The 72,089-nt window shown below is 38.3% G+C and overlaps 2 protein-coding genes, 2 long non-coding RNA genes and 1 pseudogene across 4 annotated transcripts in view; 1 reads left to right on the forward strand and 4 right to left on the reverse strand.

The window, feature by feature from the left end:
- Window positions 1-6,151: 6,151 nt before the first annotated feature.
- Window positions 6,152-6,751, forward strand: LOC122053676 (glucosamine 6-phosphate N-acetyltransferase-like). The gene has a single exon (XM_042615671.1). It carries the CDS (start codon window positions 6,246-6,248, stop codon window positions 6,729-6,731), a length of 486 nt encoding a protein of 161 aa, XP_042471605.1. The 5' UTR covers window positions 6,152-6,245; the 3' UTR covers window positions 6,732-6,751.
- Window positions 6,752-7,843: 1,092 nt separating this feature from the next.
- Window positions 7,844-31,086, reverse strand: LOC122050354 (annotated as a pseudogene).
- A 1,184-nt stretch (window positions 31,087-32,270) lies between these two features.
- LOC122051743 lies at window positions 32,271-34,548 on the reverse strand. The gene is made up of 4 exons (XR_006131516.1): window positions 34,356-34,548; window positions 34,017-34,127; window positions 32,975-33,035; window positions 32,271-32,611 (listed from the first exon to the last, which is right to left on the reverse strand). It is a non-coding gene; the product is annotated as an uncharacterized LOC122051743 (long non-coding RNA).
- An 11,365-nt stretch (window positions 34,549-45,913) lies between these two features.
- Window positions 45,914-47,078, reverse strand: LOC122053677. The gene is made up of 4 exons (XR_006132297.1): window positions 46,700-47,078; window positions 46,459-46,562; window positions 46,273-46,373; window positions 45,914-45,974 (listed from the first exon to the last, which is right to left on the reverse strand). It is a non-coding gene; the product is annotated as an uncharacterized LOC122053677 (long non-coding RNA).
- Window positions 47,079-71,415: 24,337 nt separating this feature from the next.
- LOC122053679 (pyruvate dehydrogenase (acetyl-transferring) kinase, mitochondrial-like) overlaps window positions 71,416-72,089 on the reverse strand; it is a 1,146-nt gene continuing 472 nt past the window's right edge. Inside the window, exon 2 of the mRNA XM_042615672.1 lies at window positions 71,416-71,685. Within this exon, the coding sequence (XP_042471606.1) occupies window positions 71,416-71,685 (270 nt within the window). The remainder of the gene's footprint in view (window positions 71,686-72,089) is intronic.

Genomic DNA, 72,089 nt, shown 5'->3' on the forward strand with positions numbered 1-72,089 from the left:
ACATTGTGTGCTTCTTATGTCAACAAAAAGGGCATTACCGAAGCCAATGCCCCAAGGGGAAGAAGGTGGTTAAGGCTCAAGGAGGCACTAGTCAAGGGGGAGCCTCCAAGGTAAAAAGGAAGGTATCTTTTATTGAGCCTATTCCCTTGCAAAATGATAAAAAGCATGATAGTTCTAATGTTTATCATTTTAATGCAATTTACCATAAGAATAGGAAGCATGAGGGCTTTAAGGAAAAGCATGTGGCCCTACATGCCAAATCTACTACCCTTAAGGCTAGGAATGTAGGTAAAAATCTAGGCGATAACTTTAAGGATTTTAGATACAAGCCTAGAAACAAAAATGCTCATGGATCAAATACTAAGGACTTAGTGATAGAAAATCAAGTCTTGAGGTCAAGGCTTGATAAAATGGAAAAGACCCTAAAAAGGATGGAAAATATCCTAAAAGGGCAAAATGAGCATAGCCTAGGTCTAGGAGCACAAAGGTCATCTAATGGCCATAGAGGTTTGGGATACAAACCCAAGGCTAAGAAGGATGTGCCCTCTTATCATAGGGTTCCATATAGTTATGGAACCAACCCTAGGTCTAGTGGTCAAGTTGAAAATACCAGGAAGGTTATTCCTAAGAGTATTTTTGCAAAAAAATGTGACTAAGACTTCTAAGAAGTCTAAGAAAGTCACTAACAAGGTCACAAGGGAAGCAATCCCTAGGGTTGACCTAGAAAAAGTGACCAAGGCTTCTAAGAAGCCAAATAAGATCACTAGGAAGGTATCTAGGGAAGTTATCCCTACTGAATACCTAGAGCATTCAAGGAGCACCAATAGGTTTTGGGTTCCTAGGAGCATCTTCTCTACCCCATAGATGGGTTAGAGAGTGTCAACTCTAAGAAGAAGGGTAGTTAACCCAACTTTGAAGAAATTAACACTCAAGGAGCATTTTCAAGGTTATTATTGACCTTTGAAAATGAAATGGAATTATTGTTTACTCTTTGAAAGAGTAAAATGTGCCAAAACTTGAGAAGTATTGACTTTAATCTTAATTGGCACAAATTAGAAAAATATAAGAAATACCAAGTTGGGATTTTGGTATTTTCTTAGTGCTACTCTTGTGAAAAAAAGAAATATACCAACATTTGAGGAATGCTTAATTTCATTTGGCATAAATTTATCAAGAGAATTAGAAATGTCGATTTAGGCGTTGGCATTTTCTTGAAGCACTTTAGGGCAATCTAGGCTTAACGGTTTAAGTTAAAACTAGTGGTATTTTGAGTTTAGCTAGTTGGTTAAGGATACTTAGATAGATAATCTAGGTATATTTTATTTATGCTAAACCTTGCCATGATTGTTTGCCCATCATATGCCATGACATCATGTCTATTTTTACATTCATATTTTAGTATGAAAAATATAAAAATACCATGCCATGTCATTCATACATCATGTAGTCTTAGGATATTTTCTTTTGAAAATTATTTTCTTTTGATGTATGACATAACATAATCATGCATTAAGTTTAATTCCTTGTAATTAAGGACAAATGGCATTTAACAGCACTTATTAACAAGTGACATCCTTGGTGGATGTTTACCACTCAAAATGCCTAGATAAATATGCATGAACCATAGATCAGGGCAAAACCAAACTCTACATCTCATAAAGACCTATAGGATAACTTGTATGTGTTTTAGTGCACATTAGATACAAGTGAGATGTTAGGATGATGAACAAAACTCAAGATGTTGATTTAGTGCATTCTTTTGAGTTTTAAATTCATCAAAACACATAGTTATGTGTTCTCCCATTATTGGGAAAGCTAATGTACAAGTCATGTGCATTATGCCCAAGGAACATGATGGGATATTGGTTTTGAAAATGGTTTTAAAATGCTTTTGAAAAACCTTGGTGAAGGCTATCTTTTGATAGTAATCACCATTGAATAGTTAGACACAAACTTGAAGAAAACACTAAAGTTTTTGCAAGATTTCAAGTTTGTGTCAATCTTTGAAAATATGATGTATTTTCATAGAAAACCATTTTTCCATGATTAAGTATGCCCTAAATAATGTCTACACGAAATTTCATGATTTTTCGATTTTTGTAGAATTTTCTAGGGGTTTCTGAAGTTGGCTGATTTTGAAATTCAGCAACTATCAGAGCTCCGATCGATCCATGGATCGATTGGAGTGCCTAAATCGATCCGTGGATCGATTCAGAAGGCAAATCTCGCGAGCAGAAGCTCGTCGGATCGATCAGTGGATCGATCCACACATGCTGAATCGATCAGTCGATCGATTCAGTTGGTTCAATCGATTGAAACCCAACTCCAATCGATCCAAGTTGCCGATTTTGGCTGGGAAGGCCTGATTTCAGCATCTTTGAACCATGTTTAGTCTATGTGACCATTCCAAACCCTTAAAAATACATTTGTATACATACAAAGGGTGTTTTCGTGTTGAAAACAAGGATGGAATGGTTAAGGAAGATTTCATGGAAGTTTAGGTTGAGGTTTGTTTCAAATTTTGAATATTTGAATCTCAAAACTTCAAAGTTTGGGTTTCCTAAAGGTTTAGGGATTCCAAGTCATTGTTGGTGCAATGACAGAAGTTACCACCATGTCTTTAGGGGGAGGGACTCTTTAAAGACATGAAAAATTATTTTTCATGAACCTTGGAAGGTGGTTAACCTTCTGTTAAGAACTTGCTCAAGGTTGAGCATTTGAACTTGAAATGGGGAGTGGATATCCTCATTATTTCAAGTAGGAACTCAGGTGGTTGACAATGCTCAAGGTTGGGTATTTGTCTACATTGAGGGAGAAGTGAAGGATAAATGAAGGGTACGGGACCTTCATTATCGTGTTGATCACAACGAGTGATGTTGTGAACAACGATGAGCAACTCTTCAGGGGGAGAGTTTTTCAACAATGGATTTGTTGAAGTATGCCCGAAATTGAGGCATGGGTTGATGTGTGCCTGAAGATGGGTTGAGTGTGCCCTACGAGGGAGTTTGATGTGTGCCAATAGGGGGAGAATGAAAGGACTTGTAAAAGGGAGTAAGTTAGGCTTTCATTATCTAAGAGGGAGTTTGCCCTCTTAGGGGGAGAATGAAGAGCTTAACTTATGCTTTCATTACCTAGTGGCATGAAGAATGAGGCTATGAGATTAGCCTAACTTACATGTGGCATTGTAAGTGTTATTGTGGTATTGTCAAACATCAAAAAGGGGGAGATTGTTGGTGCAACATCCCTCAGGTCAAGGTTGACCTGGTTGACCAAGCTGAGTCTTGGTTTGGGTTTAGATGTTTGACAATAAGATATTGATTGAAGAAGAGTCAAGTAGGTCAAGGTTGACCGGATACTTGATTGGGAAGTCCTAACTGGGATGTTAGGCAGAAGGAAAATCCTGGTGAGTGAAGCCAGGTGAAAGTCCTGGTGAGTGAAGCTAGGCAGTATGAAAGTCCTGGTGAGTGAAGCCAGGCAGATGAAAAACCCTAGTGAGTGAAGCTAGGTGAAAGTCCTGGTGAGTGAAGCCAGGCAAGAAAAAATCCAGATGGATCAAGGATGATCAGACATCTGGTGGAAGTCCAAGTAGGTCAAGGAAGTGACCGGATACTTGGCACGACGAGAAGAGTCCAAGTGGGTCAAAGGGATTGACCGGACACTTGGTGGGAAGTCCTGGCAGGTCAAGGGAATGACCAGATGCTAGGCATGATGTACCAACAGGTCAAGGTTGACCGGATGTTGGTTTGGGAGTGTTGGAACTTGGTTTTGGGCAAAAACCAAGTGCTGGATCGATCAGGGGATCGATCCAGGAGCTGGATCGATCAGTGGATCGATCCAGGCTTCTCCCAGCGAACAGAAAGCCTCTGGATCGATCCGTGGATCGATCCAGATGTCCCAATCGATCAGTGGATCAATTGGGACGCGGCTGCTTCGCGCGATAAGCGCTGGATCGATCCAAAGCCTCCCCGATCGATTGGGAACATTCGAATCGATCGGGTTCCGACCGTTGGTGTCGATTTAAGCCGCAGGCGAGTGTTGTCTTCGGCATCTCTTTACGGATTCACTCCAGATCTTCGCCAGCTCCTCTACAGCACTCTCCAAGCTCGTGATCGCCAGTTCTTGAAGGTTCTTGGAAGCTTTCCAAGTCAAGAGGCGGATCAAAGCAAGAAGAAGAAACTAGGGTTAGAGTTTTGTACTCATTGTAAGCTTGTATTTCTTGTATCCCTTTCCTCTCTTCTTGTATTGAGTCTTGTAGGGCTTCTCCGCCCTTGGTAGTTACCATAAAGGAGGGTTTTATTAGTGGAGGGTGTGTGCGTTGGTGTGGATCCTTGGATTAGTCACCTCTTGTGAGGTGGATACTAAGTAAACCAACCGTGTTAGCGTTGTGTGATTGTTTCTGTATTTTCCGCTGTCGTATCTTTGAAGAAACAAGCAACGAAGCACATCGAGCAAGCGACGAGCTATTCACCCCCCCTCTAGCTACTTTTGGTCCTAACACTATCAACGTTGTAAGAGGTTACTTCGCCTAAAGGAAAAAATTTTAGTGAGGTTTAATTGTCTTGGATTAGCAATCATCTGATTGCAAACTAAGTAAATTTCTGTACCTCTGTCTTTAGTTAATTAATTTCTTAATTCTTTTGTACAAGTGTTTAATCAAGCTATAAGAATGAGAAAGGTGTTTTGGGTTTATTTTATTGTGCAAGGAAATTTACCCTCCTCTTGCCATCGAAGAGTCGAATTCTTCTTTTCTTGGTTCTTTGTGGAGTTCTAAGAATTTTTCCCAAAATTCTTTCACACATTGATAGACATTAATATTTCTGAGTTTTTGAGTCGATAGCACACTCAAAAGTTGGAACTTGACCTTACCATTTGCCATGAACTCATCGTGCTCTTTTTAGTCTGACAATGCTCTTAGAGTTCTTCTCCATTTTTATCCTTGGATGCTTTAAAACCATATTTAATTGTTAATAAAAATATTAAAATTGATTTTGAAGAATACCTCTGTTCGTCATTTTCAAAGCGCGAACTCTCTCTCGAACTCTAGTGGTAGATGCTAGATCCAACCATCGTCTCGTCGCTTCAGTTGGCGGTTGGGCTAAGGGACAAGAAAACCTAGTGGGTTGAGAATCAGACATTAAACGGATTGACTTTCTGTTTGAGGGGACCTTGTGGTCCTTCGTTTGAGAGAGAATTGTTGGATTATAAGGTTGTAAACATAGTCCCACATTAAAATACATAGGAAAGATCATGAGTTTATAAGAGAAAGATATCTCTATTGATATTAGATCTTTTAGATATAATTTAAAAATAAAATTATGAAGATTTAAATTTAAAATAAATAATATTACATCATTATAAAAATAACTTACTTCTTTTAGTCCTAATATAAGTCTTAAATTTTGAAATTATAATTAAAATTATTTGAAGTTAGTTAAAAATATTTTTAAATGGTGAAATAATTTAAATCAAACTGTTGAAAATTATGCTCGATATATTTTTTGTTTTTTTTATTGCAAACAGAAATAAAAAAAAACTTTATGCCGTTTAAATGTCCATTGATTACCGTGCTTGCTCATTAAGATCGCAAACCAACACCTTGCCAATTTACCACCATCTGTCGCGAAGAGAGCGCATTGTTACCATCTGTCATCGGAAGACATTGATTCATGAATTGCGTTGCGTCCTATTAATAAAACGAGGCTGAGGCAGCGAAGCAGTGCAGTGGAAAACGTTCCAGATCTTCATGGAGAGGAAGAAGCTGAGCATAATGCTCATGGCGGCTCTGCTGCTACGAGCTGCCTCAGCGTGCAGTACTGGATCAGATCACGACAAGGGCTGCAAGGACTGCATCATGAACCGGCTCGGCTGCGACTGCCCCGGTTGCCGGTCGATCCTCCGGTGCCTCTCCGGCTGCCTGTGGAACGGAGTCCCGCAGAGCAAGTGCGCGAGCACGTGCGACTCGCCGGAGGGCAACCGTCCGTGTCTCTCCGACTGCAAGAAATGCTTGAGCGTTTGCAAATGCAAGTGCGTACGGGGCCAACATGTAAATTAATTAATTAAGAAATAGTTAATTGTAATGAAGATGATTAATGTATTTATGCCTTTGTTATACGAAAGTAATGGGCTTGCAAGGTTATCATAGCCGAATAATGATCACGTGATTCTCACGTGATGTCGCCGAGATGAAACCCCCGATTGATTTGTTGCGGTTCGTCTAACGTCTCTTCGCGACGAAGTCCGGCGAAATGGACGAGCGACCGGTGAAGTGCGATAGCCAGGAAGACGATCTTGTCCTCTCTCTCCGCCGTCTTGAGATCTCCGATAACGCCAAGGGCTTCGTGGATCTTCTCTCCCAGCTCAGCTCCGCCACTACGCCTCTGACGGACGCTGATTTCCGCGCTCGCTTCGCCGAACTCGCCGCCCTCTGTGACAACCACTTCGTCGTCGTCGCGGAGGACCGGTCCAGCGGAAGAATAGTCGCCACCGGCAGCGTCTTCGTGGAGCGGAAGTTCCTCCGCGGTGGAGGGAAGGTCGGCCACATCGAGGACGTCGTCGTCGATTCCGCCTTCCGCGGCAGGCACCTGGGGCAGCGGGTGGTCGGGTTCCTTCGGGATTACGCCAAGGCTGCCGGTTGCTACAAGGTCATTCTCAATAACACGACGGATCTGAGGTCCTTCTACGAGAAGTGCGGTTTCACTGAGAAGAACATCCAGATGGCCTGCTACTTCTGATCGTAGAGTGTGTCCATGATCTACTAGTAATCCTCGATCTGTATGCTTTAAATCTAAAGATTCTACTCTCTTTGCATGGACCGTTGTTGCAAAATGCTTAAATTACGCAAAGATGCAAAAAAAAAAAAAAAAAAAAAAAGAAGCTAAAATTTGATTGCTAGTGGTAGTCGTGTGAACTGGGATTGTTTAACTCATAAAATCATGTTTTGACTACCCCTTTATTGGATTTCATAAGGCCTTCACCATTTCTCAACAAGAGAGGCCATAACAAATGTGCAGGTTTTATGCTTTTTGTACTTTATTTTATCATCAACTTCTCTGCGATCAGTTGGTCCAGTTGCCCATGTTAATGCATTCTATCACCTGGAACGAGAGTAGAACTAGTTTGATTGTTGTGTTTTCGTTTACAACATTCAGTTTGCTTCTTATTGCATATCTTAGATGCATGGCATCTGATTTAAGAGCTGCTTGTATATTTGCAATTCCTATGAATCTATTCTTAAATTGCCTGAATTTTAGCTCAATTTCCGGTATATTGTTTGAGTTGCTCTCTTGGTTATTGCATTTTTTAATGATTCAAGTTTCTTTCCCTGAAAAGAAACATGATCATTTTGTACCTTTAAACTTCCCTCTCAGATCAATTTTTTTCATGCCATCACCTGTAAAGTATATATCATCATTATCAACATTTTTCACCCATTTTCATGAAGGTTTTGTACCAACATTGCTGTTTTCTTAGGAAAAAATTGGTGCATCCATCACTGACAATTCCCACTTATACTTCAACATTCATAAAGAGGTCAGATAATACCTTCATTACTCATGTTAAGTTTATTCACCAAACGATTTGATTGAACAAAATGAATAAAGACTCTGTTGCCACTTGCCCTTAGAAAGGGGGAAAGGATCAAATGAGATATATCTTGCCATGCGTTTTACTACTAGTGCATTTGTTAAATAGCAGAGATACAGTGCTAGTACAGTAAGAAGATGGCTGGTTCTGCCTAGCATATCGTTATCGTTCAGCATGCTTCACGGCACATAATGGATCAAATAACTGCAAACTCAAAGTTTATGTTTTTAATAAATTGTTCATTTGGTGCAAGGTCGTTTCAGTTGTAGGGTAGGATTTTTCTTTTTGTCACTATGTTGACCCTCCCAGGACTCATGACTGGAAATAAAAGAAAAGAAATGTTCAATCACAATAGAACAATTTATGATTGTGTTTTTTATTTTAGGCACTTTTGAGATGATATTGATTGAGATCATGCATAGCTGATATGTTGTTTTCAATGATTTACAAAGCAAAGACTGGATCCGGATTTCTGGTGTGGTAGCAAGGTTCGACAAAACAGCCACTGCCTTGTCAACCATACCAGCTGCTGGGTCCATCAGCTCAACTAAATATCTGACAGCTCCAGCCTGCACAATCCGTGCTTTATTCTCATGAAATATCGAAAAATTGAACAATGCTGTTGCAACATCTTTCTTTCCTCGAGGTGTCCCATTAGCTAACAATTCTACCAAAGGAGCAATAGCACCAGACCGTCCAATCCGAACCTTGTTTTCTTCAATTACTGAGAGGCTGCACAATGTTGCTGCTGCGTTTTCTTTTGCTTCAGCATTACCTGTCTCAAGTACATAAATCAGAGGATCAATGGAATTAGCATTTCCAACGGCAATCTTATTGTTGTCATTAATTGACAAGCTTAGAAGAGTTGTTACAGCATTCTCTTGGGTCTGGGGATCTGTTGAATAAAGCAGCCCAACTAACAAACTTATAGCTCCACAGTTTGCAATCACAATCCTATTGTCCATGTTGTGCCTAGCAAGAAGGCGTAACTCTCCCGTAGCATTTCTCTGGATATCCACAGAATCACTTTTCAAACCCTCAATTAACTTACGAATTTCAGATTCAACACCTGATAGATCAGACCTTGAGTCCAAAGTTGAGAAGAGTGGATGTGTGGTACTGATGACTGTTTCCACATATTTTGACTTCTAGAACGAGCCTCAACAAATCCAAGTGGAAATTTAGGTTCTCGCTGTGGAGCAGAGGAAGCTTGGGAATCCTGTGCAAGCTCCCCTGAAGCATCACTGCTATAATGGGTCAGATCGCTTGAAACCCATGAAACCAAGTTAGCATCTCCAGGTTGTTCGAGACTATCATCAGTTAGATCCTGTTCTGATTGACTGACAATTTGGCTGCCAGAACGTGCATTCCTCAGTTCCACACTAAACTCATTGTTGGTTTCAGTAGTTGCTAATGACACTCCTGAATGGTGTGCCTCCAAGCCATTGGCCATTTGCAAAGTTGCTACATTAGAGGAGGAACTATGCTGAGGGGATCCATTTTTTTCACTAACACAAGTCTCCTGAGATGTCAAACCATTTGATGAATGTGCATCCTTATGTGAATTTGCTTTCCCATAAGATTCTGGAGCCCTTGGAATGTTAGTGTTGATAACATGACTTGCATGATAGACAATAAGATCCTTAGTACTCACATCTGTAAGATTCAAGAATGAAGATTTGACCTCGTCAAATTCAGTGGATCAGGAAGCTTAATGTCATTGGATTTGCACCAGTTTGCAATTAGTGCCTTAGCGGTATAATTCGGAATCAAATTTGAATGTCCAAGTGTTTGATGTGTTCTAGGACAAACATTGATGCCCTGATCAAGCCATTTTCGTATGAAAGCCCGTTCATAAGTTTGACCAGAAGCCACAATGACTGGATCAGACATCAGATCTAGAGAAAGGGGGCAGCAGAAGTCAGCAGGAACAGACACACCATTGATACTGTGCAGCTGGTGGATTTTAGTATAGCTGCAGGCAAACTTCACTTTGAGCTTCTTCAGTGTGACGACCTCAATCAGTAATTCTTCATTAGACAACAAGCTCAGAGAGTTTGAAATCATATCTAAATACTCAGAACTAGAGGAACCATTGTCTGACTGATCCCTAATTGCTTTTTCAATGACAATAGATATTTGCTTCTCATCCGTGCATTGAAGTTCCTGCACAGTAAATAGATGTTATTGCGGATAAATCAAACAAAAAAGGAAAAAAAAATCCAGCACTTAATATGTTCCAAAAAAACATTTGAAAACCACAAATTGCTTATTTTCTCCATTACCTTGATGCATTTTACAGCCATACTATCTACAGGAGATGGAAGCGCAGAAGTAACCAGTTGACAAATTTCATGCGTAGAAGAATAAATCTTGTCACACTGGTTTCCATCTGCAAAACCTGCAGTAAGCAAATGAGTTGTGATTACAATTAAACTGTGATCTTGAACAGCCTACCAGTTCCTGACAGGGAAACACAAGTTTCTTATATCACTAAATGCAGTAAGAATTCCAATAGTTATATGACTAGTATTGTGTTGGATGCTCCCGAACAAGGTAACTCATCAAGAGGTTCTTTTAGGGTTAAGTATTATGGCTCAATTAAAGGGCCTCAGTCTCAAGAGAGGGTTCAATAAGTGAGATAAGGTGAATCTCTCGTAGTACAGAACTTGATTTCATCTCTAGATCTTGTAAGGATAAAGTATAATATTCTCTTATATCTTATATTATATATATTTTTCCATCCATCATGTATGACAAAGAGACCATACAACCACAGTTTGAAGTATGAAATGGATGATATTCAAGATAGAACACCAAATCTCATCAATCTAATAGTCTATCTAGAAAGGAACCTATCATATCTGTGTGAGCCCATGCAACTTCATAAGTGTTACAGGGAAAAAATAGGTTACATGTAGTCCCCTTTCCTATATATTATTAATCAATGACTATATTTCAAGTAGATACATACACTAATGACATTTCCATTTAGATTCATAACTGACACCGGAAAGTGTAGGAGAATTAGGAGGTAACACACGGCATACTCAATCCTCACCACTCTAGGAAATCCATCAAGAGCTTAGAGAGATAACCAAGATAAATCCTTTAACAAGCTTAAAAGCTCAAATATGTTTTAATCTCAAAATGGAATATCTCTTTCAACAATACAAATGATGATCCTTTATAGGGGAGACTTGGAACAACCATCCAAGATAAGTCAAACTGTTTTAAATGAGGTTTACATTTCTTAGAGCCTCAAAAATGAAAGGTGCATTTAATAATAAAACAAAACATGCAAAGACATTAAAAACTTTGTATCTTGCAAGTACCAAGAAAATCTTCAAGAATTCCAAAAATTGGTTGATCCTTTCCAATTCTCAAGTAGCATATTAATCTTTGAATTCTCGAGTAGATTTTTAGTTTTCATGAGCAAATTTCTAGCTTTTTCCTAGCAATATGTCTTTCCTGAACAATTTGCCTTCTCGAGCAATCTTTCCTGAGAAAATTGTCTTCTCGAGCAATTTGTCTTCCCAAATAATTTGTCTTCCCTGAGCAATATGTCCAGCCTAACAGATTTTAATTAAAATGATCATAACTTTTTATAGGAATATTATTTTTGAGCATCTTTTTTTTTTGGTTGGAAAGTAGACATCCGTAGCTTGCCAGCGATATATGACTTGTCTTGTAATTTGTTCCCAATAACAACAGATTACTCTTTGAAGATGACACAAAAATCTAATGGTTTCAGAATTTTTCTGTGTCATTCTCCCTCAGTTGAAAAAGATTTGCTCTTGAATCAAAATGAGATTCAATATAAAGAGAAATGCTGACAACATTAAAAGTTATGGAGATCCTATAACCACTGGGCAACTTAACTTTATAAGCATTATAACTTATCTTTTTGTAGTTGTGTAATAGCGCCTTCGAAGATCAATTTTGGATATGCGCCACGAGCCATTTTTCTTTGGCACAAGAAGGGTTGAGACAATACAATGAGTATTACTATCTTGAACAAGACCATTAGCCAAAAGGTCCTCAAGTTCCTTTTGCAACTCTTAATACGCCTGAGGACTCATTCTATAGGCTGCCGTGTTTGGAAATGAAGCTCCGGGAACTAATCAATGAATGCAATGTTGGATATTTTGCATTGGAGGGAGTCTGGGGGAATTTCTTTAGGCACCACATCTTGAAATTTTTGGAGAAGAGGTTGAACTTGTGAAGGGACAACATGACCTTCTTCATCGTATTCATCGTAGATAGGTGCTGCTTCATAAGGTTCCTTATAGTCTTCTTCCTCAACAATAGTAATAATTCTGTGATTTGGATAATCTACAGTAAAGTGTCCATTATTACTAGTATCATCATTTCCATTATCATGAAATGGATTAAAAGCCATTTCCTTATTGCATAATCAACCCCCGTATTATAACCCTCAACATCATGTTCCAAAGGTTCGCCACGTGAAAGACATTGCTCAAGTTGTTGCACTTGTCTCCTCAAGTCATCCAACTCGATATCACGAAGGTCTCTTTGACGAGCTACATGATCATCACAATTTGGCCTTTGTCTTCTATGACCAGTTGTTGAAAACCAAATCTCTGATACCAACTTAACACTGAAAAGTATAGGAGAATTAGGAGGTAACACAAGATGCACTCAATCCTCGCCACTCTAGAAAATCCACCAAGAGTTTAGAGAGATAACCAAGAAGATAAATCTTGGTTATGAAATATGACTTGCCTTGTAATTTGTTCCCAGTAATACCAGATTAATCTTTGAAGATAACAAAAAAAAAATATGATGGATTCAAAACTTTTCTATGTCATTCTCCCTTGGTTGAAAAAGATTCACCCTCGAAACAAAATGAGATTCAATATAAGGAGATACATCGACACATTAAAAGTTATGGAAACCCTATTCTATAAGCATTATCACTAATCTTTTTGCAATTGTGTGATATTGACTTTGAAGATCAATTTTGGACATGCACCACGAACAATTTGCCTTCGACACAATTAAGGTTGGGAAAACACAAGGAGTATTGCTTTCTCAAACAAGCCCTTTAGCCAAAAGTGTTGGCGCTACTCGGAATTCCGTTCTGTTTCCCCTGTACCAAAATTTGTACAAGCACAGAACTTTCCCTAACAACCCATGTGCTTTTCAGAAGTTAAACTTGGATTGCAAACGAAACTTAACATTATTAATCCAAGTTCAACCCATGTGTTCATCAGAAGTTAAACCATATTACAGAAGTTGATTAAATATCTATTTCAATTATTGACTTCCAGGTCATTGGCGAGGCACTCGGCCTTCTTGGGTATGAGATCATCCACCACTTCCTAGTCAAAGCCTTTCAAAGAAATTAAATATTTAAAGTCCTTACAGTAAACCCTAGGTTAAACTACAGAGACCTCAATCAAAGCACAAGATCGCTAGCCTCTTATGTTGGTACTTCAGGATCCATACAAAGGAAAAATAAACTAGTACACACAGCGAAAACAATTAACTAGTTATACCTTTCTTTGTAGCTTAAAGATCTCTTGATCTTCTGCTGTATTCCTCTCCTCCTCTTGGACGTCGTGTGGGTGACGATCTACCAAGACGCAAAAACCACCCAAGTCCTTCTTTCTTCCAACACTTTCGACCACCAAGGGATCAAAGCTAGGAACACCACCTCTTGTTCTTCTTTCTTCCTTGCAACCCGTCGACCACAAGATGGTTGAAGCCTCTTGATGCCGCCGACCTTAGGTGAGAAAGCAAGTGGAGAATAAGAATATAAGGGAGCCGGCCACAGGGAGAATAGAAGAGAAATAGAAATTGTGTAGATGATTATTTTCTCTAAGGCACCATCTATCCTCTTTATAATCCTTGGTAATGGCTAAAAATGAAAGATTTTAACAACAATTAAAATCTCTCTTTTTAAATTTCCTATTGTGGACGGCTACAAAAGGAAAGTTTTAAAATTAAAAATCCATCTTTTAAACATTGTAGATGACTACAAAAGGAAAGATTTTTAAAATTAAAACCTCTCTTTTAAATCATGGTTGCAAAAAAGGAAAGTTTTAACAAAAATAAAATCTCTCTTTTAAACCATTGTAGATGGCAACAAAAGGAAAGATTTTTTTTTAAAATTTAAAACTCTCTTTTAAAACCATGTGGATGGCTTCAAAAAAGAATTTTTTTTAAAATTTAAAATATCTCTTTTAAAACATTGTAGATGACTAAAAAAGGAAGATTTAAAAAAATTAAAAACCCACTTTTAAACCCATCTTGGTCGGTCCCTTGCTTGGGCACCAAGCAAGGATGTGGCCGGCCATAAAGATGACTTGGGTGGATGCGAGACTTTATACATAGAGGCTACAACAGAGACCTAAAGGAGGAATTAGTTTTGACCTCCTGATGACCTTGAGCTTCCTGTGTTCGACCCGAACATCCAACTAAAGTTCATCAATAATAACTTATACCGCTAAAGAGTTATTATTGAACTACCACACCAATCTCATATTACATTATGGGCTCCTTCTTATCATGAGTGTGTTAATCTCCCTATGTTTAAGATATCGAATGTCCATTAATTAAATGAGTTACTGACAACTCACTTAATTAACATCTAGCTCTAAGAGTAGTACCACTCAACTTCATTGTCATGTCGGAACTAAGTCCACCTGCAGGGTTTATATGACAATCCTTATGAGCTCCTCAAGGGGACATCATCATCCTAATAAATAGGATACAGTTTCCTTCTATAATCAACAACACACCATATAAATAATATTATTTCCCAACTTATCGGGTCTATTGATTTAATGAATAAATCTCACCCTTTGATAAATTAAAGAAATAAATACTAAGTACATGTGCTTGTTATTATATCGGGATTAAGGGTACGCACATCCATAATAACAGAGGTTCTGTTCTATTATACAGTCAGTATAAAAGGAACAACCTCAAATTGTCCTACTCTATACACACATAGTGTACTAGTATAATTTTATAGTCAAGATAAACTAGTACCAAATTACACTACAACCATTCCAATGCTTTGTCCCAATCCATCTTAGTTGTGAGCTTCTATTTATAATCTATAAGAAACTGATAACATGATCTTCTGTGTGACACCACACACCATGTTATCTACAATATAAATTAAATGGACAACTACATTTAACTAAATGCAGACATTTGACCAATGTGATTCTCATTTCAAAATAAATGTTTATACAAAAAACTAAGCTTTTAGTATACATTCTAACAGTTTCCCACTTATGCTAAAAGACTATGCTGTCATATATGCTACCATACATCTGATTCCCATCCCCTCAACATGCCCATCAAAAGCTCTCGCCGGAAGGGCCTTAGTGAAAGGATCTGCCAGGTTATCTTCTGATGCAATCTTGGCGACAACAACTTCTCCTCGCTTTACGATGTCTCGTATCAGGTAGTACTTGCGCTCAATGTGTTTACTTGCCTTATGGGCTCGTGGTTCCTTCGAGTTTGCTACTGCACCACTATTATCACAATAAATTGTGATAATTTTGGACAAACCAGGAATCACATTTAAGTCCATCAAGAAGTTTCTGAGTCATACAGCTTCTTTGACTATCTTAGAGGCTGTCACATACTTAGCTTCCATAGTGGAGTCCGAAACGCATTTTTGCTTAACACTCCTCCATGCTATGGCTCCACGTCCCAAAGTAAACACATACCCTGAGGTCGACTTACTATTGTCCCTATCTGATTGGAAGTCTGAATCCGTATAACTCACAGACAACAAATCATCTACCTGGTAAACTAGCATATAATCTCTAGTCCTTTTCAGGTACTTTAATATATGCTTTATGACAGTCCAATGTTCTTGTCCTGGGTTACTTTGATATCTGCTAAGCATGCCCACGACAAAACAGATATCCGGTCTCGTACATAGCATCGCATACATTAGGCTTCCTACAGTCGAAGCATAAGGAACTGCCTTCATGTCCTCTATTTCCTTTGATGTTTTAAGAGACATCTCTTTAGATAAAGGTATTCCATGCCGAAAAGGTAGAAAACCTTTCTTGGAGTTTTTCATGCTAAAACGAGCTAGAATAGTATCGATGTATGAGGCTTGGGATAAGCACAACATTCTTTTCTTACGATCCCTTATTACTTTGATCCTAAGAATATGTCCACATTCTCCCAAATCCTTCATATCAAACTGCTTGGACAACCATACCCTTACGTCTGACAACACTTTGACATTGTTGTCAATGAGCAAAATGTCATCTACGTATAGTACAAGAAATATCACCATGTTTCCGTCACTCTTCTTGTATACACAAGACTCATCCAGACACTGAATAAATCTATAAGACTGGATCACTTCATTAAATCGGATGTTCTAAGATCTCAAAGCTTGCTTCAGTCCATAGATAAGTTGATTGAGCTTACATACAAGATGCACTTTGCCCTTCGTAATGAATCTCTTTGGTTGCTTCATATGGATATTTTCTTCAAGACTTCCATTAAGGAAAGCTGTCTTGACATCCATTTGTCAAATCTCATAATCCATATGAGCGGCAATAGATAAAAGAATCTGGATACACTTAAGCATGGCTACCGGTGAAAAGGTTTCCTCATAATCGATTCCCTCTGTCTGAGTATACCCTTTTGCAACAAGCCTTGCTTTGAAGGTTTCCACCTTCCTGTTTGTCTCTCTTTTTCTTTTGTAGACTCATTTACATCCAATGACTTTTACATCATTTGGTGGTTCTACAAGCTCCCAGACCTGATTAAAGTACATAGATTTTATTTCAGAGTTCATTGCACTTTGCCAAGATGCTGCATCTTTATCTTGGAGTGCTTCATCATATGTCCAGGGATCATGTTCATGTTCACCAGGGATTAAGTCTGAAGATTCTCTCAAAAACATGAATTTATCAGGTTGCCTAACAACTCTCCTACTACGACGAGGCACTACTTGTAATTGTGCATCATTTGTGACATGTGTTGCAGTTTCTTGTGGTATCTCATCTTGTACCGTTGGTACTAAAGTAGACGTGTCTTCTCTTATTTCTTCAAGAACAATTTTACTCATGGGCTTGTGGTTCATTACATAGTTTTCTTCTAAAAATCGGGCATTAGTGCTAACAATGACCTTCTGATCTTTAGGACTATAAAATAAATCACCTTTTGTTCCTTTATGATAACCCACAACTTCTGTACGTGATTCCAACTTATCAGCATCTCCCTTCAGTACATGTGCTAGACTACCCCAAATCCGAATATGTTTCAGACTAGGCTTACGCCCATTCCATAATTCTGTGGGAGTAGAAGTTACTGACTTAGAAGGTACTAAGTTCAGAATGTACATTGCCGTTTCCAGAGCATATCCCCAAAATAAATTTGGTAATTCTGAACAACTTATCATTGATCTAACTATTTGCATAAGAGTCTTATTCCTTCATTCTACCACACCATTATGTTGGGGTGTACCAGGTGCAGACAGTTGGGATTAAATCCCGACCTCTGATAAGTAATTCCTAAACTCTCCTAAGAGGTACTCACCACCACGATCAGACCGTAGTGTCTTGATACCTTTACCATGATGTTTCTCCATATCAACCTTGTATTCTTTGAATTTATCAAAGTACTCAGACTTGCGGCACATCAAGTAAATGTACCCGTATCTCGAATAGTCTTCTATAAAAGAGACAAAATCTTTGAACCCACCTCTTGCTTGGATAGTCATAGGTCCACACAAATCAGAATAAACTAATTCCAACACATCTTTGGCTCTATACCCTTTGGCCTTAAAAGGTGTCTTGGTCATTTTTTCTTCCAAGCAAGATTCGTAGGTTGAAAATTTTTCCACCACTAATGAACCCAAAGGTCCATCAACTATTAGCCTTTGAATCCTACTCAAGTTACTATGACCAAGCCTTAGATACCAAAGATATGTTTAGTTTATTTCTGAAGGTTGCTTTCTCTTATTAGAATCAGAAGATGTATTATTAATTTCCATTTGTTGTATCGTGAGAGTTATTATATTTAGAATATACAAATTGTTAACCAACGTACCAGAACAGATAACTATCCTATTTTTCTTGACAACTACTTTGTCATCAAAAGAAACAGAATATCCATCCATAAATAGTTTAAAAACTAAAATCAAGTTCTTTCTAAAACATGGTACGTAAAGATAATTTCTCAAAATCAATGTTTTATTTCTATCAAAAGATAAATAAACATCTCCCACTGCAACAGCCGCCACTTTTGTAGTATTGCCCATGTAGACGGTAATCTCCCCTTTATGTAGTCGTCGAGTTTCCTGGAACCCTGTAATGAATTACAGACATGATCAGTGGCTCCTGTATCTATACACCAAGTACCGGTAGGTAACATCACTAAACATGTTTCAACCACTAGAGAATAAGATATACCTTTATTGTTCTCCTTTCTACGAGGACAGTCCACTTTCCAATGTCTAGACTGCTTGCATGTGAAGCACTTGCCCTTCGGCTTCTTCATACCTACATACGGCCAGTCCCTAGAGATCGATTCACTTTCTTTGCTGAACCAACTTGTTTCTTTTTCTTCATTCTACCGTTCGGCTTATAAGCAGAAACATTTTCAACAATGTGAATTTGAGAACTTTGACGAAATAGCCCTTCTGCTGCTTGAGTTTTGTCAGAAGTTCCGCCAACGAATAAACCCTTTTGTTCATATTGTAGTTCAGGAGGAACTGCTCAAAACTTTTAGGCTGCATTTAAAGAATTATATCGACCTGAGTTTCCCCATCGATTTCTGCTCCAAGGACTTCCATCTCATTCAAAAAGAGCTATCATTTTGAGGATATGATCCCTTACGGGTGCCCCCTCAGTCATGGTGGTCGTCATCAAGTTTCTCATAGTTCCCTGCCTAGCAGCCCGATTCTGGTGTCCGAAGAGTTCCTTGAGATTGCATATCATGTTATAAGCGGTAAGCATGACCTGATGTTGATGTTGTAGCACATTTGACATAGAAGCCAAAATGTAACACCGCGCCATCTTATCTGCCCTGACCCATTTCTTATGATACTCAATCTCCTCTTCACTAGAATCGCTATTAGGTAGGCTTGGATAGATCCCAAAAAGTATGAACTTGTAAACTTCAGCAGTTAAGACAATGTCCAAGTTTCGTTTCCAATCAATGTAATTGGGACCAGTAAGTTTGTTTTCTTTCAATATAACAGCAAGATGATTGAAAGCCATTTGAAATCCTAAGAATTATAAAATATTTGGTCAAAATTTTAGAATTTAAAATAATATTGATTCCTCAAACAATATCATTTAAATTCACCAACACCTCAAAACACCGTGAATTTTGTATGCCACGATAGTGTGGACGTATACAAATTCAAAAATTTGTAAGAGGGGGTTTTACCTATTGATTTTATTATCTTGTCAACCTAACTTTATGACAAATAAAATTAATAGTTGATTTTTCTTCGGTCACACAAATAATAGCAGTGACTCCGATGGGGAGGATACTATTAAATGTACCTAAGTGTATACCATTACTTGATACTTAGTCCATTAAATATGATTGTGCCCCTTCAGATGGAGAAGATCACACAAACCTAAATAATTTTCTATAATCATCCATAAAGGAAGTTTGACCTAGTGATCCGCAAATAAACTCATCCGATGTGGAGGAAGACACTCAAAGCTAACGCGCAAGTTTGAATGCATCACTTACAAACCAGTAATGGAGACCGTGGAATTTAAATAATTCCTCTCCCACTTAGTTATTTAAAACGAGGAATTTTAACATGCACACACACAGCACATATAAACAACATAAAAGGAAATAAATATGAAAAAAAATTTCCAACTATTATGGCATCATCCATAGCTGTCCTCCGTGTGCCACCAACCCTAGCCACCGCCAACGGGTCATGTCGTCGCGTCTATCTTGCTTCCTTTTTCGCTACGCCTCTGGTCCAATCAATCTTATATTCCACAAGGGAATGCACATGTAATCTAGATCGAACAGAATATAAACTCCTAAAACTAATACAGCTCCTGCTGTATTTAATAATTATAATCATGCACACACATAAAATGCCCTCGACATGCCCGAGGGTCCAAATCACGTACAAACACAATAGGGTCATAATAGTTGGAACTAGGATGCCTGCAACCACAAAGTTAATCTATTCGCACATCTTACTATTATCCTGCCTAAATTTATGTATGAAAAGTGCATAATTTAACTGAAAACCAAACACACAGAGGCAGAAAACTAGCTCTGATACCAATTGTTGGCGCTACTCGGAATTCCATTTTGTTTCCCCTGTACCAAAATTTGTACAAGCACAGAATTTTTCCTAGCAGTCCATGTGCTTTTCAGAAATTAAACTTGGATTACAAATGAAACTTAACATTATTAATCCAAGTTCAGCCCATGTGTTCATCAGAAGTTAAATCATATTACAGAAGTTGATTAAATATCTATTTCAAGGATTGACTTCTAGGTCGTTGGCGAGACACTCGGCCTTCTTGGGTATGAGATCATCCACCACTTCCTAGTCAAAGTCTTTCAAAGAAATTAAATATTTAAACTCCTTACAGTAAACCCTAGGTTAAACTACAGAGACCTCAATCAAAGCACAAGATCGCTAGCCTCTTGTGTTGGTACTTCAAGATCCATACAAAGGAAAAATAAACTAGTACACAGCGGAAACAATTAACTAGTTATACCTTTCTTTGTAGCTTAAAGACCTCTTGATCTTCTGCTGTATTCCTCTCCTCCTCTTGGACGTCGTGTGGGTGACGATCTACCAAGACGCAAAAACCACCCAAGTCCTTCTTTCTTCCAAGACTTTCGGCCACCAAGGGATCAAAGTTAGGAACACCACCTCTTGTTCTTCTTTCTTCCTTGCAACCCGCCGACCACAAGATGGTTGAAGCCTCTTGATGCCACCGGCCTTAGGTGAGAAAGCAAGGGGAGAATAAGAATATGAGGGGGCCGACCACAGGGAGAATAGAAGAGGAATAGAAATTGTGTAGATGATTATTTCCTCTAAGGCACTATCTATCCTCTTTTATAATCCTTGGTAATGGCTAAAAAGGAAATATTTTAACAACAATTAAAATCTCTCTTTTTAAATTTCCTATTATGGATGGGTACAAAAGGAAAGTTTTAAAATTAAAAATCCCTCTTTTAAACATTGTAGATGACTTAAAAAAGGAAAGATTTTTAAAATTAAAACCTCTTTTTTAAATCATGGTTACAAAAAAAGAAAGTTTTAACAAAAATAAAATCTCTCTTTTAAACCATTGTAAATGGCTACAAAAGGAATTTTTTTTTAAAATTTAAAACTCTCTTTTAAAACCATGTGGATGGCTTCAAAAAAGGAAAGTTTTTTAAAATTTAAAATATCTCTTTTAAAACATTGTAGATGGCTACAAAAAGAAAGATTTAAAAAATTAAAACCCCACTTTTAAATCCATCTAGGCCGACCCCTTGCTTGGGCACCAAGTAAGGATGTGACCGGCCAAAGGATGACTTGGGTGGATGCGAGGCTTTATACATAGAGGCTACAACAGGGACCTAGAGGAGGAATTGGTTTTGGCCTCCTGATGACCTTGAGCTTCCTGTGTTCAACCCGAACACCAACTCAAGTTCATCAATAATAACTCATACCACTAAAGAATTATTATTAAACTATCGCACCAATCCCATATTACATTATAGGCTCCTTCTTATCATGAGTGCGTTAATCTCCTTGTGTTTAAGATATCGAATGTCCATTAATTAAATGAGTTACTGACAACTCACTTAATTAACATCTAGCTCCAAGAGTAGTACTAGTAAACTTCATTGTCATGTCAGAACTAAGTCCACCTGCAGGATTTACATGACAATCCTTATGAGCTCCTCAAGGGGGCATCATCATCCTAATAAATAGGACACAGTTTCCTTCTATAATCAACAACACACCATATAAATAATATTATTTCTCAACTTATCAGGCTTATTGATTTAACGAATAAATCTCACCCTTTGATAAATTAAAGAAATAAATACTAAATATATGTGCTTGTTATTATATCAAGATTAAGAGTACGCACATCCATAATAACAGAGGTTATGTTCTTTTATGCAGTCAGTATAAAAGGAACAACCTCAAATTGTCCTAATCTATACACACATAGTGTACTAGTATAATTTTATAGTCAAGATAAACTAGTACCAAATTACACTACAACCATTCTAATAGTTTGTCCCAATCAATCTTGGTTGTGAGCTTTTATTTATAATCTATAAGAAACTGATAACATGATCTTCTGTGTGACACCACACACCATGTTATCTACAATATAAATTAAATGGACAACTACATTTAACTAAATGCAGACATTTGACCAATGTGATTCTCATTTCAAAATAAAAGTTTATACAAAAGCTAGGCTTTTAGTATACATTCTAAAAAAAAGATCCTCAACTTGCCTTTGCAACTCTTCATGCGTTTGAGGACTCATTCTATAGGCCGCCTGGTTTGGAATTGAAGCACCGGGGACTAAATCAATGCAATGTTGGATATTTTGCATGGGAAGGAGTCCGGGGGAATTTCTTTAGGCACCACATCTTGAGATTTATAAAGAAGAAGCTGAACTTGTGAAGGGACAACATGACCTTCTTCATCATATTCATCATAGACAAGTGCTGCTTCATAAGGTTCCTCATCATCTTCTTCCTAAACAAGAGTAATAATTCTATGATTTGGACAATCTGTAGTAAAGTGTCCATTATTACTAGTATCATCATTTCCATTATCATGAAATGGATTAAAACTCATTCCCTTATTTGCATAATTAGCCTCTGAATCATGACCCTCAACATCATGTTCCAAAGGTTCACTATGTACAAGACATTGCTTGAGTTGTTGCACTTGTCTCCTCAAGTCATCCAACTCGATATCATGAAGGTCTCTTTGACGAGCTACAGGATCATCACCATTTGACCTTTGTCTTCTACATCCAGCCATTAGGAACCATGTTCTGATACTAACTTGATATCGGAAAGCGTAGGAAAATTACGTGGTAACACAAGGCGCACGCAATCCTCACCACTAGGAAATCCACCTAGAGTTTAGGGAGATAACCAAGAAGATAAATCTTGGTTATGAAATATGACTTGCCTTATAATTTATTCCCAATAACAGCAGATTAATCTTTGAAGATGACACAAAAATATGATGGTTTCAGAACTTTTCTATGTCATTCTTCCTCAATTGAAAAAGATTCACCCTAGAAACAAAACGAGATTCAATATAAGAAGAAATGTCAACGACATTAAAAGTTGTGGAAGTGTATAACCATGAGGCAACTTAACTTTATAAGCATTATCACTGATCTTTTTGCAATTGTATGATAGCGACTTCAAAGATCAATTTTGGACATGCACCACGAATTATTTTTCTTCAGCACAAGAAGGGTTGGGATAACACAAGGAATATTACTTTCTTGAATAAGACCTTTAGCCAAAAGGTCCTCAACTTGCCTTTGCAACTCTTCATGTGCCTAAGGACTCATTCTATGTTGCCTTGTTTGGAATTGAAGCACCGGGGACTAAATCAATGCAATGTTGGATATTTTACATTGGAGGGAGTCTGAGGGAATTTCTTGAGGCACCACATCTTGAAATTTTTAGAGAAGAGGATGAACTTGTGAAGGGATAACACGACCTTCTTCATCGTATTCATCGTACATAGGTGTTACTTCATAAGGTTCCTCATCGTCTTCTTCTTCAACAAGAGTAATAATTCTACGAATTAGACAATCTGCAGTAAAGTGTCCATTATTACTAGTATCATCACTTCAATTATCATGAAATGGATTAAAACCATTTCCTTATTGCATAATCAGCCTCTGAATCATGACCCTCAACATCATGTTCCAAAGGTTCGCCATGTGAAAAACATTGCTTGAGTTGCTGCACTTGTCTCCTCAAGCCATCCAACTCAATATCACGAAGGTCTCTTTGACGAGTTACATGATCATCACCATTTGGCCTTTGTCTTCTACGATCTGCCATTGAGAACCAAAGCTCTAATACCAATTTGACACTGAAAAGTATAGGAGAATTAAGAGGTAACACAAGGCGCACTCAATCCTCACCACTCTAGGAAATCCACCAAGAGGTTAGAGAGATAACCAAGAAGATAAATCTTTTAACAAGCTTAAAAGCTTAAAATCTCAAATATGTTTTAATCTCAAAAATCGAATCTCCCTTTTAACAATACAAATGATCACCCTTTATAAGGGAGACTTGGAACAACTTTCCAAGATAAGTCAAACTGTTTTAAATGAGGTTTACATTTCCTAGAGCCTTGAAAATGAAAGGTGCGTTTAATAATAAAACAAAATATGCAAAGACATTAAAAACTTTTTATCTTGTAGTACACAGAAAATCTTCAAGAATTCCAAAAACTTGTTGATCTTTCCAATTCTCGAGTAGCATGTTAATCTTTGAATTCCTAAGTAGATTTTTAGCTTTCCCAAATAGATTTCCAACTTTTCTGAGCAATATGTCTTTCTCGAAAATTTATCTTCCAGAGCAATCTTTCTGGAGCAATATCTTTCCTGAGCAATTTGTCTTCTCAAGCAACTTGCCTTTCCCGAGCAAAATGTCCAACCTAACAGACTTCAATTAAAATGATCATAACTTTAGATAGGAATATTATTTTTTTAGCACTTCATTTTTTTACAAAAAATAGACATCCGTAGCTTTCCAATGATATATGACTCATCTTGTAACCGTTTTTTTTTTTTGGAAAGTAGACATCCGTATCTTTCCAATGATATATGACTCACCTTGTAATTTGTTCTCAATAAGAGCTTTTCTGTGACAATAACACTTCCCTTTCCCTTAAGTTGGTTCAGATATATTGTGAGAACTCACATTTGTTATAGATATACTAAATTCTGAGTTGGTGAGCAAGCCTACTAGCTAATGAGCTGATACATAAGATGGCAATCCCATTGGATTATATTTTCTCTCTAATGAAATGGTTATCAGAAACTGAGTTTTGTTCTCTCATTAAACACTAAATTAAAGGCTATGTGCGTGATATCTTAGTTGTAATAGAGCTCCATTGGATTTATGAGAGCATGAAAAAAAAAACCAAAACCCAACTATTGGACCCAAAAAAGCTGGATATGACTCACTATAATCTGCCCCGTACTTGACCTGACTATAACAATCTGCCTCTTTCTCTTTTAGGAAATTAGATTACCTCCCAAAGATTATCTTCCCAAGAAACATTGTAACTTGTTTTGGATCTTTTATCTATAGGAGATTCACCCAATCTATGTCAGTGTTCCACAATTTGAAGATACAGACAATCATGAAATAAGAGATGTTATTGGAGCATTCTTAAGGCAACATAGAATTCTCATGATTGTTTCTCAATGATCATTACATGAGTTTTAAAACATGACTGATCACATTGAGTTAAAATAAAATGCCAGATAAAGACTAGCTAACTGAAAAATCTGGTTTAGTAGAGGGAAAATCCCCAAATGTAAATCATTTTATATCTGAGTAGAGACTAGAAACAAAACTACAAAAAAATTCCTTGGAGAGATGAGAAGGGCCTTTTATTGAAAATAAAACCATTATGATAATAAGGAACCTCAGACCCTAACTATGTAATGTACTGTAAGCATGTCATACTGATTGTTAATAATTCTTGTCAGCCTCATGAAACGAACAGAATTTCACTAAACAAATTAGCATCTACATTTAACATGTTCAGGCGGACAGAGGTTAGAAAGGCAAGACAATGAAGCCGTTCCACTACTTTATCTTCATCCTCTTAGAATAGTATGATAGTTTCTTTTTTTCTAGAGCCAACTAACAATCATCTAAATTAAGAGTTTACATTGTCGCTTGCGATTTCTAAACTGTGCATATAAGTAATTATAATGATGGGAAGCGACATTGGTATGAAATTTGCAATTTGTTTTGGCTATTAAAGATGATAATTGTTAATGTGAGCAAAAAAAATCATGAAGCATCTCAGCAAAATAATCATGTTCAAAATCAAAAAGGACCTTACATTTTGATCAGCTATGGTGAAAACAGAGATAAAAAGAATTATGGGTTGCCTGGATATAATTATGATAAAGTTCTTAGAATGCAAATGCAATGCATTCCATGGAATAATCTTAAAGGGAAGATACTAGTGTTGGGTGTAAACCCGTTACAATATGTGTGATTGTCTCAGAAGCTCCGTTTCACGCTTCTGAGTGCGTACCAGATGCACAAGGACTTACAATTAAGTAGGTTTGAGCAGATAATCTCAAACTGTCGATTCTAGCGAGTCGAGCCACGCGCCGAGTAGGTGAGTTGCGGACACCGTGAGTTGTCGAGCGGCGCCAAGTTGCCGCTGAGAGTTGCTGACAGGATGTCGGGAGCTACAACATGACTTCAGAGTGGATGCCGAGTCCAGCAGAGCGCTGTCTCCTTAAAACAGATTCGGCCCCTCCGCGGTGCTCAGAGGATCAGGTGGACGTCTGTTTCCCAGGATAAAACGGCAGGATCACGAGCACAACCGAGCACTGGTTGTCGTGACGATCTGAACTAGATCTGAAAACTATCACTATTTCTGTTGAGCAAAAGAAGTGCACAACAGAAGGGAAAGAAACATGGGGATTCAAGGAGGAATGGAAGCACACTTGTGCTTTTCTCACATAACTCACTGGAGCTTTTCTCACAAACTCACTGAAGCTTTTCTCGTTTCTGTGTTTTTCTTCATTCCCCTTCTCAGGTCTTATATAGACCTTTGTTTTGCTGGGCTTGCAAGCACAGCAAGCCACGTTGTGGCTTGCATGCTTGCCAGCAAGCCACAACCAGCAAGGCACAACGTGGCTTGCTGTTGGCGGCAAGCAAGCCACGTTGTGGCTTGCATGCTTGCCAAGTGGCTTGCAAGCTTGCCACGTGGCCTGCCACGTGGCGTGCAAGTAAGCTGGCGACTTTGACTTTGGCTTGCATACTGGCCAACAAGTTTCCTTACGCAGACATATCGTGTCCTGACCGGATTTTACGAGCAATGGGTTGATGTCCTCCGGGCCCTGGAGTCTCACCCCCTTTGTTTCAAATCAGCCGGAAAGCCTCGCTTTCTTTCGTTGTGGGACTATAACCCATAAGTCGCGTTTCCATTCAACTTTTTCCAACAATCCCCCACATGAATGAAAACAAGAATTTGTGATAGTCTTCGATAGTTGAGTCGAGTATAGGATAGGTAGGTGTTACCCTTTGAACCTTCCTTTGTAAACTCTGTTTGCTCACTGGCTGAGTATAGGTTGAGTCGAGTTGATGTCTTTGAACTGTTCGGCCGTTGGTGTAAGCATGGACAGATCTTACCCAAGACTCTCCCTGATATAGCTCAGGTCTTATGAGTGTGTTCATTCTTGGCCATGAACATGCCTAGTTCTGTGAGAAGCTCTCAGAATTGTACCTCCAATTCTCTTCGAAGCGGCCCCACTTCTTTCTCATATAGGTGATCTCTCAAGAGTTACCATCTACTCTTTTTGATCATTAAAAGCCCATCGGCTTATCCTGGTCTAGTCACTGTTTCATTGGGCTCCCCCTACAGTGTGTCTAGTCAGTGCAGATTAGTTGTCCCTTTGAACCTAGTTCTTGGGATCTCCAATCAGCATAGCTTGGGTGTTCTCTGCATTGATTCCTGACAATGGCATCAGACCCATTCCCTATGATGAGCTTGCAACTAACTCTCGATTTAACCCCTTGGTTAGCGGATCCGCTAGGTTATCTTTTGACTTCACATAGTCAACAGTGATAACTCCAGTTGAGAGTAGTTGTCTAACGGTATTATGTCTACGACGTATATGTCTAGACTTACCATTATACAGATGGCTCTGTGCCCGACCGATTGTTGATTGACTATCGCAATGTATGCAAATTGCCGGCACAGGTTTTGGCCATCGTGGAATATCTTCTAAGAATTGTTGTAGCCATTCAGCCTCTTCACCGCATTTGTCAAGAGCTACAAACTCAGATTCCATTGTGGATCTGGTTATTATGGTTTACTTAGAAGATTTTCAGGAAATGGCTGCACCAGCTAGATTGAAGACATATCCACTTGTAGACTTAGAGTCTTTTATATCAGATATACAACTTGCATCGCTGTATCCTTCGATCACAACAGGATATCGTGTGTAGTGCAGTCCATATTCACGAGTCTACCTCAAGTACCTCAGTACTCTTGTTATCCCTTTCCAATGCTCAACACCGGGATTACTCGTATATCTACTTAGTTTGCTTACTGCGTAGGCTAAGTCTGGTCGTGTACAACTCATCAAGTACATCAGACTACCAATCACTCGAGAGTACTTTATCTGAAAGATACTTTCATCTCGATTTTTCGATAGATGTTGACTCGTATCTATCGACGTTCGTGCCAACGCAGTATCACCCTTGGTGAATTTCTCAAGAATCTTGTCCACGTAATGAGACTAACTAAGAACAAGTCCTTCTGTCGTTCTAAGAATTTTGATTCCTAGAATCATATCAGCTAGGCCCATGTCTTTCATGTCAAATCTTGAGTTCAACATATCTTTAGTGGATTCGATTATCTTATCATTACTCCCAATGATAAGTATGTCATCTACATAGAGGCACAAGATGACATAGTCACTTTCTGTGGTTCTCATGTAGACACATTTATCACATTCATTGATCTTGAAGCCATATTCCTTCATGGCATTATCAAATGTCTTATGCCACTGCTTTGGTGCTTGTTTCAAACCATATAATGACTTCACCAATTTACAGACCTTGTTTTTCTGTCCTGACATAGAAAACTCCTCAGGTTGGTCCATATAGATTTCCTCTTCTAAATCCCCATTTAGAAAGGCTGTCTTTACATCCATTTGATGTATTTCGAGATTCCATAAAGCAGCGATAGCCAACAATACTCTAATAGAAGTTATTCGAGATACCGGAGAGTATGTATCGAAGTAATCAAGGCCTTCTCGTTAGTCGGTATCCTTTGATTACCAATCTTCCCTTGTATTTATCGATTGTGCCATCTGATTTCATTTTCTTCTTGAAAATCCACTTGCAACCTAATGGCTTACTTCCCGGAGGAAGATCCACGAGTTCCCAAGTGTAATTTTACAAGATAGATTCTATCTCAGATGTAATTGCCTCTCTCCAGTGAGGTCCATCAGACGAGCTTACTGCTTCTGAGTAACTCCGGGGCTCACTTTCCAGCATGAAAGTGATAAAATCCAATCCGTAGGATTTTTCAACTCGAGCTCGTTTACTCCGTCTAAGCTCAACCTCAACTGGTTCATCATCTTTTTCTTCGTCTTGTGTTTCATATGCCCGTTTTGAGGAGCTAGCATCCTCTCGGGTCTTAAAAGGAAATACATGCTCAAAGAACGAGGCATTTCTCGATTCAATTATCAAATTCTTGTGTATCTCCGGTATGTGTGACTCAGACACACAAAATCTATACGCAGCGCTATTTTGTGCATATCCAATAAATATGCAATCAACAATCTTTGGTCCTATCTTAATCCTTTTCGGATCAGGTACCAACACTTTGGCAAAACACCCCCACATTCGTAAATATTTGTAGGACGGTTGTCTTCCATTCCACAACTCATAAGGACTGTTATCTATTTTCTTCCGGGGCACCTTATTTAAAAGGTAATTAGCTGTTAACACAGCTTCCCCCCACATGAACTCTGGCAGTGCAGAGCTTAATAGAAGAGCATTCATCATCTCCTTTAGAGTTTGATTCTTTCGCTTAGCAACTCCATTTTGCTGAGGAGTATAAGGAGCTGTTGTTTCGTGTCTGATCCCATGTTCAGCACACAACTCAGCGAATGGTGATACATATTCACCGCCTCGGTCACTTCGAATCACCTTAATCTTTCTATTACGCTGGTTTTCAACCTCATTTTTATAGTGAGCGAATTTCTCTATAGCTTCATCTTTACTTTTGAAAAGATACACATAACAATATTTTGTGTTATCATCTACAAAAGTGATGAAATATTTATTACCACCACGTGTTGACGTACCTTTTAGGTCGCACACATCAGTGTGGATTAGGTCAAGTGGTTCATTACTTCTTTCAATATGTTGAAAGGATGACCTTGTTATTTTCGCTTCAACACAAATCTCACACTTGTGTTTTGGGTCAAGGTGGAATGTAGGTATGCTTTGCATGTTTATTAATCTACGTAATACATCGTAGTTAACATGCCCTAGTCTACCATGCCACAAACACGAAGACTCAAGCATATAAGTGGAAGAGCTTTCATTTTTATTTATCTTGGGCCTAATGGCCATTACATTGAGCTTAAACAACCCATCAGATACATAGCCCCTTCCTATAAATACTCCGTTCTTGGACAGTACAACTCTGTCCGATTCAAAAACAATACGAAAGCTATGCTTGCTCATAAGTGATCGGGACACTAGATTCTTCCGAATCTCCGGAACATACAGCACATTGTTTAGAGTGAGGTCTTTGCCCGAAGTCATCTTCAGCACCACCTTTCCTTGGCCCATGATGTCCGAGTTTGCTGAATTCCCCATGAACAGTTTGTCTCCAGTGACTTCTTCGAAGTTGTGGAGCAGCTCTTTGTTGCAGCACACATGTTTGGTGGCTCCAGTATCAATCCACCATTGCCGAGGATTGACACCTATTATGTTCACCTCAGAGATCACGGCGCAGAGATCCATATCCTGTTCTCCTGCCAGGTTGGCCTCAGGCTTTTTCTTCTTTGGCCTTTTACAGTCTGAAGCCTTGTGACCTATACGATCACAATTGTAACATTTCCCTAAGAACTTCTTTTTCATGTTTTGTCCTTTTGGTTGTGTCGTGGAAGATTTTGGATGCTTCTGTTTTGAGCTTTGTCCGTGCTCAACAACATTGGCTTTTACAGTAGCCTGAGAGAACAGTTTTCTCTCTGAATTCTTGTTGTCTTCTTCTATACGAAGGCGAACAACAAGTTCCTCCAGGTTCATTTCCTTCCGTTTGTGCTTCAGCTAATTCTTAAAGTCCTTCCATCCAGTTGGTAGCTTTTCGATGATAGCTGTCACTTGGAAAGTTTCGCTCAGAGTCATACCTTCTGAGTGAATTTCTTGTAAGAGTACTTGAAGCTCCTGGACTTGACTGATTACAGACTTCGAGTCATTCATCTTATAGTCTAGGAAACGACCAACAATCAACTTTTTGGCCCCAGCATCCTCCGATTTATATTTCTTGTCCAGAGATTTCCACAGTTCCTTTGCCGTTTTCATCTCACAATACATAAGATAGAGTGAGTCGGCAAGATTGTTAAGGATGTAGTTTCGACAGAGGAACTTAGAATCGTTCCATTTGTCGATCAGAAGGAGAGTGTTCACCTCATCTACACCCTTAACAACCTTGGGAGTTTCCTCGGTCAAGATACGTGCCAGACCTAGCGTGGTTAAGTAGAAGAACATCTTCTGTTGCCACCGCTTGAAATTCACTCCTGTGAATTTTTCTGGCTTTTCCCCATGATTGATTGGCACATTCCCAATCGGGGCGGAGGAGGCCGGCACATGTTGAGCCTGTTGCATCTCAACATTTTCTATCGCCATGGTAACAGAACGAATCTGTTTTAAGTTTTCTTGGGTGTAAACCCGTTACAATCTGTGTGATCGTCTCAGAAGCTCTGTTTCACGCTTCTGAGTGCGTACCAGATGCACAAGGACTTACAATTAAGTAGGTTTGAGCAGATAATCTCAAACTGTCGACTCTAGCGAGTCGAGCCACGCGCCGAGTAGGTGAGTTGCGGACATCGTGAGTTGTCGAGCGGCGCCAAGTTGCCACTGAGAGTTGCTGACAGGATGTCGGGAGCTACAACACGACTTCAGAGTGGATGCCGAGTCCAGCAGAGCGCTGTCTCCTTAAAACAGATTCGGCCCCTCCGCGATGCTCAGAGGATTAGGTGGACGTCTGTTTCCCAGGATAAAACGGCAGGATCACGAGCACAACCGAGCACTGGTTGTCGTGACGATCTGAACTAGATCCGAAAACTATCAATATTTCTGTTGAGCAAAAGAAGTGCACAACAGAAGGGAAAGAAACATGAGGATTTAAGGAGGAATGGAAGCACACTTATGCTTTTCTCACACAACTCACTGGAGCTTTTCTCACAAACTCACTGAAGCTTTTCTCGTTTCTGTGTTTTTCTTCATTCCCCTTCTCAGGTCTTATATAGACCTTTGTTTTGCTTGGCTTGCAAGCACAGCAAGCCACGTTGTGGCTTGCATGCTTGCCAGCAAGCCACAACGTGGCTTGCTGTTGGCTGCAACTTGCCAGCAAGGCACAACGTGGCTTGCTATTGGCGGCAAGCAAGCCACGTTTTGGCTTGCATGCTTGTTAAGTGGCTTGCAAGCTTGCCACGTGTTGTGGCTTGCTTGCAAGCTTGCCACATGGCCTGCCACGTGGCATGCAAGTAAGCTGGCGACTTTGGCTTTGGCTTGCATACTGGCCAACAAGTTGCCTTACGCAGACATATCGTGTCCTGACCGGATTTTACGAGCAATGGGTTGATGCCCTCCAGGCCCTGGAGTCTCACCCCCTTTGTTCCAAATTAGTCGGAAAGCCTCGCTTTCTTTCATTGTGGAACTATAACCCACAAGTCGCGTTTCCATTCAACTTTTTCCAACAACTAGGTATAATAAACAAGTTCATCTACTTACAAAGTAAATTTTACTCGTTATCAGATGCCAACTCAGGACAAGTCCCCTTGCTTCATCAATTGCAGCATCAGTTCAGCCAACGCTTTGACTAGTTGCACATCCAAAGATACCTCCAAAGCAACAAGTTCATTACATAGTGGTTTAAAATTCTCAAGGATGTGATTGATTTTTTGACAGTAGGTCTGAACTAATTCAAGTTGTACATCGCTGCTGGAAGATACAAGACCGAACTCAGTCACACTGTGTAGTGGTGCCTTCAATGATGATGGCTCCATTGTATCTACAAAAATGCAAAAAACAATAAGTATACTTCACAAGATTCAGAATTCTCCAGAGTTAAAATAATTCATGAGTAGATAAAGGAATTTACATACAAAGACAATTAACTAAAACAACATTTAACATCGGCAATTTTAAATTTAAGTGGGCCATCCAAAATTTTTAGTTAACCAATCAATCAATTTTTTGTAATCATATATCAGTTATAAACCAACGTGCCAACCCCACCTAGTGGATAAGCCTTGATGATGATGGTTGTTGTTGTTGTATCAGTTATAAATCAAAGTTGACAGATTAACATCAATATTAAAGATGGAATAGAATTTACCAAATGCAACTTATTAAACCCAAGTTAATAAATTACCCTATGTTCTTGCTCAGTCAAATCACTGGTTTCTCTTCTGCCTTGCTCTCCTTCTTTATAACTATGAAAAGAAAAAGAAATTAGTAGTTAATCATAAATAAACAAAATTTATTTGGACTTGTTAGTGTGACCAAACCAAACCAAACCAAAACTGTCTGCATGCCATCCAATGTCCCCTCACGAATGGTGACCACCACTGCCAGCATGCCTTATGAATGGCCATTGTCCCCTCCCCCTCGCGAGGAACCCCTGCCGACCTTCCAATAAACAAGCAACCATTGCCTTCACCCCTCCTCCCTCCACCCTTGGAAAAAAAAGAGTACCACTAGTCAGTAGCCCTTCCAACCACATCAGCATGCTGTCAGTCCTCCCTCATGAGCAATTTGTGTTTTGTGTGTACGGCCCCAACATCTCCCATCCCCAGCCTTAGTCCGAGCACAGCAAGTGGAACTACAATCTTATAAGGGGAAACTCAAGGGCAACTGTTGAGGTGAATGTTCATTTTACATTATTGAATAGCTCCCTCATAGTCGATGCATTTTGGGCAACGAATAGTGGAGCGTGACAGTGGAGGTCATTGGAAACCAAGCTGATTTCTGCTTGCAACCTTCATTTGAGGTGGACTCTCACCAGTTCAAAGCATAACCTTGTTAAGTTAGAAGACCAACCAAGAGAGTGATTCATCCACCATGATGAAGTTCTTACCTTAAATTGTTATGTGCAACTTAAAAACTCATCTACCTCTGTTCAGCAATTTATTTTGTGAGATTTGTAAGTTGAACCTGAGGAAGGTAGACGAGTATATATACTCTCCTAAGTACCTTAAGCGAGCATTGAGCTTAAGTTTCGCTCGTCTATATTGCAGGATATCCTGCAAATATCTACGATTGCTAACAAAAGGACAAAACAAAACAAAACAACCTCGATTCATCGATGATCCACGCGGATTCGACTGTGCCCGAAACATAAAAGCAACCACCGAAAAAGATCAAGCATTTAAATGATATCGTAGAGAAATAGAAGAGACGGACTAAGAGCTAACCTCCTGTTCTGACAATGGTCTGCACTGCATGAGCTGCTCGATCTGCTCATCGAGGTCCATGGGAGCTGAGCGCTGGGACCGCCTTTGTGTTCATTTCTTCTCTTTCTCTTTCTATGCGGTTGGAAATTAAATTTTATTTTATTAATATAGATAAAAATAAAATGAGATGATATTTATTGATAAGAAAATAGAGATAGAATTTGATGAGAATGAGAGTTCGTGATAAGAAGACAGGAATAAAATTTGATGAGGTGATAATCTTGATAAGGATAAGAGTTCGTAGAAATAGAATAATAAAAAAAAGTTTAGCGTTTATCCAATAAACATATAAATATGTACCTTTGTTCAATAAAGGAAGCAAGTTGAAAGTTGTTTATTTTATTTTCCTCCTCTTCCACGTAGAGATTCTGTCACACCCCAGGTAGTCCCTGTCCGAAGAAATTTCGGCAGCATTTCCCCTGTACGGATGACAATATGAATCCAGAATACATATATCTATACCTCGGCCACACACGGCCGGAACAATACAATACAAATAAGAAACAAACCACGCAGTTTATATCAACATTCCACACAGCTCAACATATAATCAATCCACGCAGTTTAATAAGAAAAAACGATATAGAATCCTCGAAGATATATGCAAACATCCTACTCCACTACAACGAAGAAAACAAATCCATGAAGTAGGAAGAAAATCCGCAGCAGAAAACAAAAGTAGCAAACCCGAATGTTCAATGTCCACAATACAAACCCACAATATAAGTATATAAGATTCAAAAGCAAAATATAATCCCGACAACAGGAAATCCTCGCGATAAAGGGGGCAAGCGACTGGAATATCTCCCGACGGCTTCAACCTGAAAAAATAGTAACAACGGGGTGAGTTCAAAGAACTCAGCAGGTAATCCAATAGATATGTACAGCAACATATAACTACCAGTAACAATCCTACGGTACAGTTTCCTAACAGTATAACATATAGTACAGTCTCCTAAGTATAACAGGTATGCATAACTGAATAAACTGCAGTAACCATCAATAAACATGTAATACAGTCTACTGCAAGAATAATAAGAAGTGTATAATCGAAATAAATCAGACTCACCGCGAGGCTTTCAGGTAACCGATCGCGAACATACATGTATAAAAATAGTCAAAGCAAAGATATAACCAGATGCGTACGTATACGCATCACCAAATGCATCAATCACAAATAATGCGAACATGCATATGATGCAAACGACACGCCCCGTCACCCCTCGCCACGCCACCATCTCACACACAATGGTGAGACCGGTGGATAGGGTGACAACTGCACTCGTCACTACCCACGAGGTGAGTGACGGAATCCGTCAAGTACACCTATCCTCCCACCTCAAACATAGTGAGGGAGCGAACGCCTCATCTCCCAGACACAACGACGGGAGGGACCCGGCTACCACGCCTGCCACGCTTATCCACGAACGCGTCTGGAGCACCACTGTGCAACCCGCCATACACACGAGTCTTGTGCCACTACCCGCGTGGTCACGCGTGCAGGCAGCCGAGGCCGACGAGCTCAACAATAATGGAGTCGTCAATCGCCCAGCATGCAATCATGCGATATGGTGCGTGCGGCTACAGATGTCATACCTGAACATATCCTCTGTGTAGGTGCCAAAAAGATAAACACATATATAACAAGGATAATAAACAACATGAATCCAACATCACATATCCAACATATCTATCAACTAATCCAGTATAGAGGGAAGCACAATAAATACCTCTATCTCTATGAACATAGATAAACATAGCCAGAAAGAAAAGCATTCTAGACTAAGGTATAGCAGCTATCAGTGGAAGCATATATCAGGTATCAACTAAACTAAACCAGGGAAGTACTAACTACCAACACTAGTAAGTATATATAAACTGCACATATCATAAGACACTATCAAGAGATAAGTCAAAGGGTACCCGCCTCAAATAGAAGGTACAATCAAGCGATCCAAAGTCGAGACGCCCATCTCGAATCAGAGTTCTGTGTAAACAAATACATTTACTTTTATTTAGCTAGAATACAAACAAATAGCTAAATAAATCCTAAATAGAAATTTAGGGATAAACCCTAAACCCATATAACCTAATTAATCTACACAACCTAATGATGAATAAATTATCAATAGGTATCAAGATCATACCTAATCATCTAACACGTGATCATCTAACAAATATCCAAATTCGAAACATGATCTACATCTAAGATCAAAACCTACATTCAACTAACCAATACATAAACCCTAATTCATCAACATGTAACCAAAATCCCTACACCTTACCTCAATTAAACTGCTAGAAAATAAGGTGATCTGCTGGAACAGGAAGCCACAGAACCCAATTCCAAATCCACAAAACACTCAACCTCACTGGAATCAATCCTCTGTTCGAATCAAGAAAGATCAAGAGATCACAGATCAAATAGGAGATCAACAATGGAAATCAAAGATCACACACCCTAATCTTACCTCAATAGATTAGCCAGTAGCAAGGAAGAAGAGCAAGAACGGACAACAAGGAATTGATCCTTGCCTCAAGGATCACAGCTAGGGCACAACCGGTAGCTCCGGCCCTGGATGGCGTCAATCAAATACAACCGACATCCATGAAACCGAGAAGAAGAAGGGAAGAAGAATCAAGAAGAGTAAACGCTGAGAATAATCCTAATCTAGCTAACCTTTAATCGATAATGATCCGACGAAGCCTTACCTCCAAGATCACTCCTCGGTGGCGCCGTTTGATCCAAATCCGACGAGAAGGGAGACACGGACTACTCCGTGAACAACTCGTGGAGAAGGATCGAAGGACCGATAGGCTAGGGACAACACAGATCGGAGCACCTGTCGTGCCCTAGCCACCTCGCCGTCGACACTCGGCCGCCAAATCCACCGAACAAATCCCCCTCTCAGCCGAAGACAGCACGACTCTGCTGGTTCCCGTCGTGTTCCAACAAGCTACGGTGGCTTCCTCCTCGGGCGGCGTCGACGATCGACGAAGATCCCTCGACTTAGCTTCGACTCGTCCGCGAGAGAACAAAGAGAAAAGTGAAGGAGCTCGGGTGAGGAGAGGAACGGGATCGGCGATTGGTTTAGGGAAAGAATAAGAAAAAGAAAAGTATTTATATTTAAAACTTTTTCTCACTTAAACGGGTATCCCAACCCGGCTTTATCCGTACCCGAAATTAATCCCCTCAAAACCCGTCGTACGAGCTCCGAAAAATTCCCAGAAAATTTCTAAAAATTTTGGAAACTTTTTTTAAGGCTATTTCTCAAATAACCCTATTTAAAATTTTCTGATATCTCACATCCTCCCTTACTAATAAAAATTTGGTCCCCAAATTTCGCTATAACCAGTAGCAAACACTAGAATATAACCAAGTAGTATAAATTCTGAAATAAACTCTAACCCACATACCTCAAATAAAAAGATGAGGATATCGAGCTCGGATCGTATCCTCCAGCTCCCACATAGCCTCCTCGTTAGAATGATACTGCCATCCGACTTTAACCAGCCGGACCGTCTTGTTCCGCAGCTGACGCTCTCTATGGTCCAGAATCCGTACCGGAACCTCCTCGTAAGTAACGTCAGACTGAATAGGAACTGATATATCTGACAGAACATGTGCCGGATCGGATACGTATCTCCTCAGCATAGATACATGGAATACATCGTGAATACCAGCTAGAGATGGTGGTAGCGCCAGACGGTAAGCTACTGTTCCAATCCTCTCTAAGATCTGGAATGACCCAATATATCGTGGAGCTAGCTTACCTCGAAGACCAAATATCTTCACCCCTTTCATGGGTGAAACTCTCAGAAATATATGATCACCAATAGAGAACTCCAGGGGTCTCCGTCTCCGATCAGCATAACTCTTCTAACGGTCCTGAGCCTCAGACATCCTCCGCCTAATAGTACGAACCAACTCTGCCTCCTGCTGAGCTCTCTGAGGTCCTAACAGCTGAGCCTCACCAACCTCCTCCCAAAGGGTGGGTGTCCGACAAGGTCTACCATACAACACCTCAAACGGTGCCATCTGGATAGCCGAATGATAGCTGTTGTTGTAGGCGAACTCCACCAAGGGTAGGTGGTCCTCCCAACTGCCTCCGAAGTCCAAGACACAAGACCTCAGCAAGTCCTCCAAAGTCTGAATGGTCCGCCCGATCCGCCCATCCGTCTGGATGGAATACCGTACTGAAATGAAGGTGTGTGCCCAAGGCCTGCTGCAGACTCTGCCAGAATCGGGACGTGAACCGTGGGTCTCTATCTGATATGATGCTCAAAGGAACACCATGTAATATGATAATCTCACGACAGTATAACTCTGCTAATCGATCCAGAGAATCAGTCATCCGGATCGCTATAAAATGTGCGGATTTGGTTAATCGGTCAACGATTACCCAAATCGCATCATGGCCTCGTCGAGTCCTAGGCAATCCTACCACAAAATCCATAGTAATATGCTCCCACTTCCACTCTGGAATAGGGATCCTCTGAAGTAAACCAGCAGATCTCTGGTGCTCGGCCTTCACCTGCTGACACACAAGACATCTAGCTACAAACTCTGCGATGTCTTTTTTCATACCGTTCCACCAATAAGAACGTCTCAAATCACGATACATACGGGTCCCACCTAGGTGGATAGCAAATCTAGAACGATGAGCCTCCTGAAGTAACTCCTCCATGACAGGGTGAGACTGAGGTACACATAATCTGCCTCGGAAATAAACAATACCTCGCTATCTCGTAAACTCATCGTCCTAAGCTATCCGTCGCTAATGAATCAGAATGCCGATTTCCTACCGGGCCTCGAATCCTCATCCCGATCGACGATCGAGCAACCATGGTAACAAGAATACGCTGCTCTGTCCGTCCCTCCTCAAGGCCCAACTCGAGAATCCTCGAATCAAGTCCGTGACTAAAACTCTATGACAAGCTAAAGTCCTCCGGACTTCCCGCTAAGCATCAGAACCACATTAGCTTTACCCGGATGGTAGCTAATAGACAATCATAATCCTTCAGAACTCCATCCATCTCCTCCGCTTGAGATCGAGTTTCTTCGTGTGAAAATATATTCAGACTCTTATGATCGAAGAATCTCAAAAGTAATACCATAAAGATGATGTCGCGTAATATTCAAAGCAAAGATAATAAGCGCTAGCTCTAAATCACGATCGGATAGTTCTTCTCATGCTCCTTCAACCGACGAGAAGCATAGAGATCGCCCTACCGTGCGATCAAAACAGCAAGCCTCAAGAGACGCGCTACGTATGTAAGTCTGAATCCGTCGATCACCGTAAGGTAAACCAAATCGGTGCCGATACTAATCTCCGCTTCAGCTCAGTCTCGCAAGCCTCGACCACGTGAACTTCACGCCTTGCCTAGTCGACGTGTCAACGATAGCAATACCGAGAAACCTCAACGAATCGTAATATCCGGCCCCAAGAAATCATGGATCTCCGGATCGACTTCTCCGCCTAGTGATAGCCTCGATCTTACGTGGATCTCCGAAATACTGCTCGACACCACATGTCCGTAAAACCAATCAAGATAGCCAAATGCACACTTATCAATTTCGCATACGGATGATGTCGTCAGAGAATCTCCAAGACTACGCGAAGACGCCATGCTCCTCCTCGTAACACTAATAGATCAATATATCATCGATAAACACAATAACAAACCGATCTAGGTACTCCGTAAAGATACGATTCATCAAATCCATAAATATCGCAGAGTATTGGTAGCCCAAACGACATTACCAAAACTCGAATGTCCAGATCCGTGCGAATGTCTTAATATCAGAATCTCTAACTCTCAGCTGATGATATCCAGATCGCAGATCAATCCTAGAATACACTGATGTATTTCTGAGCTGATCAAATAAATCCTCAATCCTTGGCAAGGGATACTTATTTCTGATAGTCACTGCATTCAGCTGCCTATAATTGATGCACAACCTCAGAGTACCATCCTACTTCTTGACGAATAGTACTGGAGAACACTAAGGCAGAATATCGTGGGGTTCTCCATAAGGACACCGGAATGCTCCTACTCGTGCATGCCATATGCAGCTTCTGCAGGAGAAGTTGTCCTCTGTTGATGATGCGAAGATTGGGCTTTTGGCCCACCTCGCTGAGTCCCGGACTGACCAAACTGTCCTCCCGGAACAAAAATCCAAGAAGCTACATGCTGAGCCTTTAGCGAACAGTCTCGTCTCAAATGTCTAGGCAGTTTGCAATAATAGCAAACTGACTGTCCTAGAGTGCATGTAGAGATGATGTGATCTCGGGACCCGCATCGGGTGCAGTGAGAGTCACCAATGGACTGTTTCCTGTTTTGTTGAGAAGACCGAGAACATCCTGATGAAGATCATCCTGACTTCTGGGGTCGGCCAGATGACCCAGAAGTACTTTGACCTGTCTGAGTGCGACTGTTCTGCTGTTGTCCGGTAACGTGTGGCTGCTGGATCTATCCGGAAATCCAATCAGTCTGCTTCCTCTTCTTGTCTACCTTCACTCTCTAATGAGCAGACTCGATCATAAGGGCTCTATCCAGTGCCTTTGTGTATGATGAATGACCAAAACCGGCAATCTTCACTTGAAGATGCCCGTCGAGTCCCTGGACAAACTAGAGCATACGAGATCTGTCCTCGGCAACCAACTCAGGACAGAATCTGGCCAACCGATTAAATTAGGCATTATACTCCATCACTGAGCGGTTATTCTGTCGAAGACTCAGAAAATCCTGCTGACATGTCATCTGATACGCCCGAGGAAAATACTGACTCTCGAATGCCTCTCTAAATCTCGTCCAGGTAATATGCTGTTTGCCTATAATCGAGCGCTGCGTGTACCACCAGATCTCTGCCTCATCTCGTACCTCAAGTACGCAGTAGTAGGCATGATTGGAGGGAGTACCGGGTATACTGAAGGTGATACCACTAGTGGTACCGTCGAGGTATGTCCCTCTGATGTCGAAACTGTCAGGGTGTCATAATCCGACGTGCCTATAATATCCTGATGAGTTTGTCCCTTACGGACAGGCTCGACCCTAGCAGATCTCTCTGGAGACTCTATCTCCGGATAATCTATCGCCCTCTTACGGGGGTGATCACATCTCGGTACCGGAACACGTGTAGGTGTCATATCTGTAACAAAACGTTATCCAGATATCACTACAGGTATAAAAACTATAACATTACCTGAATTTACCAGTTTGCCGTCTGAAGATGTCCTGTCGCTTCTTAGCCCCCAAATAGAACCTCGTTAAAATACCCCAGAATTCCGAAACGAGAAAATTGACGGAATCCGTACAAATCCGAAAATACCCAGATAAACTCGTAAACTCCAGAACACGAGAAACAAGTATCAGAAATCCGCTCTGATACCAAAAATATTGGTATCAGATAAACTCACAAATCCATAACACAGAAGCAGGTATCGTAAACCTGCTCTGATACTAAATAAATTGGTATCAGATAAAACTCCAAAAATCCAAAACGAAGAGCAAGTATCGTGTACCTTGCTCTGATACCAAAAATATTATCACGCCCCAGGTAGTCCCTGTCCGAAGAAATTTCGGCAGCATCTCCCCTATACGGGTGACAATATGAATCCAGAATACATATATCTATACCTCGGCCACACACGGCCGGAACAATACAATACAAATAAGAAACAAACCATGCAGTTTATATCAACATTCCACACAGCTCAACATATAATCAATCCACACAGTTTAATAAGGAAAAACGATATAGAATCCTTGAAGATATATGCAAACATCCTACTCCACTACAATGAAGAAAACAAATCCACGAAGTAGTGAGAAAATTCGCAGCGGAAAACAAAAGTAGCAAACCCGAATGTTCAATGTCCACAATACAAACCCACAATACAAGTATATAAGATGCAAAAGTAAAATATAATCCCGACAACAGGAAATCCTCGCGATAAAGGGGGCTAGCGACTGGAATATCTCCCGACAGCTTCAACCTGAAAAAATAGTAACAACGGGGTGAGTTCAAAGAACTCAGCAGGTAATCCAATAGATACGATGCAAAGAACATATAACTACCAAAGAACAATCCTACGACAGCCTCCTAACAAGATAAATATATACCTCCTAAGTATAACTGTACGATAACTAAATAAACCGCAGAACCATCAATAAGTATGTAATACATCGCAAGAATAATAAGTGCATAATCGAAATAAATCAGACTCACCGCGAGGTCAGGTAACCGATAATATACAGATAAAAATAGTCGAGCAAAAGCATATAACCTTTACGACGCCAATCATACGCATCACCAAAACGCATCAATCACAAATAACGCGCATACGATGCAACGACACGTCGTCATCGACCGATTTCGTCTTGGGTTTGATGGCATTGGCGACCTCTCGCCGATCGACGACCTTTGGTCGTCGCTTACACCAGATTTTTCCACTCGCCGATTTTGCCTCCTCGATTCGAACTCCAGACTCCAGCACTGCAGCTTACGAACCCGCAACCAGCCGAGATCATGGTTATCGTGATTCATAAACCTAGTACTTAAGCCCCGAGGTCTAGAGTTCGAATCGGGAGGCAAAATCCACCGCCAGGTGGAAAGTCCCATGAGTAACGACACCAAGGTCGCCTTCATCACGATACGAGGTCACCAAACGAACGACATAAGTGGTCAGCCGTCGCCCAAGAGGCCAAAGGGCCTGTCGTTACAATAAATATTGTATCGACACGACCCTCTTGGCCCATTTGTCGGCGACCTCTCACGTCGTCGACCGTCGGCCCGTTTACCTCAATATCGCCGATCGACGACCCTTATTAGATTCTTCCACTCGGGTGGATTTTACCTTCTCAGATTCGATCAGTTAAGTATTGAGTTTATAAATCCCGCAACCGAGACGAACTAATCTCGTTACTGTGATTCATAAACCTAATACTTAAGCCCGAGGTTGTAGTTCGAATCACGGGGAGGCAAGAATCCATCGCCAGGTGGAAAGTTCTGAGTAACGACACGAAAGGGTCGCTTCGACGATACGAGAGGTCGCCAAACGGGTCGACGACATAAGGGCAGAAGAGGCCAAAAGGTGGTCGCTATAATAAAATCACTTTCTTTCACTTTCAACCGACGGTTCCCAAACATAGATTTATTTTAGAGAACACTATTGCCCCCTTTCAATAGATCATCTATTCTGGGAGGAGGGTACTTACTTTGTTCAGCGCTTTAAAATCTACGACATCCGATAGATCCGTCTTTTTCCTTAACGAACAACTCTAGAGCTCTCCGGGTGAATGACTCGAAACCCTTGTCAAGTAGCTCCTAAAATTGTTCTTGTAACTCTTTAATTGCTACAGAGCTTTTGAAATTAGGCTGGTGTCAGGAAACAACTCAATTTCAAACTTTACTTCTCTGTTGGGAGATAGTCCAGGTAGCTCTTCTAGAAATACCTCTGGATATTCACAGATTACCCGAACGTCTTCCTGCTTGGGTCTTTCTTGTTATCATTGTCCTTTTAGTTCTAATTACTTAACTGGGGCTTCTGACTCCCCACTGTCTTGTCCTCTATCTTAACATCTAGTTATGCCAAGAATAATACCTGATATCTTATCTATCCTTTCTAAACATACTTATGTATATATGAATATAAGAGAACAAAACTAAAATTGTCTCTATTCTTTCTAAGCATATGTATCAAAACATAGAAAATTAAAACATGAATTTTCTTCTTTCCTAAGCACATATAAGCAGATACTCTATACTGCAAATAATAAAGAAAGCATAAAAGAAAATTAAATACTTTCTTACTTGAAGACGGCAAGGATGGTGCTGATGTGTGATGCTGGAGAATGGGGACTGCTCTGATACCAACTGACCGTTACTTAACTACTAACTTTACTTAATCGGTATAATTAAAAACTACGAGGAATCCCTACCGAAAAATTTCGGCAGAGTCTCCCCAGTACCGGTGACCTTAAACTGATATACAAACACTATATACACAGCCACAGGCGGCTGGAACAGATAACAAACTCTCACGCAGCTATATAAGTGTTAAAACCAAAAGAAAACAATACCACAAATCATCACACAAGAACACAATTCATCTACTATGTCCTAATCACATCAAAATAACATATACTGTCTCAAATACTTCTAACATAGCAAAAGAAAAAGAAACTAAAGGAAACTCCTTCCTAGTCGCAAGGCTTCCATAGTCCTGGCATCACACATCCTTCGAACACCTCCTTGTCGCCTTCCTTTCTATATCTTTTCCTTTCTTGTATCTGTAGTAAGAGAAAGTGCAATCTATAAGCAAAATTTGCTTAGTAAGCCCTATCTAACTCACAAAAACACGAATATGCATGTATACAGAAAGACCTAGAAACTATATGCTCTAAAAAGAAATAAAGCATAAACATAACTGCTCATGTCAAACTAATAGCAAAGAAAAGCTAAGGAATCTACTCATGTAATTCTAATAGCTAATCATGCTGCTCATCTAATAGGTAAACATGAAAAACTACTCATCTACTAGATAAGCATGGTAGAATAAAGAACTAAACTTACTGATTTTTAGAACTATATGAAACTTATTTCATTTGTTCTAAACTTAATCTTTAATATTTTATATTTATGTAAAACTCGTTTTACTTGTTCAAAAAAAACTTATACTTATAATACTTAAAAATAATAATCAACTTCTTCTAAGAATCGACTTGCTTTTACTTTTAATAACCTGCTTATCAGAACGACCGGCCTTTCGGCCTCTTGGGCCATATTTACGTCGTCGTCGATCGACGATTTGCTCACTGAACTTTCCACCTTGCAGTTTTTGCCTCCCAGATTCGAACTCAAACCTCCACCCAAGCATTATGACTCGGTAATCTCATTGTTACTGTGATTCATAAACCTAATACTTAAGCCCTGAGGTTTAGAGTTCAACTCGGGGAGGCAAAATCCACCGCAAGGGTGGAAAGTTCAGTGAGTAACGACAAAAGGGTCGCCACGACATGAGAGGTCGCTAAATGGGCCGACGACATAAGGGCCGCTAGTCGGGACGCCACAAGGGCCACCCAAGAGGCCAAAGGGTCGGGTCGTTACATCCTGGTCACCCCTACTGCCATGCTCAGCCATCTCACACACAATGGTGAGACCGAGTGGGTAGGGCTGTGACAACCGTTGACTGAGTGGACGGGATGCTGTCGGAGTACACCTATCCTCCTACCTCAAACATAGTGAGGGAGCGCAATGCTCTCATCTCCCGGTACACAATGACGGGGAGGGACCCCAGCGTGCTACCACGCTCCTGTCACGCTACCCATGAGTGTCCTAGTGGAGCACCACCGGGCAACCTGCCATACACACCCTGAGTGTTGTGCCACTACCCATGCAGTGGTCACGTTGTGTGCAGGCCCATGTAGCCGGCCGACGAGCTCAACAATAATGGAGTCGTCAATCGCCCAACATGCAATCATGCAATATGGTGCATGCGGCTATAGTATGTCATACCTGAACATATCCTCCTCCATATGTGTAGGTGCCAAAAAGATAAACACATATATAACAAGGATAATAAACAATATGAATCCAACATCATATATCCAACATATCTATCAACTAATCCAGTATAGAGGGAAGCACAATAAATACCTCTATCTCTATGAACACAGATAAACATAGCCAGAAAGAAAAGCATTCTAGACTAAGGTATAGCAGCTATCAGTAGAAGCATATATCAGGTATCAACTAAACTAAACCAGGGAAGTACTAATTACCAACACTAGTAAGTATATATAAACTGCACATATCATAAGACACTATCAAGAGATAAGTCAAAGGATACCCGCCTCAAATAGAAGGTACAATCAACCGATCCAAAGTCGAGACGCCCGTCTCGAATCAGAGTCCTGTGTAAACAAATACATTTACTTTTATTTAGCTAGAATACAAACAAATAGCTAAATAAATCCTAAATAGAAATTTAGGGATAAACCCTAAACCCATATAACCTAATTAATCTACACAACCTAATGATGAATAAATTATCAATAGGTATCAAGATCATACCTAATCATCTAACACGTGATCATCTAACAAATATCCAAATTCGAAACATGATCTACATCTAAGATCAAAACCTACATTCAACTAACCAATACATAAACCCTAATTCATCAACATGTAACCAAAATCCCTACACCTTACCTCAATTAAACTGCTAGAAAACAAGGTGATCTGCTGGAACAGGAAGCCACAGAACCCAATTCTAGATCCATAAAACACTCAACCTCACTGGAATCAATCCTCTGTTCGGATCAAGAAAGATCAAGAGATCACAGATCAAATAGGAGATCAATAATGGAAATCAAAGATCACACACCCTAATCTTACCTCAACAGATTAGCCAGCAGTAAGGAAGAAGAGCAAGAATGGACAACAAGGAATTGATCCTTGCCTCAAGGATCACAGCTAGGGCACAGCCGGTAGCTCCGGCCCTGGATGGCGTCAATCAAATACAACCGGCATCCATGAATCCGAGAAGAAGAAGGGAAGAAGAATCAAGAAGAGTAAACGCTGGGAATAATCCTAATCTAGCTAACCTTTAATCGATAATGATCCGACGAAGCCTTACCTCCAAGATCACTCCTCGATGGCGCCGCTTGATCCAAATCCGGCGAGAAGGGAGACGCGGACTACTCTGTGAACAACTCGTGGAGAAGGATCGAAGGACCGATAGGCTAGGGACAACACAGATCGGGGCACCTGTCGTGCCCTAGCCGCCTCGCCGTCGACACTCGGCCGCCAAATCCACCGAACAGATCCCCCTCTCAGCCGAAGACAGCACGGCTCCGCTGGTTCCTGTCGTGTTCCAGCAAGCTACGGTGGCTTCCTCCTCGGGCGGCGTCGACGATCGACGAAGATCCCTCGGCTTGGCTTCGACTCGTCCGCGAGAGAACAGAGAGAAAAGGGAAGGAGCTCGGGTGAGGAGAGGAATGGGATCGGCGATTGGTTTAGGGAAAGAATAAGAAAAAGAAAAGTATGTATATTTAAAACTTTTTCTCACTTAAATGGGTATCCCAACCAGGCTTTATCCGTACTCGAAATTAATCCCCTCAAAACCCATCGTACGAGCTCCGAAAAATTCCCAGAAAATTTCTAAAAATTTTGGAAACTTTTTTTAAGGCTATTTCTCAAATAACCCTATTTAAAATTTTCTGATATCTCACAGATTCTCCTCCTCCACATAAAATAGATTTTCCTCTCATAACTCTTTTATTTCTTCTCTTATAATTTTTTTTAAAAATAAAGTGGTATCAGAGTTATGACTAATGGAGGTATGCTTCTCTTCCAAGTTCCAGTACTCAAGACGAGTAATTATGATAACTGGAGTATCAAGATGAAGGCGCTTCTTGGAGCTCACAATGTTTGAAAAGATAATAACCTTTTTTTTTTAAAAAAAAAATTAATCTACTCTACTGTGCACATTCCTAATTCTCTTCTAAGTGTACTAAACTCGAGTTTAGGTAAGGATTTTATGAAAATATCAAGTAGGTTTGACTTTAACTCAACATAGTTAAGTATAGTGTCACCCTTAGTTACGTGATCCCTTACAAAGTGATGTTTAACTTCTATGTGTTTAATCCTGGAGTGGTGTATTAGATTCTTAGTTAGATTTATTGAATTTATGTTATCAATTAAAATTTTTATATTTTTATATTCAAGTTGATAATCTTTTAAGGTATGCATCATCCATAGCAGTTGAGATGAACATTCTCCCATGGCTATGTATTTTGCTTTAGTAGTGGATAAAGTAACATAGTGTTGCTTTCTACTGGGCCAGTTTACTAGACACTGTCCTAGAAATTGGCAGCTTTCACTTGTACTTTTTCTAGCTAATTTACACCCAACATAGTCTGAGTCAGAGTACCCAACAAAGTTGAATGTGCTAGTCCTAGGGTATCAAAGTCCTACATTTAGGGTCCCCTTAATGTACCTAAGTATTCTTTTTACATTGGTTAAATGTGATTCTTTTGTACAAGATTGATATCTAGCATACATACCTACTACAAATAAAATATCAGGTCAACTTGTAGTTAAGTATAGTAGACTTCCTATTGCACTTCTATAGTATTTTAAGTCCACTGATTTTCCTTGTAAGTCAGAGTCAATTTTAGTATTAGTTACCATTGGAGTATTTATATTTTTAGAATTTTTCATTCTAAATTTTTTAATTAACTCCACATATTTGGTTTGAATGATATAGATTCCTTTTTTGTTTGTTTGTTTGTTTTATTTATAAGCCTAAGAAAGAATTAAGTTCTCCTACTAAGCTCATTTTAAATTCATTTTCTATTACTTTAGTAAATTCTTTTAAAAATTTAGTCATTGGTTGAGTCAAAAATTATGTCATCTACATAAATTTGAGCTAAAAAAAATATCTTTTTCTAAGATTTTAACAAATAGGGTTTGGTCTATTTGGCCTTGGTTAAATCTTTTAGATATTAGGTATGTTGATAGACGTTCATACCAAGCTCTAGATGCTTATTTTAGTCCATATAAGCTTTCTTTAACCTAAAGACATGGTTTGGGTGGTCTAAGTCTTCAAATCCTGGGAGTTGATTTATATAAACTTCTTCTTTGATGAATCCATTCAGGAATGCAAATTTTATATCCATTTAGTATAACTTAAATCCTTTATGTGCTGCATAGGCTAGCAGTATCCTTATGGATTCAAGTCTGGTTACAACTACATAGGTTTTATCATAATCTAACCCTTCTACTTAGCTGAACCCCTTAGCTACTAGTCTAGCCTTATTTCTTACTATTTCTCCTTTATCAACTAGTTTATTTCTGAATACCCACTTAGTTTCAATTATAGATTTATTTGTGGGTTTAGGTACAAGTTCCCAGACTTAGTTTCTTTCAAATTGAGCTAGTTTTTCTTGCATTGCAATTATCCAGTCTGAGTCAGCTAGGGTTTTTTCTATAGTTTTGGGTTCAATTTTAGAAATAAGAGCTATTTGGCTTAGGTTTCTATATGATAATCTAGTTTGTACTTCTAGGGTCGGGTTACCCAAAATTTGATCAGTTGGGTGATTAGATCTTATCCTAGATGGTCTTGTGTTAGGGTCAACATTGTGTTCTTTTGATTCACCATGTTTAGGTCTAAATTGATTATCTTCTTCATCATCTATTTTTCTTATATTTTGATGATTACTTTCATTGATTAAATTTGATGAGTCATATTCTTCATCAAAAATTACGTTAGTTGTTTCTTCAATTTTTTGGGTATTTTTATTATAGACTCTATAAGCTCTACTAATTGTGGAGTACCCTAAAAATGTATCAGTTGTAGATTTTGATGTAAATTTACCTAAATAGTCCTTAGTGTTTAATATGGGCACTTTACATCCAAAAACTTTTAGATAATTTAGATTGGGTATTTTGTTATAATATATTTTATAAGAGATTTTAATGTAAAATTTATTAATTAATATTCTATTTTGAATATAACATACTATGTTTATTGCTTCAGCCTAAAATTGGTTTCTTAGGTTATATTCATTTAATATGGTTCTAGTAGTTTCTTGTAACATTCTATTTTTTCGTTCTACTAGTCCATTTTCTTAGGGAGTTCTAGGGCATAAAAATTCATGATTGTATCCATTAATTTTATAAAATTCAGTAAATTTATGATTTTCAAATTCCCCTTCGTGATCACTTCTAATTCTTTTAATTTTAGTATCTTTTTTATTTTCTATTAACTTACAAAAATTATTAAAGATTTTAAAAGTTTCATCTTTGGTTTTTGAAAATTTTATCAAAGTAAATCTTGAGTAGTCATCAATTATAACTAAATAGTATTGGTTTTTGCTTAGTGACTTGGCTCCGTGTAAATCAAATATGTAACGACCCATCTTCTACACTACTACTACTCTCTAAAGGTGGACGCTACTTAACTACTTAACCGGTGTGATTAAAAATCACATGGAAACCCTACCGAAAAATTTCGATAGAATCTCCCCTGTACCGGTGACCTTAAACTGATATACAAACACTGTATACATCAGCCACAGGCGGCTGGAACATATATTAGACAACCACGCAGTTTATATATATGAAAAAGAATCAAAATACTGAAAGAAATAACTCTATCAATGCATGATAAAAACACTCCAATGAAAATAGCATATACAAGTTCTAAATTCTTTTAACAATTCGACGGAAGCAATCTTAATAATTTTTTTAAGCTAAGTCCCAAGGTCTCTCCATAGTCCTGGCATCACACACCGTCACAGCATCTCCTTGTCGCCTTCCTTTCATACTTTAGCTTTTCCTTTATCTGCAGTAGGAGGAAATGCAGTCTATAAGCATAAAGCTTAGTGAGCGCTATCTACTCACAAAAACTCGATATGCATGTATACAAATAAAAACATGCTAAAACTGAATGCTAACATGTAAAGCTACTCATGCTCATAAATAGCAAAGAAATCAACTAACAGAAAAGCTAACATGTATAACTACTCATGCTCATAAATAACAAAGACAGCATACTAACTGATATACTAAACATGTGTAGCTAATCATGCTCATAAACTAATAAAGAAAGCAAACTAACTAAAATGCTAACATATAAAGCTAAACATGCTCATCAACTAGCAAATAAATAACATGTAAGAAACTAAACATGTAAAAGCTGCTAGCATAAAAGAAAGCTAACCTTGCTGATCTTCAAAACAAAGTGAAACTTACTTCATTTACTCTAAATTTATTCTTTTATTTCACTTGTTTAAAATTTATACTTTAATACTTGAAAATAATAATCAACTTCTCTTGGGCCCAGGCTTAGCGCGCATTCTTAATAAGAATCGAGGTAGCTAATCCCGAAACTACTAAGATACTTCTAGGCCTTGTGCCTAGGGGCAACTTGGAGCCCATCCCTTGGACCTTGTGTCCGGTACATGCCCTTTAAAAGTAAAATACTTATTATCTTATTTACTTCTTCTTTAAATGCCTTGACATTTTAATAAGCATCTCGTGTGCCAAAATCCCTAAAGTCTTGACTTTGGGATCTACTTAAGGCCTTGGCCTTTTTCTTTCTTTTCTTTATCTTTCTTATACTTTTCTTTATCTTTCTTATACTTTTCTTTATGCCAAAATACTATTGGGGTATCTTTCGTATGCATCTATGAATGAAACTAACTGTGTAACACATAATCATGCATAGAATACAAAAGAAATCTACACATACAATACTTATCAAAAATCTATACTAATGTTTAACAGAAATCTGCATACTAGCTTGATAAAAATCTGCATAATAGCTTAACAGAAATCTGCATACTAGCTTAACAAAATCTGCACTTGCTTAACAGAAATTTTGCAAAGAAACTTAACAAAAGAAAACATATTCTGGCTAGTACAGATTTTCATCGTCTCTCAAACTTCCTTTCCATAATATGACTAATACACAGCTTATCTGGAATTCACTCAATAAAGATATTATAACTCGTATTCCATTTAAAATTCCAGAATCAGCCAAGCACAGATGTTGTCCATATACTTGAATGGAAGTAGCATAACTAAACCTCAAGCTCAGATTCAACATAAGCAATTTATCTAAACCTCATGCTCAGATTTAATGTAAGCAAATTATCTAAACCTCATGCTCAGATTTAACATAAGAAAATTATCTAAACCTCATGTTCAGATTAAAGAACCTCAAATCCGTATACTCTAAAGACTTAATCAAACTTCACTATAATCTTTTAAAACTGCACTATGAGGAGATCTAAACTTCCAAATTGATTTCAATTATCTCAGTTTCCCCACTCATCTAATATAAAAAATCTGCACTATACTAGACTTGACAAAAATCAGCATATTAAACTTATAAAATCTGCACTTGTGATCTTAATCAAATCTGCATTATACACTTAACTAAATCTGCATTATACACTTAACAAAATCTACTCTAAGATCTCAACCGAATCAAGCACAGAAACCTTGAGTTACTTCAAGAACATCACAGAATAAAATCAAATCTCATATCTAGCAACAGGATACTAATTCTTGCTACTACAGAATTTAAAAGCAAGGAAAACAAAAACGCATGCTTCTAAAACTTCAACAAAACAGAACCCTAACCAAAAAGGGAACAACATGGCAAGGCTACACGGAAAATCCACAATCGTGGCAAGAAACCAAACCAATCGAAAACCAATCGAAGGGAACTACTCCTACTGCAGGTGAGAAGCAACTCACCGAGCGTTCTTGGACTTACAACCGACGGAGACGACCTCTAGGGCTTCGGAGATGTGGTTGTTTCGGCTCTTCTTTGTGCCCGCGCGCTCTCCTTGCCGAGAGTAACTCAAACTTGTGAAGAATCTGCGGAGAAGGGAGCTCGCCGGCCGCCGGAAAACCAACCCTAGCCGCCGCTGCGTTTCCGCCCGAGAGGAGCGCCGTCGCGTGAAGGAGAAGAATTTTGAGAGAAATTGTTTGATTTTCCGAAAAGAAACCTAAATTCCTTTTCTTATACTAGGGTTTAAACCGAACTATACCTTAAATCAATTTGTTCTCATATCTAGTTAACAAATCGAGCACAGCTTGGTTGGTCGGGCCGAGTTCTGCTTGGGCCGAGGAGCTGGGTTCGAACCCCAACTTCTACAAACTTATTTTTCTTTTTCTTTTATTTTTATTTTTAAAACTTCTTCCTCTGGGTAAAAATACCAAACGAACTCCAAAAATTGCTTTAAAATACTCTAAAAATTCCTAAAAATCTCTAGAATATTTTAAAAGCATTTCCAAATATTTTTAAGGATATTTAGAACTCAAAATAGGGAAAATTGGGTCATTACAAAATAGGTCTAAATATAGGAGCTCAAGTATTGAGTTAGTTCGATTTAAGTTTGTTGGCTTGTGGGTTGACTTAGTTTGTTTAAATTGTTGGTAAGTATTACAAACTGTATTTTCTAAATTTTTTTAATTTAGATAAACCTCTAACTAAGCCATTTTGACTCATTTTTAAAATAAGTCTGATATGAGTGTGACCCAATCTTTTGTGCCACAACTTGGTTTCCTCTTGTTATGTCAGTAGACACTTTAGTGAGGAAGTTGGTAAGTCAATTGTATAAATATTATTTTTTTCCTAATTCTCTTAAGTGTAATTTTTGGGTATTTAACATTTCTAATTACACACTCAGAATTGGAAAAGCTAAATAAATAACCAGAGTCACATAGTTGGCTTATGCTAAGTAAGTTAAAGTTAAATTTATCAACTAATAGGACTTTTCGAATAATAAAATTGGAACTTAGTTCGATATTACCTATTCTGATTATCTTAAGTTTTCCATCGTTGCCATATACAACTGACCCTAAGTGTTGGTGCGGGTAGCATCAGATGATCGAACCTATGTTTTGATAATGGCAAAGAGTTCAATGTTAAGTTGTCTTGTGATCTAACAAGTATTGAACCAAGTGTGCAGGAAAGTCCTAAGTGTAATTAGGCAAAAGTCCTAGTGATTTTAGGTAGGTGGAAAACCCTAGGGGGTGGTAACCCTAGGCAGAAAGTCTTGGCGGGTCGAGCACTTTGGGCGAAATTCTAGAGTCAGGGACTCTAGGTGAAAATCTCGGAGGTCGTAGACCGGGTGGAAGACTGGACAGGTTAGGGATCGGATGTCCAACGAAAAATTCTTGAAGACTCGAGCACTGAGCAAAAGTCCAGTCAGTCTAGAGGATCGGTTTGACAAAAGGTAATCTCTCTTGAGAGGAGTAGGTGAGGACGCGTTCCCCGTTGAGGGAACAATAGGCGTCGGTTCGACCTAGGGTTTCTGGAAAACTCAAAGTCAGAACTGGATAGTCCGAAGACTGTTAAAATAATTTATTATTTCATATTTTATTGTGCTAACTCTATTTTGCAGGGTATGTTTGATATTTTGGACTAACGTATCTTATAGGGAGCAAAAAGGACTTAAAAAGCTAGGATGGACAGTGTCCGAGGTGCCTCCGGGGCTGTTGGAGGCGCCGTGGGTGCTTTAGGCGAAGGCTCTGCACAATAAGGCACGAAGGTGCCTTCAAGGAGCTTGAAGGCACCTTGGATGCTGGATGAAATGTGCCTTCCATGGAGCTTGAATGCGCCTTTGGGTGGATAAACAACGTAGGCAGTGGGAGTTATCAACACCGATCGGTAGGGGATAAGAATCCCTGTTGGAGGCGCCTTCCATGGAGGCTGAAGGCGCCTTCAGCAACCTATTTAAGCCAGTCTCGAGCAGATGCATAAGCATAACAAAAAATCGCGATCCTTCTTCTGTGCGCTGCTCCAAAAATAATCTGAAGAAGCCATAACACTGCTCCGACAACCGGAAGCCCAGAATTTCCCATTCTTAGTTGTTGGTATATTTTTTCCTACACTTAAATATATCTGTTGTAATTTGTAAAGATTTTATGATTGATTAGTGATTGCCCAACAAAAGCACTCTCACGTGCATACCTTGAAGTAGGAGTCGTCGCATGCTCCAAACCAAGTAAAAGAAAGGTGTTAGCGATTGTCGTGTTTTATTTCTTATTTCCACTGCATTTCACTCGAACGATTTTCACCAAACAACGAGAGTTATTCACCCCCTCTAGCGCTTTTCAATCCTACAATTGGTATTAGAGGTAAGCCGCTCTGAATTGGTGAAACCATCAATCAAGCAAGGGGACCCCTTTTATTTTTTCCCTCCAAAATTTTTTGAAAATTTTCTTTGTCAAATTTTTACCATAAGTAAGGATTGGTCTAATAACCACTCCTGACAAATTTTTCAATTCGCCGATTTTTTCTCAAAATTAGTGCAACGCCATCGAGTCAGTTTTTTTCCTTTTTTTTTGCTCTATTCTCCTACCACACTACTAATCCAAGACTAAGTCTTGGAATAAGGTTTATTATTTTTTCTATGTGAGATTCTTCAATGGCTCACCAAGAAGGTTACAACACAACACGCCCGCCTCTTTTCTCCGGTAAGGATTTCAATTACTGAAGGGGAAAATGGAGTACCACCTCAAGACGCAAGTCGAGATGTGGATGATCATTCAAACCGGCCTTGTTCTCCCACACGACAGCTCTGAAAAACCAGTATCATGTGAGAATTGGGAAGCAAGCCTGATGAAGAAGATCCAAGCCGACGCTAAAGCAACATACACTCTTCAATGCAGCTTAACTAAAGAAGGATTGAACTGAGTCGGCTCATTCTCAAATGCCAAAGATTTGTGGAAAAAGTTAATCGAGCTGCACGAAGGGACCTCCGATACAAAGGTAAGCAAAAGGGATTTAATTTTAAATAAATTATATAACATAAAAATTCAGGATGGAGAATCGGCAAGCCAACTTCACGCTCGAATTCAGGACCTTCTCAACGACCTCGACACAATCAGTCAAAAGGTAGAGAATCGCGACGTCATCAGGTATGCACTAAATGCATTCTCTAAGAATATCTTGTGGGCATCAATGGTAGATGCTTACAATGTATCTAAGGACCTTTCCTCAATTAGACTAGACGAATTGTTCTTTGAATTCGAATTACATGAACAGACTAATACACCTTTGGCCGAGAAAAGTATTGCTCTTATTGCAGGTACAAACAAGACAAAGGAACCAAAAATCAAGCGCCGAACCGAATCTGGGCTCGAAGGTGAATCAGACTCAGAGGACGACGACGAGGTCACCGCCGAACTCATCAACCTTGTATGAAAGCTATGCAAGATAAAGAAGGGTTTCACAAAATGAGAGATTAAAAAGGTGATCCAATCAAAGACGACGCAACCAAGCCCAAGCTCCAAAGTAAAGTTTGAAGTCACCTGCTATGGCTGCAACAAAAAGGGACACATCAAGGCAAATTGTCCAAATCATAAGGAAGCAAAGAAGCAACGAAGAAAGAAGGCGCTACAAGCAATATTGGATGAATCATCATCGGAAGACTCCGGTGAAGATATCGAACAAACAAGTTTCCTCGCACTTCTAGCCCGAGAGCAAGTCATTGAATCCAAGTCCGAGATAAAATTGGAAGCTGAGTCTGAGAGAAGCCATGGATCCGTATCCGGTTCAGAAGGTTCCCAAACCAATGTAAGTATTTCTTTAATTAGATTGCACAATTTGATTTCTTACTTGTCAAGAAAATTAGCCAAGTCCAACCTCTAGGTCAAGTCACTCCAAGAGGAGGTTAAAGCCCTCAAGGAAGTGACTATCCCAAACTCCTTGACAGAATCGGTTCAGACTAGAACTTCAACTTAAGTCCAAAAACTTGAGGAAGAAAATTCCAATCTGAAAAGTCAAGTCAAGGAACTGAAAGATACATTGGAACAATTCATTTTGGGTTCCAAGAATCTTGATCTGATTCTTAAAAAATAAAGAGCTGTATACAATCAATTTGGACTTGGTGTAACGACCACCATTCTTACTACTACTACTCTCTAAGGATGACCGTTACTTAACTACTAACTCTACTTAACCCGTATGATTAAAAATCACATGGAAACCCTACCGAAAAATTTCGGCAGAGTCTCCCTTGTACCGGTGACCATATTCAACAATACATGCAATATATACTCAGCCACAAGCGGCTGGAACACATATCAATCAACCACGCAGTATAATAAATCCAAAATAAAGAAAACCATACCACAACTCATCACACCATATCACAATTCATCTACTATGTCCTAATCACATCACAATATCATGTACTATCTCAAATACTTTGAACATAACAAAAGACAATAGAAACTAGAATAAAACTCTTTCCTAGTCCCAAGGTTTCCATAGTCCTGGCATCACACATCCTTCGAACACCTCCTTGTCGCCTTCCTTTCTATATCTTTTCCTTTCCTGTATCTGCAGTAAGAGGAAGTGTAGTCTATAAGCAAAATTTGCTTAGTAAGCGCTATCTAACTCACAAAATCACGAATATGCATGTATACAGAAAGAACAAGAAACTATATGCTCTAAAAGAAAATAAAGCATCAATATAACTGCTCATGTCAAACTAATAGCAAAGAAAAGCTAAGGAATCTACTCATGTAATTCTAATAACTAATCATGCTGCTCATCTAATAGGTAAACATGAAAATTACTCATCTACTAGATAAACATGGTAGAATAAAGAACTAAACTTACTGATTTTTAGAACTGTATGAAACTTATTTCATTTGTTCTAACTTAATCTTTAATACTTTTATGTTTATGTAAAACTCGTTTTACTTGTTCAAAAACTTATACTTATAATACTTCAAAATAATAATCAACTTCTTCTTGGGCCCGACAACTGTGCTTTTACTTTTGTAACGACCCGACCCATTCGGCGGCCCATTTGGCGACCCTCGAATCTAGTAGGGTCTACTAGGTTATCTAAACCTAGGGACGACTATGGGAGCCCAACCCAAGGACAACTGAGAGTTCAGCACAGTGCCACTGATAAAAGTAAAATACTTGTTATCTTTTAATACTTCTATATAATGCCGCGACATTTTCTTTAGCACCTTGTGTGCCAAAATCCCTAAAGTCTTGACTTTGGGATCTACTTAAGACCTTGGCCTTTTTCTTTCTTTTCTTTATCTTTCTTATACTTGTTAATACTTATAAAAGAATACTTCTTTAAAAAGAAATTGAAATGTTTAAGCAAATTCTAACTTTGAAATGCTTAACCCAAAATCTGCCTACTATGCTAATAAAATTCTGCATATAAAAATCTGCATACTATACTTATAAAAATCTGCATGCTATGCTTATAAAAATCTGCACATGTTTAGCTAAGGGTCAATGTATTCTGCACACTAATACTTAATAAAAATCTGCACACTAAAACGCTGCATATTAAGCTAACACAATTCTGCATATTAAGCTCTAAAGAAACTAGAAACTGATTGTTTTAAAAGGAAGGCTACTCATGCACATCTAATAACATAAAAAAAACTAGAAATCTGCCCATGTTATTCCAATAGCAAAGGAACTAGAAATCTAAATCTGCACATGTTCATGTCATTTACTAAATCTAAATAGCAAAGGAACTGAATGAATATATAAATGCACACTTGAATGAATCTGTTCATGCCTACTTCTACTTGAATGAATATAAATGCTCACTTGAATAGATCTGCTCATGCTCATGCCTACTGGTGGGAGTTGTCTATAGTTCCACGGCAAGAAAGTAATATAAGGGAAGCAAAATGCTATACATAGCTATTCAAACAAACATATATATCAAATTCACAGCTTAACCCTTTTTGTAAGCAACCCTAATTCTCCAAATCATGCTTCATCAGATGGCAAAGAAAACCAACAACATAAACTTCAATTCATGGCAGTAAATAAAGGAATCCGAAACTACTCATCACTGTGACAAATGAAATAAAGACTACTTGCTCAAAAGAACTAAACTATTTCATACTCAGATTTAACAAAGAAATTTCTAAATTGAAATACTAAACTACACTATCAATGGATCTAAAAACTGCATGTACAACCGGAAAACACACAACCTGCAGCCTATCCCAAAAACAGAACCATCTAAAGAGGTAAAGCCATCTAAAGAGAAAGGAATCCACGCAAGAAGCCAACTTGAACCCGAATTACTCTATTGCAAACCACAAGAAACCAAAGCTTCACCGTTTAAATCGCAACAACACAACCCTAGGTTTCATCCAAAGCTTCGGGAACAAGAAAAGGAACAAGAATTAAACTTCGAAGCTATCCTACCGCAGGTGAGTAAGCAACTTACCTTCGTTTCCTTGACTCACAGCCGAAGGAGAAACCTTCTAGTGCTTCTAGGGCTCGGAAGATTGAAATTTCCGGCTCCTCTTCGTGCTCTCCATTTCTCCTTGACGAGAAAAGCTTAAGGAGGTGAAGAAACCCCTCGGAGAACTTCAAGATGACGCCGGAAAAAAACCCTAATCTTGGCTTCAGTTTCGCTCGGGCAAAAATCGCCGCGCACGCGAGAGGAGGAAGAGAAAAGCTAGGTTACGGGTAATTATCCCACCCTAAGTTCCTCTCTTTATAACCTTAATATTCTGTTAATTAACTAATACTTAAATAAATTTGCTACCAATTCTAAACAGAAAACTCCGTTTGCCCACCTGGTCAGCCGGGTTTTGACCGAGTCAAAGGTCGTGGGTTCAATTCTCGGCTTGGACATTTTTTTGTCGAAACTTCCTTCGTTTAGTAAAAATACCAAACGACCTCCAGAAATTGCATAAAAATATTCTATAAATTCCTAAAAATCTCTATAATTTTTCTAAAGCATTTCTAGATTTTAATAAGGTCTTTTAGGACTCCAAATCATGAAATTTGGGATGTTACAATCCTCCATACCTTATAAAAAGTTCGTCCTCGAACTTAGACTAATTCTGGATATTTCTATCTTATACTATCCTTTACTAGTGGTACTTCTTTGTGTCTTAATCTCTTAACTTCTCGGTCCTCTAGTATTCATCTCGCATCGAACCCATTAGTGGTCTTTGGAAGACTTGATATCTTTTCTATCCTTTCTAAACACACTTAGGTATATAGATAAAAGAGAAATAAAACTTCTATCTTACTAAAGCGCATACAAGCAAATACCCTATACTGCAAATAATAAAGAAAGCATAAAAGGAAAAACTTAAATACTTTCTTACTTGAAGACGACAAAGATGGTGCTGATGTGTGATGTTGGAGAATGGGAACTGCTCTGATACCAACTGTAACGACCACCCTTCTTACTACTACTACTCTCTAAGGATGACCGTTACTTAACTACTAACTCTACTTAACCGGTATGATTAAAAATCACATGGAAACCCTACCGAAAAATTTCGGCAGAGTCTCCCCTATACCGGTGACCATATTCAACAATACATGCAATATATACTTAGCCACAAGCGGCTGGAACACATATCAATCAACCACGCAGTATAATAAATCCAAAATAAAGAAAACCATACCACAACTCATCACACCATATCACAATTCATCTACTATGTCCTAATCACATCACAATATCATGTACTATCTCAAATACTTCTAACATAACAAAAGACAATAGAAACTAGAATAAAACTCTTTCCTAGTCCCAAGGCTTCCATAGTCCTGGCATCACACATCCTTCGAACACCTCCTTGTCGCCTTCCATTCTATATCTTTTCCTTTCTTGTATCTGCAGTAAGAGGAAGTGTAGTCTATAAGCAAAATTTACTTAGTAAGCGCTATCTAACTCACAAAATCACGAATATACATGTATACAGAAAGAACTAGAAACTATATGCTCTAAAAGAAAATAAAGCATCAATATAACTGCTCATGTCAAACTAATAGCAAAGAAAAGCTAAGGAATCTACTCATGTAATTCTAATAACTAATCATGCTGCTCATCTAATAGGTAAACATGAAAATTACTCATCTACTAGATAAACATGGTAGAATAAAGAACTAAATTTACTGATTTTTAGAACTGTATGAAACTTATTTCATTTGTTCTAACTTAATCTTTAATACTTTATGTTTATGTAAAACTCGTTTTACTTGTTCAAAAACTTATACTTATAATACTTCAAAATAATAATCCACTTCTTCTTGGGCCCGACAACTGTGCTTTTACTTTTGTAACGACCCGACCCATTCGGCGGCCCATTTGGCGACCCTCGGGTCGTCGACCGTCGACCGTCGGCCGTGCCATTACTACTAGGTTATCTAAACCTAGGGACGACTATAGGAGCCCAACCCAAGGACAACTGAGAGTCCAGCACAGTGCCACTGATAAAAGTAAAATACTTGTTATCTTTTAATACTTCTATATAATGCCTCGGCATTTTCTTAAGCACCTTGTGTGCCAAAATCCCTAAAGTCTTGACTTTGGGATCTACTTAAGACCTTGGCCTTTTTCTTTCTTTTCTTTATCTTTCTTATACTTGTTAATACTTCTAAAAGAATACTTCTTTAAAAAGAAATTAAAATGTTTAAGCAAATTCTAACTTTGAAATGCTTAACCCAAAATTTGCCTACTATGCTAATAAAATTCTGCATATAAAAATCTGCATACTATACTTATAAAAATCTGCATGCTATGCTTATAAAAATCTGCACATGTTCAGCTAAGGGTAAATGAATTCTGCACACTAATACGTAATAAAACTCTGCACACTAAAATGCTGCATATTAAGCTAACACAATTCTGCATATTAAGCTCTAAAGAAACTAGAAACTGATTGTTTTAAAAGGAAGGCTACTCATGCACATCTAATAACATAAAAAAAAACTAGAAATCTGCCCATGTTATTCCAATAGCAAAGGAACTAGAAATCTAAATCTGCACATGTTCATGTCATTTACTAAATCTAAATAGCAAAGGAACTGAATGAATATATAAATGCACACTTGAATGAATCTGTTCATGCCTACTTCTACTTGAATGAATATAAATGCTCACTTGAATAGATCTGCTCATGCTCATGCCTACTGGTGGGAGTTGTCTATAGTTCCACGGCAAGAAAGTAATATAAGGGAAGCAAAATGCTATACATAGCTATTCAAACAAACATATATATCAAATTCACAGCTTAACCCTTTTTGTAAGCAACCCTAATTCTCCAAATCATGCTTTATCAGATGGCAAAGAAAACCAACAACATAAACTTCAATTCATGGCAGTAAATAAAGGAATCCGAAACTACTCATCACTGTGACAAATGAAATAAAGACTACTTGCTCAAAAGAACTAAACTATTTCATACTCAGATTTAACAAAGAAATTTCTAAATTGAAATACTAAACTACACTATCAATGGATCTAAAAACTGCATGTACAACCGGAAAACACACAACCTGCAGCCTATCCCAAAAACAGAACCATCTAAAGAGGTAAAGCCATCTAAAGAGAAAGGAATCCACGCAAGAAGCCAACTTGAACCCGAATTACTCTATTGCAAACCACAAGAAACCAAAGCTTCACCGTTTAAATGGCAACAACACAGCCCTAGGTTTCATCCAAAGCTTCGGGAACAAGAAAAGGAACAAGAATTAAACTTCAAAGCTATCCTACCGCAGGTGAGTAAGTGACTTACCTTCGTTTCCTTGACTCACAGCCGAAGGAGAAACCTTCTAGTGCTTCTAGGGCTCGGAAGATTGAAATTTCCGGCTCCTCTTCGTGCTCTCCGTTTCTCCTCGACGAGAAAAGCTTAAGGAGGAGAAGAAACCCCTCGGAGAACCTCAAGCCGACGCCGGAAAAAAACCCTAATCTTGGCTTCAGTTTCGCTCGGGCAAAAATCGCCGCGCACGCGAGAGGAGGAAGAGAAAAGCTAGGTTACAGGTAATTATCCCACCCTAAGTTCCTCTCTTTATAACCTTAATATTCTGTTAATTAACTAATACTTAAATAAATTTGCTACCAATTCTAAATAGAAAAATCTGTTTGCCCACCTGGTCAGCTGGGTTTTGACCGAGTCAAAGGTCGCGGGTTCAATTCTCGGCTTGGACATTTTTTTGTCGAAACTTCCTTCGTTTAGTAAAAATATCAAACGACCTCCAAAAATTGCATAAAAATATTCTATAAATTCCTAAAAATCTCTAGAATTTTTCTAAAGTATTTCTAGATTTTAATAAGGTCTTTTAGGACTCCAAATCATGAAATTTGGGATGTTACACTTGGATACAAGGCTAAACACAAATTTAAATCGTACTTATCACTTGTTAATCGAGCTAATAGAAAAATAGTCCAAACATGGGTCCCCAAGTCTAACTTGATCAATCAAGTTGGACTTGGACAATATTAGATCCCCAAGAATCAAATCCATTACCTTGATAGACCCTATCGAGGCCATGCTCCAGGGGAGCCAATAGAAAGACCATATTTAGTAGATAAAATTGTTTGATGTTTGCTCTACTGCTTTTACTGTACATGCTTAGACTAGGGTAGATAGGAACCTAGGCCTGATTCACACTTGACTAGTTAGACCTAGGATTTTTAAAAAGAAAATTAAATATTTAATTTCTCTGAAAGGCTTTGTCTAGAAGTGGTGGATGATCCCATACCCAAGAAGGCCTAGTACCTCGCCACCGTCTGGAAGCCAATCATTGAAATATATGTTTAATTAACTAACTGTTAAATCTTAGTTTAACTCAAATGTAAATCAATTATTAGATTTTAATCTAAAGTAAAGATAAAATTACCATCTTACAAAGCAAATTAGATTCCCTGATTGATAATCTAGAAAAAGGGTGAGATGGATCTAGGTTTAAATTAGTTGACAACTTAATTAAACTAAAATTCAAATTCAAATTAATTAAACTAAAATCTAAATTCAACTTAATTAAACTAAAATCTAAATTCAACTTAATTAAACTAAAATCTAAATCCAACTTAATTAAACAAAAATATAAATTAAACTTAATTAAACTAAAATTAAAATTCAACTTAATTAAACTAAATTAAACTACATCAAAACTTAATTAAACAAAAATCTAAATTCAACTTAATTAAATTAAACTTAATTAAACTACATTAAAACTTAATTAAACCAAATTCAACTTAATTGAACTAAATTAAAATTAAACTTAAACTTAAACTTAATTGAACTAAATTAAAATTCAACTTAATTAAAATTCAACTTAATTAAACTTACTTAATCTTACGAAATTAAACTAACTTAAATTAAACTCACTTAAAATAAAGTCAAATCAAATCAATTTAAAACAAACCATCTCACAATCACCCATAGGTATAACATATTTTACAATCTAGATTGGGTGAGATGGAAAATTAAAGAGTTGAATTCAATCAAACTATCTTTTAATCATTCAAAATTGGATCCAAATCAAATACTTTATGTGTAGGAACATAATGATTTGGACCAACGGATGTTGGATAGTGGATGCTCCAGACACATGACTGGAGAAATTCATTAAGCTAAAACTCAAGAAATTAGGGTCAGTTGCATTCGACAATGAAGGAAAACTTAAGGTAATCGGAACAGGTAATATAGAACTGTGTTCCGATTTTATTATTAAAAAAGTACTATTAGTTGATAAATTCAACTTTAACTTACTTAGCATAAGTCAACTGTGTGACTCTGGTTATTTAGTTACCTTTTCCAACTTTGAGTGTATAATTAGAAATATTGAAAATCCTAAAATTACACTTAAGGGAATTAGGAAAAATAATATTTTTACTATTGACCTACCAACCTCCTCATTAAATTGTCTCCTGACATAACAAGAGGAAACTAAGTTGTGGCACAGAAGACTGGGTCACACTCATATCAAGCTCATTTAAAAAATGAGTCAAAATGATTTAGTTAGATGTCTATCCAAATTAAAAATATTTAGAAAATTCAATTTGTAATGCTTATCAATAATATAAACAAACTAAGTCAACCCACAAACTAACAAACTTAAATTGAACCAACTCAATACTTGAGCTCCTACATTTAGACCAATTTGATTCACACAGAGACAAGTCACTAAGTAGAAACTAATACTACTGTAACGACCCGACCTCTCTGTAACACCCACGAAATTATAAGATAAGTATATGAGTATTATTTTTATTTATAGCATAGAAATAAAAAGAATAAGAGAAAAGGGAAAATAGAAACCAAAATAGAATAAGAAGAGGTGAGGTCAAGGATTGAACCTTGAACCTCCCACAAATAATAGAGATAAATTGATGTATGATAACCACTAGAATAATGAATAATATATAGATAGAAAGGAATGAAAATTTAGTTAAAGGTGAGAAGAAAATAAAAGAAAACTAAGCAAAAGATCAAGAGAAAATCAAGTTGCTTACCTCCTCTTCCTCTTGGTTAAGAGAAGAAGCAAGCAAAAGATAAATTGCCTACTTCCCTCCCTCTCTCTATTTTCATGAGAATTAAAGGAATGAGGGAAAAGAGGAGTTGAGGGAATGAATGAAGACATGTTTCATTTGCAAAGGAATAAATTGATTGGGAGAAGAAAAAACAAGAGATTAAATTCTTTTTCTTCCTCCTTCCTTCTCCTTCTTCATTCTCCACCGAAACCAAGAGCCCCTCCCTCTCCTTATTCCAAAAGCTAAGCTAAGTTCCTCTCCAAGAAAACTAAATTTCGAGAAGAAGCCTTCAAGATCTACCCTTTCCAAGCAAGAGAAGCAAAAGGAGGTGCAAGAAGAAGAAGCTCTCTCCTTCCTTTACACCTAGGATACCTTTTTCCTTAAGAAAAACCACAAGCGAAAGGATGTAAGTTTCCCTCACCTGTGGTACAATAGCTTGTGTATTTTCTATGAGATTTGGTTGCCTAAAAACCTAGGATACCTTCATGAAATTTTCGGCCAAGACAAGACTAAAAAGAAGGATCTAGGAAAAGTAAAGACCTAAATTTTGACATGCTCAATATGTTTCTTGTAACATGTATCTTATGGTAGGGATTTATCTAATGTTCATATGCTAGAATGTTTGGTTAGAACTTAGAGTCATATCCCTAGACTCTCGGCCAAACATGAATAAAGGAGATAGGTAAGTTAAGACTCAAACCAAGCATGCTCCTTTTTGTTTTATGATATGTACTTCATGATGAGAAAGTTGTTAACATGATATGCTCATGCCTATATGATGATTGAACTTTATTCCATGCTCATAAGTATTCGGCCATGATAGGATTAGGGGCCTAGGAAATTGTTAAACCTAAACTAATCATGCCATGATCCTCCTTAAGACAAGATATGAAATTAATATGACATGCTCATGTTGTAGTGTGGTTAGAACTTGTTTTCATGCCCCATGAACTTTCGGCCACAACAAGTTTAAGGGCCTAGGAAACTTAGAACCTAACCTAATTATGCTCATGTTGTTCCTTGAAATAATTGCTATGAAATTAGTTTAGGGTTTCCATGTTTTTATGACACTTAAAACCTAGTTCCAAGCCTTAAAGGTTTCGGCCACAACAAGTTTAAGGGCCTAGGAAACTTAGAACCTAACCTAATTATGCTCATGATGTTCCTTATAATAATTGCTATGAAATTGGTTTAGGGTTTCCATGCTTTTATGACACTTGAAACCTAGTTCCAAGCCTTAAAGGTTTCAGCCACAACAAGTTTAAGGGCCTAGGAAACTTGGAACCTAACCTAATTATGCTCATGATGTTCCTTGTAATATTTGCAATGAAATTGGTTTAGGGTTCACATGCTTGAATGTTGATTTTAACCCAATGTAATGCTTGATAAGATTCGGCCATGATAAGTTTATAAGCTTAGGAAACCTAGAACCTAACTTAAACATGCTCATGATGTTTCCTTATGGTATATGATATGATATTGGTTTAGGGTTCACATGCTTGTATGTGGTTTTTTTTACCTAAGTCACCACTATATATTTCGGCCACTATATGACATTAGGGTTAGAAATCTAAATATGATTCCCATGTATCTCACATGCAATGTTTTATGATGTGGTAAGAGCTTGCTATGCTTCTATGTTTAATTATGTATACTTATGATATATGTATGTTGGTAACCCTTATGCTGTGCTGTGTGCCCAAGTTATGCATGCTATTTATGATGAGCTGTGTGCCCAATTTATGCATGATATTATGATGAGCTGTGTGCCCAAACTATGTATGCTTTTATGATGAGCTGTGTGCCCAAACTACGTATGTATTTATGATGTGCTGTGTACCCAAATTATACATGCTATTATGATGAGCTGTGTGCCCAAATTTTGTATGGTATGATATGATAAGAAATATGATGTGCATGAAATAATAAGAACCATGATATGTATGACATTCTACTTTACTTTATATGGCTTGTACCAAGGGTGGGCTCCATAAGCGCCCCGGGGTCGATGGACTAAGAAACGGGCCTCGTTAGGGATGAGCTCCTAAGTACCCCTAGGTCGATGGACTAAGAAACGAGCCTAGTATGTATGCCTTGTAGGGTTCAAGACTTGCTACCTTGGACCTACATAGGACGCGCACATTTATGTATGTGGTACAAGCCGGGGCCCTAATCATGTTATGATTATGTTTAAGTATGTATGTAATAAGTTTTCAAAAGACATGTTGCATATATTTTTGCATGAATCATGTTTTTGAAAGTCATCTCGTATAACGCTTTATGATTATGTTACGATATGCCATGATGCTTATGATTATGATATGTTATGCTAGGATGCACTTTATGATTATGTTACGATATGCCATGATGCTTATGATTATGATATGTTATGCTAGGATGCACTTTATGATTATGTTATGATATGCTATGATTATGATTATGTTATGCTAGGATGCACTTTATGATTATATCATGATATGACATAATGCTTATGATTATGTTATGTTATGCTAGGATGCACATTATGATTTTACCATGATATGCCATGATGATTATGACTATATTATGTTAAGCTAGGATGCATGTTATGATATGCCATGATACCTTACGATTATGTTATGATATGATGCTTCTATACATGATATGATGAGTTGTCTTTATGCTTTATGCCTTGGAGATTTAGTTATGCTATACGGTTTTTGTGAGTAGGAAAGGATCTTACTGAGCCTTGTGTGCTCACAGCTTACTTTCCTTGTACCACAGATAAGGGCAAAGAATGGATGTACTAATGGAGCAGCAGGAGGGGGCAAGAAGGACGTGTGTAGTAGTGACTCGGCTAAAGAGAAAGACCTGCTTCTAGTTAATAAGAATTATGCTTATGTCGTTCTTTTATGACTCCGTGACATTTCATCATACTCCTTAGTATTATGGCTTAAATTTATATTAAGCATGTTATGTGACTCATATGATAGGTAGTTAGTGATGATGATTTGAAAAGTAAAGGAAAAACTTTAAAGAAATAAAAATATACTATAGATAAGACTTCCGCTGTTTTAAGAAGAAAAGATAACACTACAACAAAATCGCTCATAGACATCGGTTTTCCACCGGTGTCTATTTGATTTTCGACCGATGTCTATGAAGCCGATGTTAAAAGTCTGCCATTTTAGACATCGGGTTAAAACCGGTGTAGTATCACTTAACGACACCGGTCTTCGAATCGGTTATTAACCGGTGTAGTATCACTTAACGACACCGTTTCATCAACGGTGTAAAACCGATGTAATATTGTATGTTAATAACACCAGTTTTGGCAGCGGTAAATGACCGATGTAATATTACTTTATAACACCGGTTTTACATCGGTGGAAGACCGATGTAATATGTATATTTTTTAACAGCACAGATTTGATTTTAAAACCGACAATAACAAAAAAAAATACACAAATATTCACAAATTGTACAAATATTCTTCATTCAATAATAAAATACACAAATATTCACAAATTATATAAATAATCTTCTTACAACAATATGCATAAAATACCCAAACATTCTTTTTACATCAAAAGCTAGCTAATAGATATCAAAATCAAAGTATAACATTCTGTTAACACATCAAGGTACAACTGTCTCAAATGTAATCTAGCATGCATTCAGCCCACTCGAATCGCAATTCATCAATTTCAACTCTGGAGTACTTGAGATTTGTAAACTGTAAAAACACATAAATAATATATTAGTAAATCAAGACCAAAAATCATAGTTGAAAAAGTAGTAAGAGCACCAGGTAACAAGATGACTAATCTGAATGCTTAAAAAGAGACCTATTCATCATTTATCTCAACCACATCAATGCTTACTTCAATGCTTGCAATAAGGATCTTTAGTGATTCACAAGGTATCAGAAAGTTGAATTTGCAGTTACAAATAAAGTAAAAGAATCATATTCAGCTGTCAAAAGATAACTAGGTCCATGCTCTTAGAGAGAACCATACAAAACAAAATGAAAGGTTTTGAACATAAAAAAAAAATGTTAGTCATGCCAAGACTGAGATCACTCATCTATCTATCATTTCAACCTAATAAATTAGTTACTTTGGTTTTACAAAGTCTCCCAATTGTGTAGGAAGATCACAGAAGAATATTCCTGATAAAAGTTAACTTTCTTTAGTAGAAACAACCAATAGCGCTATAACAAATCCAGAAACAGCAACCAACCATTAGTCACTAATATATGAAGAGATTGCAAATGGAAGTGAACTTAAAGAAACAAAAAGAGCAAATAAAAATCAACTAGACAGCAATGGATCCAACATAAAAAATTGTGCAAAAACTAATAAATAATAATAAGGGTTACAAATCACTCCTACACAATCAGCACTACACTTGCTTCCAACTAAGAGAGCCTATAATTAAACAATCAAAAGTGTACCAATAATTCTCCTTTCTGATAAATAGCTGTAATAATAAATCAAAAGCATAGCATGTTGTGCTCATATAGCTAACAATAAAAGTGAAACAAAAAATATAGCTCTTGGGAATTAACTGACACGTATGGTAAACATGACCACCAAATCAAAGATGAAGTGTGTGAAAAATACCTTTGGTTTCTCTTCCTCCTTTGGTTTCAGTAGCTCTTCCTTTGAAATAGCTTTCCCTGCAGAAAATAATTCAGTCACTCAGCAGTCAGAAACATGCAAATATAAAACTACAAAACCGGTAGAATCTGGGCTTCCAAATGTACATGAAAAAATTTCAAATTCAATGCTGTGTCAGAGAACTCAAACCTTTTGCATCATGATATACTAGTTCTGCACTTTTACCACTCAAACTAGGATCCAAGGATGCAAATCTGGGACAAAAAAACAAAGAATAGTGAACATATATATACCAGTCGTGAAGGCATACTCAGCCGATGTCGTATCCTTTTCCCAGTCCTTCCATCTGTGTATCTGCCCAAGAGAAGATTATCAATGCAAAGTGGATACTGCAACAGCTAAACTAAATCATCCTCAGGCAATGCTATGGAATTATTCAGAATGATACATAATGTAATCCACTACTCTGTCACTGCAGATTCACCTTTGCTCTTCCAAGGACCATTATAAGAGCACTATTTACCACATGAAAAATACCCAAACACATATCAGACAAAGTGAAGCTCTGACTCACCTCCCGGACATGATGAAGTCCCTCCTCCAGCAACAGGGAGATGATGATGATGGCCAACTCAAAAATCGAGCAATCGACCTGCCTATCCGTGAGCTACGCCATAGGACTCAAAAATCGGCCCGGTGTCGAAGATAGAACCCTCAAACGCCATGCCTTTCTTAGGGTTAAATCGGCCGCCCATGTTCCTCGAGAGCAACAAGAAATGGAAATTCAAGCTAACATCGTTGCTTTTGGAGTAGTTTTACTGGAAATAATCAGTGGAAGACCTCCATATTGCAAGGAAAGAGGGTGTCTGATAAATTGGGTAAGATGCATATTTGAAAATATTTGATACTCAAAAACAGCATCAGCTTCTTGTAACAGATACTAAGGGCATAAACCCAAATTTGTTCTTATTTCCTACAAACTTCCGATAATCATTTGTTCCATGTAGTTTAGAAGCTTAATTCTCAACAAGCCCTCTAATCAGTTCATACAATAGTCAGGGTAAGTTAAAGGTTGTATTACCTCTATTTAGCTACCTTATCACATCCCAACTGAGGAAACCATAGCCTCGCTGCAAATCACAAGTTTCTTTCAACATTATCTTCCCTTTGGAGATTCATTAGTTGGAAAAGACATAACATTGTTTGCCCTTTGGGTTTGCTAGTCTCAAGATATATCCTTCTTGATCCAACAGTTTGTGATTCATATTAGTAGATTCATGCTATATATCCACGGCTCATTGTTCTTCTATGTTATACAGGCCACAAAGTATCTTCAAAACCCAGAAGAGATAAGTAAACTAGTAGACCCTGAACTGAAAAACACAAAGTCAGAAGACCTCGCGGGTTACAGTTAGCCATGTGCATGAAGATGGGGGTCTAAAAGTGTATATCTGGTTAAGTAGGGTCATACTTGATGGTAGATGTACAAAAAAAAATTGGTTCTCAAAATTCAGAAAATACACTTAAACAATAAAAAAAAAACTTAGTTTAGAGTCACAAAATGAACCTTTTGCTATGAAACAGGAGCCCAACATTTAAACAATCAAAATAAGGATTAGTATTGATTACCCATTTATCTTAATAGGTTAGGTTAAATTCGAGTATCAATCCTTTAATCCTAAGGTTACCATTTAAGATAGCTTATCCAGCCAGTCTACTCACTGCATCTCCTAATCTCTAATTCCTTTCTTCTTAGGCAATCATTTAGTCTCCAACTAGTATATGGTTTGTAACAAAAGCATAGCATTCAGTTTGTATAAAAAAAATCATTGTAACAAAAGCATAGCATCCGGTTTGTATCAAAAAATCATAGCAAGCACAAGTTTGTAAATCACGAATAAGTATTGGCAACATAATAGGCAATGAATGCGCCATATTGGAATTCAAGCAGGACAAATTGAACTTGAGATTAAGTATTGCATAAAGAAAGAATTGGATTTACCATATCCTTCCATAGAGATAATTTGTAAATCACCACCAAAATAGCGAGCATAGAGACGACTAATTGGAAGCCCATAACCATAACCAGCCATAATTACTCCATCTGAGCTTCCTTCATCATTTTCCTCGAGTGGATTTTTAGCAGTGCTATAGAGATATGTGAAAATCTTTGGAAGACCACTTCTTGGTATGCCACCCCCTTCATCTGATATCTGAAATAATTGATAGCATATCAAGATCAGTATTCTAAAGCTAGAAAAACTAGATGATTGATATGTAACAAGAAATTCCTCGAACCATGAGTATTAACAAACAGAGAAATGCCATAAGATATAATTTAATGATATTAAGAAGAAGATAAATTACAAAAATTAGAAAATTTTTGCATTTATCCGGGTGTTATACTTGTATCAACAACAGATGCTGATATACATGTTGGCAGTAAAAGATTTTCAACAGGCTCTGACGTATTCTTGTATGCATATAGTCAGATATAGACAAAGTGGAAGACTCTTGGATTTCACATAATCATTGTCTGGTTTAAAAATAACCAGTAGCAATGAGCCCCAAATTCATGAAATATTTGAGAATTTCCCTAACTTTCATTTGTAATAGT

Source organism: Zingiber officinale, chromosome 3A (genome assembly GCF_018446385.1).
Source record: "Zingiber officinale cultivar Zhangliang chromosome 3A, Zo_v1.1, whole genome shotgun sequence".
NCBI classification, from domain to species: Eukaryota; Viridiplantae; Streptophyta; class Magnoliopsida; order Zingiberales; family Zingiberaceae; genus Zingiber; species Zingiber officinale.

What these genes read in the sequence shown, in the direction of transcription:
- LOC122053676 (XM_042615671.1), top strand. Translation starts at nt 6,246, where the DNA reads ATGGACGAGCGACCGGTGAAGTGCGATAGCCAGGAAGACGATCTTGTC.